General features: G+C 37.2%; 2 protein-coding genes and 2 long non-coding RNA genes across 4 annotated transcripts; all 4 read left to right on the top strand.

Annotated features, from left to right (window-relative positions):
* Window positions 1-34,806: 34,806 nt before the first annotated feature.
* On the top strand, window positions 34,807-44,119 carry LOC115925657. The gene is made up of 3 exons (XR_004064835.1): window positions 34,807-34,873; window positions 39,799-39,930; window positions 43,832-44,119. It is a non-coding gene; the product is annotated as an uncharacterized LOC115925657 (long non-coding RNA).
* Window positions 44,120-44,537: 418 nt separating this feature from the next.
* On the top strand, window positions 44,538-48,566 carry LOC115925843 (protein sidekick-1-like). Its single transcript, XM_030989847.1, has 7 exons — window positions 44,538-44,604; window positions 44,801-45,106; window positions 45,616-45,686; window positions 46,310-46,541; window positions 46,972-47,210; window positions 47,858-47,927; window positions 48,559-48,566. The coding sequence occupies exons 1-7, from the start codon at window positions 44,538-44,540 to the stop codon at window positions 48,564-48,566; spliced, it is 993 nt and encodes a 330-aa protein (XP_030845707.1).
* Window positions 48,567-49,036: 470 nt separating this feature from the next.
* LOC115925646 lies at window positions 49,037-50,710 on the top strand. Its single transcript, XR_004064834.1, has 4 exons — window positions 49,037-49,112; window positions 49,430-49,512; window positions 49,860-50,110; window positions 50,629-50,710. It is a non-coding gene; the product is annotated as an uncharacterized LOC115925646 (long non-coding RNA).
* Window positions 50,711-51,624: 914 nt separating this feature from the next.
* On the top strand, window positions 51,625-65,350 carry LOC100892551 (receptor-type tyrosine-protein phosphatase alpha-like). The gene is made up of 14 exons (XM_030990108.1): window positions 51,625-51,699; window positions 54,917-54,953; window positions 55,326-55,423; window positions 56,355-56,480; window positions 57,081-57,229; window positions 57,620-57,755; window positions 58,241-58,390; window positions 59,181-59,280; window positions 59,840-59,904; window positions 60,948-61,076; window positions 63,116-63,241; window positions 63,573-63,724; window positions 64,349-64,484; window positions 64,887-65,350. The coding sequence occupies exons 3-14, from the start codon at window positions 55,343-55,345 to the stop codon at window positions 65,163-65,165; spliced, it is 1,629 nt and encodes a 542-aa protein (XP_030845968.1). The 5' UTR covers window positions 51,625-51,699; window positions 54,917-54,953; window positions 55,326-55,342; the 3' UTR covers window positions 65,166-65,350.
* Window positions 65,351-72,089: the final 6,739 nt, after the last annotated feature.

Below are 72,089 nucleotides of genomic sequence, written 5' to 3'. Positions count from 1 at the left end.
AACGACCAAAATAAAATTGTAACAAATCCATCGCAATAATGTTAATAGACTTAATTGACTTCATCCCTCGAACCATCTCAGTCTAAAAAAAGTGGTAAAACAAGCAGGAAGGGAGAGGAACATAAAAAGAAGGCGATAATATCCCCTTCCCTAAACTCACAGTAAGAGCCGTGCGTTTCCCCAACTTTCCCTTGACACGCAGTGCCCTATCAAAAACTGGACACACACTTTGCTGGTACACGTGAGGGAAGCCTACTCTTTGCTCTCATCTGAGAAATACATGCATATTTCTGCTGATTCAATCTATATGTATATACATTTAATATTTATTCCCCGGTTGCTTTTTTTACAAATAATACTAGGAACCAATATTGATGGATGACTGATTTGGGCAACCCATTGGCTTCGCAAACCTACCCATTTCCAATTTTGATTAGCTCCATGACCATAGGCACCGGAAGTGGGGGACGTGGGGGGGGGGGGCAGTTGCCCCCCGATCTACTTCTTCCCTCTTTTCTTTTCTTCTTCCTCGTCTTTTTTTTCCCTTTCTCTCCTCTTTCCCTTTCCCTTCTTTCCTTCTTTCACTCTCCTTTTTTTTTTTGCGGGGGGGGGGGGGCAAGGCCCGCTTGGCCCCCCCTGTAACACGTCAATGGCCTCACTAAGGGCCCCTGGATGCTCATCTAACCGTAATTAAATACCTAAAACCCCTTAGCTTCCGGGGGCTCAGCCCCTTAACCCCTTGCCGAGGCTCATAACCTGGACCCCACGCCAATTTACGCTCTACCTGATCGTTAATACTCCACTTTGAAAAACGTTCCACGGGACCTGCATGTAACATGTAAGACTGGTGGTGATGCACATTTTTCGTCTGCCCCCCCCCCCTTCCGAACGTTTTTTCCCCATGACGTCACTGCCCCTGGAAGGTGAGCCCCCCCCCCCCGGAATGTTTCCCCCCCCCCCCCCCCCCAATTCCAAACTGCTTCCGGCGCGCCTGACCATGACAACCATTATATCACTAGTATTGATTAATCTTACACTGGAATTTACTGTGCATTTTAAAGTTTAAACAAAGTATATTACTCTTAGATAAATTTGTATTTCAGTGTTATAGCTAGTGATATATATTTTTCATCATGAAGTGAATCATACATGTTATAATCGCTGCGTATGCTACTTTGTTCTGTTTTTGTACTCGTGGCCTTGGTTGCGTATCCCATAGAATTATGTTTTTCATCAGATATTTGAAGCATAAAATATTAAATAAGTGTCTCTGAAAATACATGGGATACTTGAACATATTTAATTTTGTTGTTGTGTGATGTAGAAAGTTTTACTGCCCAATCTAATTAGGATAAATGTATATATGGTCAGATACTATTTATCATTATAAATAGAAACCTGAATGTTTTAATGTTTAATGATAACATATTATAGTAATTGAAAAGTTGCAAGAAAAACTTATCTAACCATTCTTAAGTATTGATTGACTTGGTTGAATCTCAGCCAAAAAATAAGGTTAAATTGTAAATTGGAGAAAAGGCGAAGGCGAAGGCGAAGAAAAAGAAGAAGAAGTGTTGGGTTTATTCGGATCAATCGCAACTCTATAGGACGGGACACAGGAATGTTACCAGGACGATAAACTATTCACCTCCCTTTCTCATTATATATTAACAGTAAGAGAGACAGACAGAGAAAATGACATGATGAGAGACGGAGAACATGACAAAGAAAGAGAGACAAAATAGGGAGAGACAGAGAGAGAGAGACAGTGAAAGAGAGAAACGGAGAAACAGAGAGAGAGACAGGGAAAGAGAGAAACAGAGAAACAGAGAGAGAGAGAGAGAGAGAGCGACAGGGAAAGAGAGAAACAGAGAAACAGAGAAATAGAGACAGGGAAAGAGAGAAACGGAGAAACAGAGTGAGAGAGACAGGGAAAGAGAGAAACAGAGAAACAGAGAGAGAGACAGGGAAAGAGAGAAACAGAGAGAGAGAGAGACAGTGAAAGAGAGAAACAGAGAAACAGAGAGAGAGAGAGACAGGGAAAGAGAGAAACGGAGAAACAGAGTGAGAGAGACAGTGAAAGAGAGAAACGGGAACAGAGTGAGAGAGACAGGGAAAGAGAGAAACGGAGAAACAGAGTGAGAGAGACAGTGAAAGAGAGAAACGGGAACAGAGTGAGAGAGACAGGGAAAGAGAGAAACAGAGAAACAGAGAGAGAGAGAGAGACAGTGAAAGAGAGAAACGGAGAAACAGAGAGAGAGAGACAGCGAAAGAGAGAAACAGAGGAACAGAGTGAGAGACAGGGAAAGAGAGAAATAGAGAAACAGAGAGAGAGAGACAGGGAAAGAGAGAAACAGAGAAACAGAGAGAGAGAGAGAGAGAGAGAGACAGGGAAAGAGAGAAACAGAGAGAGAGAGAGACAGGGAAAGAGAGAAAAAAAGAAACAGAGTGAGAGAGACAGTGAAAGAGAGAAACGGAGAAACAGAGTGAGAGAGACAGTGAAAGAGAGAAACGGAGAAACAGAGTGAGAGAGACAGGGAAAGAGAGAAACAGAGAAACAGAGAGAGAGACAGGGAAAGAGAGAAAGAGAGAAACAGAGTGAGAGAGAGAGATAGACAGAGAGAGACAGAGAAATAGAGGGGGATATAAGAAGTAAAAGAATATATCGATACAAAGTTTACATTGAGCTCTGTATGAAATCGCTAAGTTCATAGATATGAAGTATATTTAAAACCAATCAAGCGATCCCCAAATAATCGGGTCAACTTGATTCTTGTGAAAGAAATCGAAACAATCACTACTCGTGTATGCATGCATGTATCTCTATCAAATCATTGACTACAACACAGTTTCATTGGGGGTGCACTCGTCCGTCAGCCTTGTTTTGACTTTAAACTGGAACACAGAGCAACAAAAAAGAATATTTGGTGATAATAGTCGAATTAGACTGATTGCCATATAATGCTGAATTCAACAGCAACATCAATAACAACAGATTATATTCTTCAATGTCCGACACAAAAACGTACTAAAATCGGATAAGTTTAAAGGGAAAGTCATCCCCGATAGTAAGTTGGCTAAATAAAAGCAGAAACACGAGATGAATGAATAAGTAGAAGGTAATTGACCAATATCAGATTAAAATGTTAATTTCTGAAGTTGTCTTCAGTCAACATTAATAGGCTAATTTTCTTATTTTCAATCGGTTTTTTTTCAAACTTTCACTCAACTGTTTATCTCCTGTTTGTTCTATTTCTGTTATATAACTATTACAAATATCAGCATGGACTTCTCATCTAATGAGCCCAGGCGTACAAGGTACATAGCTGGCAGACGCGGATCCAGGGGTGGCCGAGCGCCCCCCCCCCTTTTTCAAAGAAGAATTTTCCCTTTTTTTCTCAAAGGGGGGGGGGGGTTGAGCAAAATTTCGGCCCGCGCGATTTTCTAATCACCCCCCCCCCCCCTAAGAAATAGCTGGTAGCTGGATACATTTCTGTAATTTCCACTAAAAAAAAAAAAAAGTTCGTTCCCCCGGACAGATTAAACAAACTCCTCCCAAAGGCGTGATTTAGTCTAGCGAACCTGTGTATGTACGCCTATGACAGGGAGCAGTGGTCACATGATTTAAAGAGTTAAAGGGACACGGATAGAAGTATCATGAATCCAGTGTCATTATGCAGGAAATTTCAAGTTGTCGAACGTTCTTTTCTGGGTTCGTATTAGGTTGAGCGTCCATTTTAGCAACCATAGAGGATTGCGGCTTAGGGCTTACGCCGACAACTAACGTTGGCCCGAAATCAAGTTAATGTGTATATTAATCACCGTCGAAGTTTAATAGCCCAATGAAATATTGCTATCTGCTACACATAAATACATCCTGTAACTGTCAGGGTTTTATGTGTCATATCATGGTAATCACATTACATTTCCTTGCTTTATTCACATCCAGAATGTATAGGAAAGAGATAGAGTAATCAAATTGCATTGTATTTTTTTTCAAAATAATTTTCATTTTCAAAAGAGCATCACGGGCCTTCATACATTGGCTATTTGAATTTGAGTTCAGTCCCAGTTAATAGTACAGTGCTGTGTTTGATTAAAATGGGATTTTCCCTAAGAAACCCAGGGCAATGGAATTGTGTATTGATCGGTTGGCAAACAAGCGCCTGGCCGATCACTAACAATGGTAAAGGTATATTTTAACCACAAAAAAAAAAAAAAAACGTCATGCCAAGCTCAAAACCTCAACTGAATAGTTTTATTATTCCCTTTTCACGAGGCGATGGATGTAAGGGGACCGTGGGAAAGAATAACTATTTTTATTTGATTTTTATTTGTACAGTTGACACCCTGAGTGATATTAGTAAAAACAAACTGTCTAGAAGTTTTGTTTGGATAGGAAGAAACTTCCTGTTATGATGGATAGAAAATATGAAGAGTAGATCACAACGTCATATTAAACCTTGAAAATGTTTATACACACACAAGCGTAAAATGATAATTTTCTTGCAATACAGTTGAGAACCTATTTGTATACTTTATGTATCATTTACTATAATAATGTTCTACATGGGAAATCTCGAAGAGACCCCTTCCTTTTAATAATTGTAATCAGACATCCCTTTTCAAAGGGGGGGGGGGGGGGGTAAGAGGACACTTGGGGGTGGGGTAAGGTCAACTTTTTTAGGTCAGCCCTTGGTATAACTTTTTTTTTTAAATTAAAAAAAAAAATACCAAAGAGGGGGGGGGGGGGGTTAATCCCCCAATCCCCCCCCCCCTGCATACGCGCCTGCAGCCCAGTAAAGTGTTCTTATGTCTACCAGTACAATAAATGCACATGCCCAATGATAAGATGTACACAGTGCAAATAAACACAATTCTAATAGTTCTTGTTACAGTCAATATGTTATTACATGGTCCATATGATTAAATGCAGGAAATAAAAGGCGTATCCGTCCATACAATCAGTATAGCCACTTATTATATGCGAAACAACCAACACAATTTTTTGTGGAAAGAAAGCGGTACACAGTCCAGGAATACCAGATTTGATACAGTTCTTCATAGATCAATAATGATATATTACCGAGTCGAAAAAACTAAGCTTATGTATATATTCCTCAACAAGTACCATCAGGGCCCCGTCTTATAAAGAGTTAATATTAATCGCATCTTATTTGCGATTGATATTAATCGCAACTATGTACATAGGATATATGATACTGCAAACTTGCGATTGATTGGAGGACTGGCGATTGATTTGGATCAATCACAACTCTTTATAAGGCGGGGTCCAGATCGCAGTAAACACTACTCGCAATAAGTTCAACACAAGTATCAATGGAATTGAGGATAACAAGTACTATCTTCATATTTTTGTTACTATCAATAGACCATAGATGAGAATTTTGCTTTTCCATCTATTTTCACATTCTGTTTAATATGAAATGACACAAAGGTTAGAAGCTTCGTCCCGTATTCTACTAAAATTAGAACCCGACACCTATTTGTTTAAGCTTTTATCCCAAATGTGGTTTAACAAAGGAAGTTAGTCTGAGGTCTACGTTACTTTTTGTTACACGTAGTCCTAGAAACAGGTTCGGGTTTATATAAATTAGAATAATACCAACCAAAGAGTTAAGAGCGCTCCTCATGAAGTATGAATATCGTCACCTTCTTAAAATAGTGGTCTAAGTCATATTTTCAAGATTTGAGAAAAACAGAGAAAACTGAACTAAACATGATACAATTAATAATATGTTTTTGCTCATTTTACACAGAAAGGTTTGGGGATATATGAATATTGAAATATAAATAATGCTGTCTATCAAATCTGTTTCATAAGACGATTATATTACTTGCTAACATGCCGTTGTGACTTATCAAAGCAAGTTTACACCTGACTTAGGTCGAATTAATCCTGGAGTATTGACTTAGACAAAACAGTTCATTTCATTTATTCCCACTACAAACAATATAATTGAAGGAAATGAACACATTTTCATAACAAGTTCTCCTATGTTTCTCAGTCGTCTTCGTTGATATCGAAGTCACATTTCTTGACAAATAACAATGTAGGCCCAAAAGTAAAAAAGCAAAAAGAATTTCCGTTTCGGTTTAATAAAATTTGGAGTGGACTATTAGGCTATTATTATTATTATTATTATTATTATTATTATTATTATTATTATTATTATTATTATTATTATTATTATTATTATTATTATTATTATTACTATTATACTAACTGGGTAGCACCATGAATTTGTTCAATTCAGCACATGATGTCATAGAAAGGTGGACAGCCTCCGTCTTTCGGATGGTGATGTTAAAGGTCGGTCCCCAGACGTAAATAATCATATCTGATTGATACACGTCTGTAAAAACCCAATTACACAGACACTCATTAAGAGATGACTTGTGCAAAAATATAATTTTCTTCAAAATGTGACTTAGGCCATTATTTTAGGAAGATGGCATCGTTTAAAAGAAAGCAGAATTACTATCACGTGTAGATGATTGGATCGTACTAGGGTACAGAAAGCATTTCCATGGATATTGAATTACACTGTGCAATAGATTTCTGATGAAATCGAAATGGATAATTACGCAGTATGATGGAATCTGCAGGTTGATACTCATTTCATTGACATGGACAGTTACATTCAAAGTATCAATCGTCGTTATTACAGGTTGATGTATTTGTTATTTCAGCTGTGCCGTCGATGTTGGGATTCTACTTCATGAGCACCCTTTTAGAAAACGATGAGCATGGAAAGCGGAAGTAACTTCGTACAAATAAGTCTTATACAGTATACTCGGCTTTCCTTCGTCATGGTGTGCAAATATGACCTTGATTGAGGAATTTTCTGATGATCAAATAGCATTTTTTGGTGTGCCTTTGTCCACGTTTCACCCAACTGATTCACAAAGAGAAACCTACTCACCGTTCCACCACAAACGTACAGGTGTATCATCGAAACTATGATTTATTTCACTTCGCGCGGTACATCTCATCATACCCCAGTAGCTCTCATACATTTACGTACCACCTCCCTCCGATTAGTGGTGTTAGTGGATATAACTTCAAGCGCATTTTTTTTTGCAATGAACATAGAAGGAAAACGATAAACTGCATCATACTCTTTAAGTTTCCGTGTTTCTGTGATATTGACAATGTCTAGGGATTCAGTACTTGGATGGTTTAGGATTTTCCTGCCTCTGACTCTAATATGGATTATTTCATCTACAACAGGTTTGTATTGAACTTACTGGCTGCTTCTATTATTCTATTCTTAAAGCATGAAATTCATTTTGTTCACGTTTATTGAGGCTATCACTATATCTCATTCGGAAGACTAAACTTACATTGACAATAAAGAAAACATAAGACCATATAATCATACTTGCCCAACACAGTGGGTATAACGGTGATATAATGGTCCAATTTATACAGCTGAGGTAGCAACATCATAAATACCGCTCCTAGTGCGGGCTCGACAATTATTAATACATCGGCATTGCATCCAGGTACCCATTGATTACACACGGGGGCATGGAGAGGTAGAAATGTAGATAAGACACCTTGTCCAAGGATGCAATCACCGAGCGAGAATCGAACCCGGGACCTCTCATATGAGAGTCAAGAGCCTTTACCAATATTTCACAGAGCCCCCACTTTATATTAGTGATTGTATGCTCGGGTAAATAAGTTATTATGAACAAAGGGAGATTTATTTAGCTGGAATAATAAACAAATTAGAGTGCTAGCTTGGGTGCGATAGGAGCATTGGTCTACATCTAGAAAAGCGCAAGAGGTGAAGGGGTTGGGAGGTGGGACGAAGCGATTGGGAAAGTACGTTAAAAAAGGATAGACAGTCAATTACCAAATGATTTAGTAAAGACCTGCTCCTGTTAGACGTCTCTGGTAAATTTTGTTGGAGGGAAAGGGACAGTGGTCCACCAGATGAATGAAATTAATGGAAGGGGCTTGAATTAGGGAGGGTGAAAGGGATTATTGGCAATTATCTTCTGTTTACTTCCGTCTTCCCTTCCCCTTTCCCCCCTTCTAAAACTCCCTTTCAGTTTTTTTTTTTATGTTCCCTTTGTTTCGATGGCAAATTCGAAGACGTCTTCTTTTTTTTGGGGGGGGGGGGGTATGGTGAATCTCCAGTGTGAATATTACCGTTGAATCTTATTACCTTACAGTTGAATGTCAGGAGTTTTCTACATCAAGTTTGAATGTGTTTGGTGGCTATCAGTATGTCTTCTACCATAGTTTTGGTAGGACATTCTCTGACAAACGACTTTTGGTTCTATTAATTCCTCGTACATAATATGTAGACAACGACCAATTATACTTTGTGCTATTCTCTCAGTACTGTCCAATGTATTCTTGTCTGCTTGATTTACATTCCCAAAGTAGCATATTATGTTGTACGTTACAATGCTTCAATCGGGGCTCTGTAGACAAACACAAATCATAATGGTCTTATCTACAGGAGAGAGAGAGAGAGGGGGACGGATGTTAAGCTGTTAAAGTGAAAACTCCGCTAAAGTGTAACCCGCCGCCTAAGTTTCTGAAAAAGTAGTTCACTTCAGCGAACGGGCATCGCGGCCGTATTGTACGTGTGATATCGGCGCGCACGGAGGCGTGATGAGGAACTGACTAGTGTCCAGCAATCTATGTATTACAGTTACTCATCACAGTTATAGTCTTAGTATATTTCATGGAAAGGGGATAAATCCAACTATCAGAAAACCTCAACTAGTGTGGGTCTAATCAAGGACAAACAGAGGTAGGCCTATATGCACCGTGAAAAGAGTAGTTTACATCAATTTACATGCGACCCTATGGCGCTCTACTCCCAAACTTTGATGAAATTCCCTTTCTTAGCATTCACTACCAAGGTTTTTACTTTGTGCCTGTGGTAACATGTAACCCAATGTCCTTTTCCAGTATACTGACATACAATGAACTTGTCGAGCAGAGATCTGTATTATATTCCTCTTAAAGTGCTATGTATAGAGAAAGTCATACACTTGAGATCCGAAAAATATTGGAAATATGTTATGGGAAGATGTTTATGTTAAGTCACTTGGTATTTATTTTTGTAAAAATAAAGATATAGGCTAAGAAATGAACTGGTCTGAAGAGAAAACAGCTTAAAAATAAAACAGCTGTTAAATCTATGGAAACAGAGAAATCTCACGCTTAAAGGAAAAATAATGATATTAAAATAATTGATAACGTCGAAAATCAGTTATACATCACACGTTTTGCTTGTCCTAAAGATAATTAAGGAGCTCGATAAGTTATTTTTTAAATTTCCTATGGAAAGAGAGACCTGCAAAGGTTAAAAGGTTAAATGTATTAAATAGTATCCAAGAAGGTGATTTACATATGTTAGAAATATGTTCGATGTACAAACAAAGGTTGCATCGTTATTAAAATATAAATTGGTTTTGTAAATATCTAAGCGATGAGTTAAATGTTGGTTGCAAATGTATGTTTGACTATTGATTTGAGCAAATTGGTGGTATAAAGGTTATAATGAATTATTAATATAATACAAAAAAACGCAAGTTGTCTGGAAAACAAGATGCCTCATTTCTATTAAAATTTAATTATGAACCTTTATGACCTACTCATCAAGATCAGGTACTTTTAATAGCTGCGCAGTCTTCCAGATGTTCAGTTGGATGTTGGTGGCACACTCATTAGCCCTTCAAAAACAATAAGAAACCTTGGCGTTGTATTTGATTCTTGCATGTCGATGTCTCACCATATTTTTCACATGTGTAGTATGGCTACGTTTTATTTAAGGAATATTGCTAGAATCAGAAGGTTTATTGACCAGTCTGCCTGTCATAATGCTGTGCGTTCTTTAGTTCTATCCAAGGGTGTCAATTTGTATCCGTGGTTGGGGGGGGGGGATGATAGGTGCCAAAATATTTTCGGCAATGGATCAAATCAACCAAGAGGTAGAAGCGTGTGGCAGGTTGCACTCCTCCGTTCCAAGTTATTAACTTTTTCAAGTCACCCTCAATAAAGATAACATTTCAGAGAATATAAGAGTGTTAATAAAATTAATACCATGCTAAATGTTAGTCCTGACTCTTGCCTGCAGTGTAGGCCTACCATGCAGACTGATATCATCTATTTTTAAACAAAATTTAGACATTACCAACAAAAAAAATCCAACGGTGAGGGATATAAACTTTTGAAAGAATTATGTTACCAGTGGGCAAATGCATTAATAAGCAACCAGGAAAGGTTCATGTAGACAGAAAATTCTTTACTTCCTGGTGATAGAAAAATACTTTTTATGAATATTGATGTCTTCAAACAACATTCATCGTGAAAAACCCATTCCAATATTCTGTGTAAGAAGATCTCAAAAAACATAGTTCTCATTAGTAAAAGAAAAACATATTGCTTTTGGTTCTTCATTTGACTCTCTTCCTTTTTAATTAAACCAACTGAATCCTCTCTGCGGGAAACTCAATTCAATGGAACAGAATATCACTAATGCAAACTTTGGTTCTCAAAATGACAGCAAATTTCCACTCCTGATCTCATACAAACTGTCTGTTTCATGGGCGGCCGAGCGACTTCCAAAGTGGGGGGGGGGGGGCACCAAGAAAAAAGGGCACCTACAATTTCAAAGCTAAAATATGCATTTTGTTTAGACATTGGTAAATACCCTTACATTGTGATTACAATATTTGCTTCACTTTATACACCATACAAGATATTGCTTAAGCATCATGCTTTGCAGTTGGGGGCGATGGTCTGAAAATATATTTGCGAGCGAGCGAAGCTTGTACTGCGGCTACTATTGTTTATGAGTCTTATTCTGTAAAGGCAGACTATCATTAAAATGTCAAAAATTAGTGATGCTCCTATGTGTGTGTCGGGCGTAAGATAAGATGACTCGATGGGATCGGAGTAGGCTTCGGGTCGGGAAGCGGCAGGCTTAGTTCTGGCCGCATTCTGTGTGGCTAGATCCATCTTGGGCATGTTGGGCGAGCCTGACAAATGCTCACCTTTTTTGCCACTCTTTGCTCGCAGGTTGTAATTCTTTTGAGTGGCTTCTTGTTGAGGTCGTTGAGAAGACAACTTTCGTGCGCGCATTTTATTGGTTTGCTTTTTTTAGCGAGGGTTTTTGGTCAAAAGCAAGAGAGAGCTAGAGCGTGCACATTACTCCGTCGCCGCCATTTATGATTTATGAGTGGCAATTTTTTAAGATTTGTGAGGTTGCAGTGCGAAAAATGCAAAGAGTATTGTCAGAGGTGAAAATAGGGCAAAAAAAGGCAGTCATGAGAACAGGGAATGGGCATTTGTCGACGGAAAATAGACTCCCATCAGATTTTGATAGGGGCATTTATAAAAGGTGAAAAGGGGCATTTATCATTAAAGGGGATTGGTCCTTTATTAGAAACGAAAATAGGCACGTATCATTGTTTAAGGAAAATTATCAGAGGTGAAAAGAGGCACTTATCGCACCTGAAAAGGGACAATGACCCAATATGAAAAGGGGCACTTATAAGAAAGTAAAATGTTCACTAGTTGAAAGAAAATGATTTTAAAGGGGCATTTATAGGAGGTGAAGGGGGCACTTATCTGAAGTGAAAAGGAGTAACTTGTCGTACCTGAAAAGGGTCATTTACCAGAGACAGGGCACTTAGGAGAATGTACAATGGACACGTATTGCAAAGAAAAATGGGAACTTGTCGAAGGAAAAGCGGCACACTACCAAATAAAAGGTAATATCAGAGTTGAAAAGTTGAAGGGGCACTTTTACCAATTAATAGGGGCACTTGTCAAAGAGAGTGAAAGAGACAAAGAGAGACAGAGAAGGGGAGAGGAAGAGAGTGAGAGGGAGAGAGAGAGAGATAGAGAGAGAAAGAGAAAGAGAGAGAGAGAGAGAGAGAGGGGGGAGGGGGAGGGGATCGGAGCGGAGGGGTGGAAAAGTAAATGTAAAGACTAAGCCTTTTTTGCACAGACAAAAAATATGAACATCATACCCTTGTTAACCATCTATTGTTTTATTGATTCTACTCAATTGGGTGACACATGTGATCGCGTCGCGTCTAAAAAGTAGCAGCCCTATGTTTCTATGGGTATTATTATTATTAGTGTTGTTTTTATTATTTCGTTTATAAAACGTAGCTATTTAAAATTGACAATTACTTAAAAAATGACATCACTTGTTTGTTATCAGAGAGAGGATTTGAGGGTCATTCAAAAACATATATATATATATATATATATATATATATATATATATATATATATACAGGTGCGGCGATTTTTTTTTCCATGACCGGGGGGGGGGGGGGGACGGGGGACGATATGCGAGGAAAAGATTGTATTCCGTTGGTATCACCAGTGGCGTAATGAGCAAAAACGTTTTTCCTTTTGGAGGAGGGGGGGGGGGGGGGGGCACACACAAAAAAAAATCCGCGTCACCACCACTCTTACGCGTTACATGCAGCCCCGCAGAACGTTTTTTTTCAAAGTTGGGGGGGGGGGGGGGCTAAAGTCTTTGCGAACAGGTAGAGTGCAGCGTAAATTGGCGTGGGCTCTAGGGGCAAAGCCCCGGCAGGGATCAAGGGTGGAGCCCCCTGAAGCTCAGGGGTTTTAAGCGTTTAATTACGTTCAGATGAGCATATTTTTGACACCGTATTAGTGGAACTGGCAGGTCACTTTTGGGGTTCGGGGGCTGAGCCTCATGAAGCTCAGGGGCTTTAGGCATTAAATTACGGTCAGATGAGCTGCATTCAGGTCTCATCCTGGGGCCCTTGGTGGGGTCCACCCAGAAGCTGGGGGTTTTGGGCAGTTAATTACAGTCAGATGAACATATTTTGATACCTTATTTGTGACACAATAAGGACAGTAATTGGCGTGGAGTCCTGGGGCGGAGCCCCACAAATTTTAAGGATTTAGGCATCAAATTACGGTCAGATGAGCATCCAGGGGCCCGTCATATGGCCCCTGGAGGGGTCCAAGGGCAAAGCCTACGCAAGCTCAGATGTTTTAGGCCTTAAATTAAGATCGGATGAGCATATTTGTATTCCTTATTTGTGACACTGGCAGGCCACTATTCTTTCTTTCTTTCTTTCTATTTATCTTTGACATACTTTTTCAAAAAGTGGAGGGGGGGGGGGGGCTCTAGCCTCCGAGCCCTGTCGTTCCGTGGGCCCTGACATGTTGGCTTTTTAATAAGCATTTGTTTTGCCTGACTGTAAATTTGGGAATTTGTCATTGTCTAACAAACGCACAAAAAACGTATAATTTACACAAAAGTGAGGAAACATCACGAAAAATCACGGGTATCGAATTAGAAATAAAACAAACTTGAGTTTTATTTGGGGGAGGCAAATGCAACCCCCCCCCCCCAACAGTATGCTAGTGGGTATCACGGTGATACAAACGGAATACAGATTTTCTACAATATTTACTAGTACATTCTAAAGGATATTATGCAAGGGAGCGTAGCGACCGAGCTAGAAGATTTTTGCATTTGTATTAGTCTAAACACTGCACTCTTGGGCCCTCCAGAGCCTAAAAGTGTGTTGCAGTCTTTAGTCAGTATTCGCTATGCATTTTCTTTATGCACTTTTTCAAATTTCAGGGGGGGGGGGGACGTGTCTCCCCCACCCCCGCCCCCCCCCCCCCCCCCCCCCCCCCCGTCCTCCGGGATCGCCGCCCCTGTATATATAAATACAAAACATATCAAATGGGAAAAATGTATCAAAATATATTTATGTTTTATAAATGAAAACATTAAAAGCATTAACAACAAAATACACACAAAGCAACATAAAATACAGGATATTTCTAGCATGTCAGGTGAGTGTACTGAAAATAAAGTAATTCATATATAAAATAGATTGAAGTTTTATGAGAAAAAATAAAGAAACGAAGGCCTTCAGTTTTGTTACTAAGAGAATAATTGTCATAGACAAATAAAAGGTATACACATACGTAAACTCAATAAACTGTAACATAGGAAAAACTACGATGAAATGCAATTCAAATTCTATTCAGATGATATAATAAGTATTATCAAGTATTAAAAAAGTATTAAAATTGGAGTTTTGATTGTGTGCTAATCACATGTGTGACATGAGTACATATATGTTTAACATTCTGAATTTGACCACAGCATGGCAACAGGTCAGACAGAGTCTTTGAGACTCCAGAGATTTATGCTTGCTAGAAAGTGACCTGCCCCTGATCGTAGCATATATAGGCGGTTCAACTGATTTACCCAAGGAAGCTTCCTGGGAAGATCGCTGCCAGGAGGGTATGAGGACAACACTTGAAGATATGGTTTGAGCCTTGCTCCATTCTCTTCGTCTTTTATTTCCTCATGGTGTACATACATGTATATAACGACTTTTCGAGCTCATTAACTGCAATTGGAATCTGATTATTCTAGCCCTGATTTTCACACGCTGCCATGTGTTTGTAGTGTGGTATCATTACAATCGCTTCATTGCTTCCCTACTGCAGGAGGTTATTACATTGCATCTAAGTCTGAATGAGATCTTTTCTCTTCTTTTTTCAATACGAATTAGTTATTACTCAAGCTTGCCATTGAAAGCAAGCGCTTTGTATTGCTTTGTCAACAAAATACAATCTGCTTTCAATTCTCTCTATGTTATCGTCACAATCATGCCATTTGGACGTTTGTAAAATAACACAATTGTTCATGTTCAAATTGTGTTCCTACAGCGCATTTATTAAGACAGAGAATCATGATTACCTTTAACATGGTAGCAACTACTTTCGAAAAAAATAAACCTGCATTGTCTATGGCGATGTACCCTTGTGCATCATTTGTATTGGCTTTGTTAAAGCTCATTTAGTTACATGATTAACTAGTACATTGAGAGAGAAAGAGTGGGAGAGAGAGAGGGAGGGGATGGGGAGGAAGAGATTGAGAGAGAGAGAGAGAGAGGGGGGGGAGAGAGAGAGAGGGGGGAGGAAGAGATTGAGATGCAAAGATACAAAAAAAGGTGTAGAGAGATAGCAAGAGAGAAAAGAAAGAGAGAGAGAGAGAGAGAAGGATAGTGAGAGAGAGAGAGAGAGAGAGAGAGAGAGAAAGAGAGAGTGGGGGAACGAAAGATAAGTTGAGAGAGAGAGAGAGAGAAAGAGTGAAAGAGAGAGAGAGAGAAACTAAGGTATTCTACTATTCTTACAATTCCTGGCAACCTAGAAATCCAGAGTTGAGCTATTGTAGAGAAGAAAAAAACTTCCCAAAATATAAATCATTGTAATAACAATATTTACTTTTTTTTCTTGTTTGATATTCATTATGTTACATTAAGGGTATAACCAGTTTTAGAAACGCACCCCCCCCCCCCGCCCTGTCAAAATATGAAATGGAAGCTCTTATTACCAATCATGTGAAAGAATATGTTTTGACTAATACGTGATTATACAAATTTTGCCGGGAAACCGCCTACTAATTGTTATATTTGGTAAATTTGTATATCTATCCGGACTGGATAGATATCGCGTAGTCCCATATACATCTGTATGTGTACAGTGCTTGTAACTTTACCAAGACTGGGCCAAATTTCTTATCATTTTGATGATTCCAGATCCTTGCAGTACACACCAATACTTATATGCTAGATGATCAACCTTTTCTGATCGATTCCACAACGTTTCTTTCACAATGCAATCGCATGACCAGGGGGGCGTTTCATGAAACAATTAGTCAGTGGTTTCCACCGACTAATATCATGTTCACCCACAATTCTTTAGTCACAGTCTATTTTCCAGGCCTGTGATTGGTCAAATTTAGTCAGTGCTGACTAAATTGTTGGTGAACATGATATTAGTCGGTGAAAACCACCGACTAATTGTTTCATGAAACGCCCCCCAGAACTAGTCTACACCTTTAAGAGTCATTTAGTCATAAGTTTTCTCCTAATTGTAGACTCCCTCCTCCCCCTCCAAGAAAAAAAGTGGTCAGGCATGTTTAAATTGATTCCTGGTTTCTGATCTAGTTTTTTTTTTTTTTACATGATGCAAGGGGGGGGGGGGTGTCTGTAGTTGGGATGTTGAAGATTTTTCTAAAATGGCTGTCCTTGGTGAAAATGATACTTTAAAAAACATAAAAAGGGAAGTGCAACCCGATATGTAAATATGATGATATTTAAGAAAATACAGTGTGTTAAAGTGTAAGAAAATCTGATGAGATAACATTTGTATAAGGTTAAGGAAGTTAGGATTTTTAAACATGATCTAAACCAGTTTGATTTGGTATGAGGTGCATGTTTTTACATGTCTGAATCCAATCTTAAAGGGGAAATCCAGTTGCCAATTGGTGTTTAATTGATTGCATCTTTAAAAAATTCTTAATTCCTATTTTTAATCTGCTATTGCTCAAACGTTCACTAATTTTTTTCTCCCCCCCCGCGTATTAAATCCAACCTACATTAATAGCATGTTGCTCTAAAAGAAAAACAGAAATACCAAAGGAGCAGATGTGTACAAGTTTGAACAAAATTAAACAAAATGGAAATTTTTTAATTTATGGAAATTGAATTCATTACCCATAAAATTTGGAATTTCGGAATTACGATATCTGTGTGATGTAGTGCTTTAAAACTGTACATTTGTTTCAACGAGCATGATGATTGAAATAGACTATTCCATAAAAGTTCAAATTACACTGTAGAATATTCCATTCTACTGTAGTAACAAAATAGTGAAAAAGCAGCATTATTTTTTGTTAATGTTGAAAACGACCAGGGACTTCTCCTCATCCCAGTTCACCCTGTTCTTCCTTTGCGTTTGCTCACAGGATAGGGAGAAAGGGTTAAAGAAAAGAAGATAATTCATTGAAGAAGAGAGAAAGAGAAGAAATGAATGCAACGGAGGAGACTGTAAGAGGGGGAGGTGGGAAGGGGTGAAGTGGTGAACCAACAGAAAGAGGGATGCGAGAAAACGGGACAAACGGGATGTTAGCAGGAAATCAACTCTTTATATGCCATGCAAATAATGTCCCTGTGCCACCCGGAATTCAGTATTATTCAACAATTCCCAGAGCAAGATACAAAGTATCAAAAGGGCTGTCATGGAGCTAATCAACACCATAGACATTGTGTTGCTCAAAGCAATATTTTCGTCAATTGGTGCCTATTGTTTTGTGCAAAACTGCACGTGTGGAAAACTATTGACCATGCACAGAGATGAAGAAAGCAACCAAAGAGTTAAAGATTAGAGAGGCATGTATTCACAGAAATAAAGGAGGGGGGAATGAGAAATATACTGTAAAAATTGTTTAAAAAGGAGGCCTGAAACTCATTGAAACTGATTTGCTGATTCATTTTGCTGTCATGTCAGAAGCGGTCACAATCATATTTTATTACAGTTACAAATATTCATAGATTTGGGTAAAGTCTTAAAAGTTCTGTTCTTTGTACTTTTCCCTGTTCGGAAAGGCTCTACGGTGTGTGTACATTGTAAAGGCTACTCACTGTACATGCAAACAATAATTTTGTGTATTTGAATTTTGACTGAACTTTATTTGTGGAAGAAAAGAATATGAAGTTTGAATTAAAGGAAAACACCAACTTTATGCATAGGTATATGTACATCTCATACAAGGGATATCCTAATTTACTTACCTATCAAAACTTTTGCCATATCTTTTTAAGTCTTTTAATAATTTAATTTTGCAGATTAAGGTTGCTATATTTTAGTTAGTAGTTGTCTAGTTGAAAGTGTAAAATTATCTGTGTGGTTATATGTATCTGTATGTAAGTGTGTTTTAGGATAAAGCCTTTTTTCATTGGACTATTATTTCTATAATTTACTTTATGTCTTCTTCACCAAAGTGTTTATGAACTACATGTATGGGGGTAATTAGTTCTGATATGGATATTTTGTTAAGTTGCATTAAGTTCCTGATCAACAAAGGGTTAGGAAGTGAATGAATACATTTATTTTCCCAGTGTAATAATGTACCTATACATGTACACATACACACGTACATGTTCATTCCTAATGCTGAACTTGGTGTAATAACAAGTGTGATATCTCAATGGCAGTGATGTTATTTTTCAGCTCCATGTACCAATGATGTGGTTCTACAACTCTGCATTAAAATTATGATTTTCAATAATTACGTTTATTTGCACTCTAGATGCATACTAATACAGCAGTACGTTTCTGTTTTAATTATACCTGAGTCCTTCAAATGCAGTGCCTGAATGCGTGCAGGGATATGTACTCTAAAGTTGAATGTATCCAGCAACAGTGAATTTCTGTGTATTTTTTATGTTGCAGGTGAGGTTGTTCATATCACAGTGCTGGCCATAAGCTACACCAATGTAGGTACATCTAACAAAGTGCAGTATCAATGTTATCCCAGTGACCCAGATACAGACGCTACACTATCATTTGGTCGATCAGCACCCATAACTACAGACAGATCACCACCAGACGATGTGGATCATCCAGGAGCTAACAATGCATTCCTCAGACGGGTCAGAATCCCTACAGGAGATGGATGGGATAGAGATGGTGTCGGTCCTTTCTACTGTGAGGCTTCTAAATCTGCTCGAGATGTTACAAGGGTTACTACATTCTTCCAACGAAATGATGGTAAGATTATCATTATAATATAAGTATAGGATTTCCTTATTTGTAAAGATGCATTCATTAATGCTTCATAGAATGTATAGTGTTATCTTTTATAGATTTAAGATTTGTACATGTATAAATCATGTAGTGATGTACGTTATACAATACATGAATAATCCAAATTAATCTCAGTTCAAATCCTGAATTGCCATATACATGTAGTATCACGCTTTGTAAATAGAACGAAATAATTACAATTAATCACAATTCCAATTTTTACAACAGATCTATATACATTTATTGTAATGAAGAATAGAGAATCGAACATCTTTTTTGTTATGCGAGAAAAAATTGAAATATTATTTTTGATTATCAGTTGTTATTTCTAAAATCTTTGCAATGCGACTTTGCTGTAATAATTTTTGTTTATCAATAAACCATTATTCTTCTTTAAAAATATAGACTGAGCTTATATTGCATTTTGGAGATTCCTCAAACATTAGAGGAACCTCCTTAATACAAAGATATAGCAAGGTTTGATAACAAATCGTGAACATGCACCGTCATATTATTTGTCATAGAACATCACGGAGTGATCCTAATTGAAAACGATACATTAGGCCCATTTAAACATGTTTCCCAAACACCAATTTGAAGAATCATCAATTTTTGTACTACCATTTACACAACTCTAAAAACCCATTAAAAACCCGTTGAAATTTGATCATACCGATTTTGTTGGTGGGTAGTGCGCATGAGCCGCTAGTCTGTGCTCTGCATGCGTTAGCACTAAAGTGAGGAGAGTCGTGTGAGCACAAATGGGTATCTTACCGAAGGTTGCATTTTCACTGCAAAGATCTACAAAAAATACAGAGCTGGATTTGTTTTTCTTTTTTTTTTCTTCGTGTTTTGAGCGAAACACTAGAATGTGAGAAAATCAATGATATTTGGTTGCAGTGTAAATGCAGCTGCTGAGGAAAAATGAAAATAAGAGTTTATACTGCAAGACGGTTTACTGAGGTTCCAGAGCGGGAGTGATTCAATAACATGGCTCAAATAATATGATGCTTTTGAGTATTTCTTACTTGAGAATGGCTAGTACAACGGTTTGATACTTAAATCTAATTAGAATGAATCTGACGATGCCAGAGTAGGATTCGTTTAAGAAATGTAAGACTTTTGTGTTAATAGCACAACATTTAAAAAAGATATCATAAGCAAAGCAGGGAGTTGATCGAGAAGGAGTGAAAACTCTTGTAATTTATTCAAACGCATGCGTGAGTTCTAAAGCGTAACAATGGATGTGTAAAATTCCACTTGGCTTTGAAGTTCCATGCTCCTCCGTCGCTTTTGCACTGCGGGGAACTTCGGAGGCCAGGCACCAGTTTCACATTTATTACAAGATATTCAATTACCGGCAAAATTTCAGCGTAAATTATCAACTTTATATCGGGAATGTATTGGGAAAAGTGCATCAAATAATATTTCAAATGTAGTTCTCTGCCCTTCCTATAATTTGTGTGCCAGAGTTGGTTAAATAAAAATTAGATCTTGACAAAAACTCAATACTTTATGTTAATTCGCCTATTTTCGCATGTTTTAATGTCCCGTCATCTAATTCATGATTTTCAATCTTCGATAACTTTAAGTCTGCTAATGCGTGTTTTCGCGTTTAAAAAATATTTTAGCAGTTGGAAAAAAGGCTGAAATTATCAAGTTTGTGTTCGCTTGTTTCACTCATTAAACATTTAACAATTGATAATAAATCATTGTGAAAGGGACTGCGAACATTTGCTGGGATACCATTTTCTGATGTAGGAATTCTAAATCCTGATATTTCATGCGCTCTTTTGTCTCACCACCTGGTCAACAGTTGCATATTAGAGCATAACTTTTCGGCGGCTTGGAGCATGGGGTCAAAGGAAAGCGGCTTGATTCCATGCCTTCTCTATCACCTCCCTGAGAAAAGCATGCACGGCTTGGCCTGAAACATGCCCATTTGTGTTGATGTTGTTTACTTACGGTACATTTAAATGGTCAAATGAAAGTCAAAACAGATTTTGACATACACCAGACTAGTTGCCATGTTCTAATCTTTGAAACGATCTAAGCTCGTTATTGAAAATATCAACAGGAAAAGATTTTTTTTCAATATAGGCTATATAATGCAAGTGAATATTTTAAAACATATATTTCAAAATACATGTAACATATAAGTATTATATAAATGTATGATTTCAGTGCACATGCCCTGTAGGTGTTACATGCATTGTATTAAAGTTAACATTTTTTATTTGGTTAATTTATTATTATCATCCATTTTGACAGCTAAATTCATATCAAGTGATGAATTGTTTACAACGACAGTTAATGTGAATGAGACCGGAGTGGTGATCGGCATGAATAGGCTTTATAATGCTGATGCGGATGACAACATAATTAATTGGATGAAAGATGGAAGTGAGGTTCTTACATCATTTGATGGGCAGACTCAGATCAGCTTCCCAAACCCAATCCAGACATCAGATCAAGGAATCTATGAGATCTACTATGATAACGAGAGGGCTCAAAATAGAGGACGACTATACAGGCTCATTGTCCGAGGTATGTACATGTACAAGTATATTCCTGCTTAATTCAGACTGGGCTTTTTAGAGGAATCATTTGTTCCCCAAAATGATATTGTTTGTTATGATGCATGTAAAAAGTATTGCTTCATACTTTGCCTAGAATTTTTTTATTTTAGATTGATTGAATTATGCAAGTTACATGTGGATGATGATCTTTAGATATTTATATTTCGTTATTAATAAATAAATAAATGTAACAAATTAGAGCAGATAGTAATTGTCTAAGTCTGATCTTCTGTGATGGCACGTTATTGTAAAATGGGCAGCTATTCCCCCTTTCCAAATTTTATTTCAAAAGATTCATGAAACTTCAAATGACAAAATTCAGGTGTAAGCTAGCCTTGATCTGTGATGTGAGTTATGCACAAGGGTAGTTAAAAATTACCCGTATGTAGTACATATATTCAGAATGTGACAGAGCCAATGACATACACTTTAGTTCTACGTTTGAGAACATTATTGTACTCCTATTGTTTTTTACCCTGCTTATTCTCATCTTTGTTATGATGTAATCTTTAGTGACATGAACATGGGCGTCAATCCTTACGTAATACCTATTGTTCAGGGGGGGGGGGATGAATGAATAGATAATCTACCCCTGAACAATAGGTATCAATTGCAGATTTACGCCCATGGACATGAATTTTACTTAATTATTTGTCTCTATTCCTAACTCATATTAGAATGCCCTGCTGGTAAGTGGGGTCCCCCTGAGTGTTATGGTATCTGTGATAAATGCTACAATGGTGGAGTCTGTGATGACAAGTCTGGTCTATGTATCTGTCCTAACAACTTCAAGGGGACGAATTGTTTAGAAAGTAAGTAGGCCTGTAGAACTTCTTTTGGAATGACGTTTATATTTATATATTAAAGGTACTATGTCCCATTTACAGGTCATAATTGATTATAATTAATTAGTTATTAAGAACTTCCCTCAAAACGAAACGATTTGAAAATTATTTGTCGATCAACATTGGAGATTGCAATCACCTAAGTAATAGTCTGACTTACAGACCCTTGTACCGAATGGTCGTACGTTTTGTGCTGCATAAAGATTCAATCAGTTTAATTTTGGCGATCACAAGTATTGGGTTATTGATGTAGACAAATGCTCATGTACCTTTTAGATCTCATGTTATGTATGTGATTACCAAAGAAAGGAAAAAGTCAGTCATTCCCTCAATAGTGTCTGACAGGGAAATCTAGAAAGTAACCAGGTTTCCTTTCATATTTTGAATACTAGGAGACTGCTAATGTCTGCTAACGTTTAAATGTCACAGATAGGACATACATGACATATTCATAATTCCTGCAACGTTCTACAGAATTTGATGTTGGCTGCAGAAGGGACTAATCGTATATCTTAATAGATGCATTGAGGAAGATATTCCATGGGAAAATAAACAGAGTGATGTACATCTATTTGACATGTTAATTTAAATTATGTCTTTCTTCCACCTAAAGAGGAGATAGAGAGATCAGAATACTATTATAAATCATGTCTTTTTATATTTTTACATACATTCTTGTTACTCTTCATTTGACCAGGAATCGTTTGCAAGAATAATGCTGATTTATCATTTATCATTCCGTTTATAACAAGTAGATTTGGTATGGGAGGGCTTTATTCAATGTGGTAAAACTATTATTTTTAAAGAGTATTATACACCATCGGTAATTTGCAAAGGAGAAGCAACCAAATTTGAAATTTATCTCATGAAACGTTTATTTCTTATGCAAGTCTACAAGGTTTTGATTCAACAATGCAACTAATTTTGTTTCAGTTTGTAGAGATGATGGTGGAAATCGCTTTGGATTGAACTGTGAGTTTCAATGTTCTCGCACTGATGGAATCACAAAATGTCATGGGGGTCTTTTTTGCCTACCTGATCCTTACGGATGTTCATGTGACGTCGGTGCCCATGGTCTGACATGTAACACACGTAAGTCTTCAATAATCTTTTAACCGTGCTCAAATTATGATAGTGAAAATACAGGCCTAAAATTTATAATACATTTACACCTACAATTCTCAGAAAATAATATTGTTTTGGAATATCAAAAGCAAATACCATAATGTGGCTGGATTCATGGGTGAGGTCAGAGGCAACTCAGTGGAGAAGAGAAGGAAAAGATGATGAAGAAGATGATGAAGAAGAAGAAGAAGAAGAAGAAGCAGAAGAAGAAGAAGAAGAAGAAGAAGCAGAAGTAGAAGAAGAAGCAGAAGAAGAAGAAGAAGAAGAAGAAGAAGAAGAAGAAGAGGAAAAAAAGAAGAAGACGACGACGACAAAGGAAAAGGAGAAGGAGAAGGAGAATAAGAAGCTATTGTAACATGCAATATATCTTTCCTTTTAATGAATGTACTGTATCTATCCACCTTGATTTTGTATTTTGAATTATATTACAGTATGTACTAGTAATACATATGGTCCAGGATGTTCACAGACATGTCACTGTGCAGGAGGTTCATCATGTAACATCTATAGTGGAATATGTACAGGTGGATGTCAGATAGGCTGGTTTGGGGATAACTGTCAAAGTAAGTCATGGTCAGCAATGATAACAAACAATATGATATAAATGCTTTCCCCAAATACGATAATTCAGGATTTTACAATAATGTACGCAGCAGCTTTGTATTTTTGTGTTGTAATTTTGTTTATTGTTTAACGTACCCCATTGCCTACATGACTCGGGGGCTCATGAGTCTTTCATGTTCGGAATATGATAATGCATTAGTCAATTGGTTAACTTGAAGTTATTGTATTTTATATTTTTGTAGATAATAATAATAATAATGATAATAAGATATTTGTAAACCACAAATTGCATATTGCCTCAAAGCGGTTTAGAAGGGAAAAGTTCATAAGTAAAGAAAACAGAATTTGCAGATAAACCTACTCTTACGCTGTGTTTTGGGGACAGTTCCTCTCTTATATTCAATTTTCATTAGTAGTAGTAGTAGTAGCAGTGGCGTACGCACGATTTTTTCAAGGTTTTTTTTATTTTTTAAATCGGGCCAAAAATTTCGCAACGACTCAACCAGCTGCTGAATAAGCGGGGGGGGGGGGGGGGGTAAGGTCACCTTATTTTGGTCAGTCATTGGCATAATTTTTTTTAATTTTTTGATTTATCTTTAAATTAAAAAACAAAAAACAAAACAAATAAAAATCTAAAGGTAGGGGGGGGGGGGTCCCCAAAAAACATACACAAAACATACACAAAAAATATAACTCAAGGGGGGGGGGGGTTAACGCCACCCCCCCCCCCATCCCCTGCGTACGCGCCTGAGTAGTAGTAGTAATAATAATAACAGTAGAGTACAAATAACGCACGGCCAGCGTTCGTTAGTGGTGAATGCAGTGCACGTGAGGTTTTTTTAGATTGGTGCCGGCTCTGTGCACGAGCCGCTTGCGGCGAGTTCACAGAGCGGTGAGACACCTTTTTTTTTTTTTTTTTTACTCGAAATTTGAACATTTGACATTTTTGTCCGTTGGGGGGGGGGGGGAAGGGTAAGGTCACCTTTTTTAGGTCAGTCATTGGCAAATTTTATTTTTTTTATTTTTTTTTTTAAATTAAAAAACAAAAAACAAAAAACATAAAAATCTAAAGAGGGGGGGATTTCCCAAAAAACATACACAAAACATACACAAAAAATATAACTCAAGGGGGGGGGGGGTTTAACGCCAACCCCCCCCCCCCATCCCCTGCGTACGCGCCTGAGTAATAGTAGTAATAATAGGGGGTTTTCGTTTGTCACGTCGACATAGTCGACGTCAAATATAAGACGTCATTTCGGCGATCTGCGCATGCGTCGGGTCGTCTGGCGTCGTCAGGCCACATTTGCGAACCCGTTCATCGATGATTTGAGGTTCGTCAGAAAACTAGTGACCCGTCGTCAGAATGACGTCAACTTGCTACATCGCAGCGTAAATCAGAAAGTAAAAACAGAAAGAGAAAGGGATAGAATGATTAAAAAAACAAAGAATAACATTTTTAAAAAAGGTGATAGAAGGAAGAAACAAAGAATAACATAAGGAAAGACTAAAAGAGAAAGTGATAGAATGATAAAAACAAAGAATAACATAAGAGAAGACAATAGAAGGAAAAAACAAAGACTAACATAAGGAAAGACAGAAAGAGAAAGTAATAGAATGATAAAAACAAAGAATAACATAAGAGAATTAAGTTGAAAGAAGGAAGAAACAAAGAATAACATAAGAAAAGACAGAAAAAGAAGGTGAAAGAAGGGAAAAAACAAAGAATAACATAAGGAAATACAAAAAGAGAAAGTGAAGAAGGAAAAAACAAAGAATAGCATAAGGAAAGACAGAAAGAGAAAGTGAAGGAAGGAAAAAACAAAGAATAACATAAGGATAGACAGAAAGAGAAAGTGAAGGAAGGAAAAAACAAAGAATAACATAAGAGAAGATGAAAAAAGGAAGAAACGAAGAATAACATGAGGAAAGACAGAAAGAGAAGGTGAAAGAAGGAAAAAACAAAGAATAACATAAGGAAAGACAGAAAGAGAAGGTGAAAGAAGGAAAACACAAAGAATAACATAAGGAAAGACTGAAGAGAAAGTGAAAGAAGGAAAAAACAAAGAATAACATAAGGAAATACAAAAAGAGAAAGTGATAGAATGATAAAAACAAAGAATAACATAAGAGAAGATGATAGAAGGAAGAAACAAAGAATAATATGAGGAAAGATAGAAAGAAAAATGATAGAATGATAACAACAACAATAACATTAGGAAAGACAGAAAGAGAAAATGATTAAGAATAGACAATGGAAAGATAGAAGAGAAGATGAAAGAAGGAAAAACAAAGAATAACATAAGGAAAATAGAGAGAGTATAATAGAATAATTAACGAAGAACAAAATAAGAAGTGAAAGAAGGAGAAATTGAACTAGAAATTTAATTCGTCATGGGGACGAATTAGGTGGTCTGTCTTCAAGTCTTATGATAGATTATAATATTTACTATATTGAGAAAGGGAGAAGTTATATAGACATGTAAACAATGATGATCATCATGATGATCATGATGATGATGATCTTAATAGTAATGGGGATGACGATGATGATGATGATGATGATCATGATGATGTTGATGATTATCATCAACAGACCACGATGACATCAGACTGAAAAAAATGAGAGAACATTTAGATAGTATATAGTCTCAGCTACAACATACTCAAAAATCAACAAAAATCAAGCCGAAATAACGGCGATATTGCTCGCAAAAGACAAGAATGTAGAATCCAGATTTGAGAAAAAGTCATCTCCCATAAGGATTACACGCCAAAAGTAATGGATCAAGTGATAATAGGGTAATATTAAAGTAAATATGGTTGTTTATTACATTATTTGCGATTGTACGTGTTTTAATATTCAAAGGAGATGGTACAGTGAAAGGTCAAAAAGAAAAAAAAGTGAAGAAAAAAAATTGTTGGAAACGCCCGGACTCGAACCAGGGACCTCGAGGTCGGAAGTCAAGTGCGTTACCAATATACCAAAACATTTCCAATAGAGATTACACGTAAACTGAAAATTGAATTCTCAAATCCCACTTTGTAAGTGAAATATGAGCATGATCCCGGCATCTGATCGAAAAATAAAGGGCACACTTGTGATAGCTTATTGTCTCAGCTTCAACATACTCAAAGCTCAGCGTAAACAAAGATAAAACGACGGAGATATTGCTCGCGAAATACGAGAATGTAGAATCCAGTTTTGAGAAAAAGTCATGTCCCATAGAGAATACACGCAAAATGTGAAAAATTGACATGCCTCCTTTAAGCGCAAAAATACGCCATGATGCCTTTGTCAAAATAAAATATCGTGGAAACTACATTAGTAGAGAATATTCTCAGGTAGAACATATCAAAATTTAAAAGAAAATTTATCAATATTTACAGAGATACAATCAATTTTCCAAAAATATGATGACGTCATAATATGCAAATTGAAATTTTGAGTTCGGAGGCCATTATGATGACGTCATGAGTTAATTGAGGGTCAAATGAGACATGAAATCATATCTCCAATTCATACTCTATCAAAATATGAAAACGAAATTGGGGTCACCTTGCATCCTAAAGTGCTACAATGGATTTTGTATAGGCATGTTTTTGCCCATGTATGCTATGTATACGAGAGCTCGCACGCACGGACATTATCTTAAACGGACGCTCATTCCGTTATTACTGGTCAGAAAAAGGTGAACAAGGTATCAAAATGCATGGTAAAATGTGTCAAATATGATGACAGAAAAAATTCAGCGATTCTATGTTGTAAAATATCAGTACGCGCGAAAACGCGCGCCCATGCACGTGTGCGCGTTTTTTTGCAAAATGCTTAAAATGGCCTGAAACGTATTCAAAATTAATTTGAGACGATTTGGAGCATTTTTATTTTTTGCGCGTGCGCTGACGCGCGGATGTACGCATGCGCGCGCGTTTTTTGACCTGAAATTGACCGGACGGATATTGACCTTAGTCATGATAAATATGAATAAGAAATGCCATTCCGTTATGAAGATATGATCATGAGTTGAAAGTACCAAAAAAAACACAAAATGGCGCCTGGATGACGTCATGAAGATTTGATGACCTTGAAAATGTTACTGTCACGTCTCATGACAATGACCTATGACTGTGCTAAAATTGAACGAAATTGATTGAACTGATCTGGAGTTATCCTGTTAACAAAAAAGTGCGGAGAAATAAAAATAAACTAGACATATAATACTTGTTTGGAACAAGTATAGGTGGGCTGGTCAACTAACATTTGAGACAAAATAGAGCAAAAATAAGCGACATACTGCTTACAAATTCTTAAAAGACAATATCATGTAGATTCATAACGTGAAATAAATTCACCTTCTATAGGCATAACACGCAAATTATGAAGTTTTTGACATGAGGCCTTTAATCAAAATTTTCACTATGATGACGTCATCAAAATGAAAAATGGTTATTACTGCGCTTGTAGAAAATTGTCTTAGCTACAACATATCGAAATTTTGAAGAAAATTGATCAATATTTACAGAGATACAATCAATTTTACATAAATATGCTGACGTCATAATATGCAAATTCGTATTTTGAGTTCCAAGGCCATTGTGATGATGTCACGATACACTTAATGGCCAAATGAGACATGGAATCATATTTCCGACTCATACTCTATCTTAATATGAAAAAAAATTGAGGATCCCGGTGCATTCCAAAGAGCTATAACGGATTTTGTATAGGCATGTTTTTGCCCATATATGCTATGTATTAAAAGACCTCGCGCGCACTGACATTTATCTTGAATTTACGCTCATCTTGTTAATAATGGTCATAAAGAGATAAACATGGAATCAAATTCCTTGAAAAAATATGAGAAATATCATGAAAGAAAAAAAAATGGCGATTCTATGTTTTGTAATGGTGTTACGCGCGAAAACGCGCGCGCATGCTCGTACGCGCGATTTTTTGTAAAATGCTTAAAATGACCTGAAACGTATGCAAAATAAATTTGAGACGATTTTGAGCAATTAAAATTTTTGCGCGCGTATTGACGCGCGGACGTACGCGCACGCGCGCGTTTTTTGATCTGAAATTGACCGGACTGATATTGACCTTGATCATGATAAATATGAATGAGAAATACCCTTTGGTTATGAAGATATGATCATGAGTTTTTTTTCAGAAAATTTCACAAAATGGCGCCTAGATGACGTCATCAGTCAAGGTCAAGGTTGAAAACCTTACTGTGTTTTGTCCATATGCCTATACATATGTGTGCCAAGTTTCAAAGCATTTGATTGAATAATTTCAAAGATATCTTGCTAACAAAAAGTGGGTCGAAATAAGAAAAACTAGACATAATACTTGTTTGGAACAAGTATAGGTGGGCTGGTCAACTTAAATTTGAGATAAAATACAGCAAAAATAAGCGAGATACTGCTTAAAAATTCTTGAAAAACAATATCATGTAGTTTCATGACGTGAACGAAATTCACCTTCTTTAGGGATAACGCAAATTATGAAGGCCTTTTGACATGAGGCCTTTAATCGAGATTTTCACTATGATGACGTCATCAAAATGAAAAATGATTATTACTGAGCTTGTAGAAAATTGTCTTAGCTACAACATATCGAAATTTTGAAGAAAATTGATCAATATTTACAGAGATGCAATCAATTTTCCATAAATATGCTGGCGTCATTATATGCAAATTCGTATTTTGAGTTCCAAGGCCATTATGATGATGTCACGATACACTTAATGGCCAAATGAGACATGGAATCATTTCTCCGACTCATACTCTATCTAAATATGAAAACAAATTGAAGGTCACGGCTCATTCCAAAGAGCTATAATGGATTTTGTATAAGCATGTTTTTGCCCATATATGCTATGTATTAAAAGAGCTCGCGCGCACAGACGTTTATCTTGAATTGACGCTCATCTTGTTATTAATGGTCATAAAGAGATAAACATGGTATCAAATTCCTCGAAAAAATATGAGAAATATCATGAAAGAAAAAAAAATGGCGATTCTATGTTTTGTAATGTTGTTACGCGCGAAAACGCGCGCGCATGCTCGTACGCGCGATTTTTTATAAAATGCTTAAAATGACCTGAAACGTATGCAAAAAAAATTTAAGACGATTTTGAGCATTTTAATTTTTTGCGCGCGCACTGACGCGCGGACGTACGCGCACGCGCGCGTTTTTTGACATGAAATTGACCGGACTGATATTGACCTTGATCATGATAAATATGAATGAGAAATAACTTACCGTTATGAAAATATGATCATGAGTAAATTTTCAGAAAATTTCACAAAATGGCGCCTAGATGACGTCATCAGTCAAGGTCAAGGTTTAAAACCTTACCATGTTGTCTCCATATGCCTATACATATGTGTGCCAAATTTCAAGTTATTTGATTTAGCCATTTTCAAGTTATTTTGCTAACAAAAAAGTGGGTCGAAATAAGAAAAATAAATAATAAATAAATAAATAATAAAGGCGATTTTAACAAAAATATAAGGTGGTCTGTATTAGATACAGCCCACCTGATAAATAATAAAGGCGATTTTAACAAAAATATAAGGTGGTCTGTATTAGATACAGCCCACCTGATAATAACTAGATTTGTAATACTTGTTTGGAACAAGTATAGGTGGGCTGATCCAACAAAAAATTGAGACAAAATAAAGGGTACATTTGAAATAGCTTTTTGTCTCAGCTACAACATATTCGGAGTTCAGCGTAAATGAAGCTAAAACGACGTAGATATTGCTCGCGAAAGACGGGAATGTAGAATCAAGTTTTGAGAAAAAATCATGTCCCATAGAGAATACACGCAAAATGTGAAAAAAATTAGCTTGCCTCCTTTAATCGCAAAAATACGCCATGATGCCTTTGTCAAAATGAAAAATTGTGACAACTGGATTTGTAGAGAATTGTCTCAGCTAGAACATATCAAAATTTTAAAGAAAATTAATCAATTTTTAGAAAGATACAATCAATTTTCCAAAAAAATGCTGACGTCATAATAGGCAAATTGAAATTTTGAGTTCGGAGGCCATTATGATGACGTCATGAGTTAATTGAGGGTCAAATGAGACATGAAATCATATCTCTGATTCATACTCGCTCAAAATATGAAAAAAAAATTGGGGTCACCTTGCATCCTAAAGAGCTATAATGGATTTTGCATAGGCATGTTTTTGCCCATATATGCTATGTATTACAAGAGCTCGCGCGCATTGAAATTTATGTTAAACGGTCGATTATTCAATTATTTATAGTCATAAAGAGACAAACATGGTATCAATTTGTTTGTAAGAATATGTGGAATATTATGAAAGAAAAAAAATGGCGATTCTATGGTGTCATATAGTTTTACGCGCGAAAACGCGCGCGCATGCGCGTGTGCGCGATTTTTAAAAAAATGCTTAGAATGGCCTAAAACGTATGCAAAATGATTTTGAGACGATTTTGAGCATTTCAAAATTTTGCGCGCGCATTGACGCGCGGACGTACGCGCACGCGCGCGTTATTTGACCTGAAATTGACCGGACGGATATTGACCCTGATCATGATAAATATGAATCAGAAATACCTTTTGGTTATGAAGATATGATCAGGAGTTGATTTTCGTAAAATTTTACAAAATGGCGCCTAGATGACGTCATCAGTGAAGGTCAATGTTGAAAACGTTATTGTGCTTTGTACATATGCCTATACATATGTGTGCCAAATTTCAAATCATTTGATTGAGCCATTTCCAAGTTATCTTGCCAACAAAAAAGTGGTTAGAAATAAGAAAAATATATAATAAATAATAAATAATAAACTAGATTTGTAATACTTGTTTGGAACAAGTATAGGTGGGCTGGTCCAACTAAAACTTAAGACAAAATGAATGGCACATTTGAGATAGCTAATTGTCTCAGCTACAACATACTCGAAGTTCAGCGTAAACGAAGCTAAAACGACGGAGATATTGCTCGCAAAAGACGGAAATGTAGAATCCAGTTCTGAGAAAAACTCATGTCCCATAGAGAATACACGCAAAATGTGAAAAATTGACATTCCTCCTTTAATCGCAAAATTACGCCATGATGCTTTTGTCAAAATTAACAATTGTGAATACTGCATTTGTAGAACATTGTCTCAGCTAAAACATATACAATTTTGGAAGAAAATTGATCAATATTAAGAGAGATACTATCAATTTTCCAAAAATACGATGACAACATAATATGCAAATTGAAATTTTGAGTTCGGAGGCCATTATGATGACGTCATGAGTTAATTGAGGGTAAAATAAGACATGAAATCATATCTCCAATTTATATTCTATCACAATTTGAAAAAAGAATTAGGGTGACCTTGCATCCTAAAGAGCTACAATGGATTTTGTGTAGGCATGTTTTTGTCCATATATTCTATGTAATACAAGAGCTCGCACGCACAGAAATTATGTTAAAAGGTCAATCATTCCGTTATTAATAGTCATAAAGAGACAAACATGGTATTAAATTGTTTGTAAAAATATGTGGAATATTATGAAAATAAAAAAATTGCGATTCTATGTTGTGTAATAGTTTTACGCGCGAAAACGCGCGCACATGCGCGTGTGCGCGATTTTTTATAAAATGCTTAGAATAGCCTAAAACGTATGCAAAATGATTTTGAGACGATTTTGAGCATTTTAATATTTTGCGCGCGTATTGACGCGCGGAGGTACGCGCACGCGCGCGTTTTTTGACCTGCAATTGACCGGACGGATATTGACCTTGATCATGATAAATATGAATATGAAATAACCTTTGGTTATGAAGATATGGTCATGAGTTGATTTTCGTAAAATTTTACAAAATGGCGCCTAGATGACGTCATCAGTGAAGGTCAATATTGAAAACGTTATTTTGCTTTGTACATATGCCTATACATATGTATGCCAAATTTCAAGGCATTTGATTGAGCCATTTCCAAGTTATCTTGCCAACAAAAAAGTGGTTAGAAATAAGAAAAATATATAATAAATAAATAAATAAAGGCAATTCTAACGAAATTATAAGGTGGTCTGTACGTTATACAGCCCACCTGATAAATAAAGGCAATTCTAACGAAATTATAAGGTGGTCTGTACGTTATACAGCCCACCTGAATAATAAAGAAAGAAAATTCTGACGAAAACAATAGGTGATCTGTTTTCAACAGACCACCTAATAAGCGCGTGCGGGGGCCATTACGTCATCGTGTAGAGAACGGGGGTCGACTTAAAACGAAAAGGGTTATAAGGTAGTGAACAGGACGGGTGTCTGACGCCAATTCGCATCGTTAGAGGACGTGAACGCCGTCCTCGTCCACACAAACGAAAAGCCCCTAATAGTATACAAATAACGCACGGCCAGCGTTCGTTAGCGGTGAATGCAGTGCACGTGAGGTTTCTTTAGATTGGTGCCGGCTCTGTGCACGAGCCGCTTGCGGCGAGTTCACAGAGCGGTGAGAGCGCACCATCTGAAGAATCCAGACGTACGCTGCATTAACATTACGCACAACGGGGTCAAGTGCGCTATTTGTTTGATAAAATAGCGATACTCGAAAATCAAAACAAACGCAAGTCTAGATCTGATGTTAGAGTCTAGGGGCGTGTTCACACCGCAGTGAGATAGCGCGGTTATATTCCACATACTAAGAATCTTGCTCTACGGATGGCCAAAAGTAAATCACGTGATGAAAGATAGATCGCCCATTATTGATGGGAGAAGCAAAAAGTTCGTTACACTGTGTAGATAGTACTACTATCAGTGCAACGCACTTTTACTGAAGATAGAGGTACTATCTACAAAGGGCAACGCACTTTCACTGAAGATTATCCAAAAGCGCACTAAAACAGGCGTAATTAAGCGCGCATTACCAATGAGCGCAATTAAAACAAACACATGCGCGCACCTTACCCTCAAGGGGTTGGGTTAAACTACTGTTTAACTTTTTTGGTGTGAATTTGGGCATGGTGTCTTTTATGTAGATGCATACACGTCCCTTTCTTTTTGTAGTTAAATTGCTTTAGATGTGGAATATAAAGCAAATAATCACCTCTTGGTTTCAGGCGATGGCAAACTATCACTTCCTCGTCGATCAGAATGTATACGCTATCTTTCCTCAGCTTCGCTTCGGAAAGATAGCTACATCCAGATCGCCTCGGAAGTGATAGTTTGTCCCATCACCTTCACCAACGGTAGTTATTTGCTTACTATCGTAGCACCCCCTTTTTTGAGAGGTCCTGTTGCCATGACGCGTGACGTCATGAGGTCAGAGCGGTCAAAGATTTTGCGCGCTATTACGAACTAGGAGTGTTGACCGCTCTGACCTCATGACGTCACGCGTCATGGAAACAGGACCTCTCAAAACAGGGGGTGCTACGATAGACCGCGCTATCTCACTGCGATGTGAACACGCCCTAGGAGAGTTATGTTGGTTCTAGAAAATGAGGTGGTAAGACTATATTTAAACGTCTTTGGTTAAGACCTTGATACTTGCTCTACGCGTACGCTGCGCTGGATATCAATCTTTTAGTGTGCAATATCACTTTTGACAGCGCTTTTCTGACATGATCGTGCATGCACCAAAATAGGTGCTTGTCATGTGACACGTTTTGACCAATCACGATCCTAAAAATACTAGAACTATTTTATAAAAGACTTGTTTAGTACCAAGCTTATCTGCCACAAGGTTAATATCATATAAAATAGAGGAGATGATTTCTGTCATCAAATGCATCTAGTAAAGGCATTGCTAATTTCAAGAATATGTGTAAAATCGAAATCAATAATGCATACTATTGAAATGTCTAGTTACAAGGACACAATCTAATTTTAATGAGCTAATAATATTTGCTAGTAGTACCTGTTTAATTGTGATTTGTAAAATATTTTCTTATCATCCTCAGTTCCTGATCAATGTGAAGACGGTTACTATGGATCTCAATGCACTGATAAATGTCATTGCTTGAACGATAAACCATGTGATAAAGATACTGGAGGCTGCCCTGAGCAGAAGTGTGCTCTAGGATACAAAGTACGCAATGGCGGGGTCATATGTCAAGGTAAAATGCAATTTTTTCAATAAAGGGTGTTTAATTTTCCATATCAATTTTTATTTATATCTCCATTCTATCTCTAGACTACATAATGATGCAACATGAACATCAAGTATGGTGCAGTGTGCATGATACACCAGGATTGTTTTATGTAGACATGTATGAGCACTCAGAAAATTCATGTACATATATATATATTGGTCATATCAACCAGATATATGTACATACTGTAGTGCTGTGATAGTAAACACAGTATTATAATGTATACACTGGAGGAGGATTCTAGTATACAAATATTAACTGCTTTGTTGGGCATGTTGAAACTGTTGCCCAAGGTAAACTTGAAACTGCATGTACTCCGCCTCAAGAGTTAATCAAATTATGACCTCAAAAGTCAGCATTCATTATTTGAAAATTGTAACGTGAGACCCTCCTCACCAAACTAATTCACTAGGGGCGAGGGTAAACTGAACACTGCACTGCGCATGTACACACAATCAATCATACACACATCTGACTGTTCGACTGCTCTCTACTTCTTTCCTGTCATTATCCTACACTAACCAAGTTCTTAGCTTCGACCCTTGACCCAACAGCAACCTGACACTAACCCTAACCTTAAAACCCAATTGCAACTCTAACCCTAACCCGTACCTTTGATGAAATAGAGCCCAGAACAACTGTCCCAGGAGCAAACGTCTGATTACCATTTCCTCAGTGGTATTTTGTAGCAGTCAGAGAGAGAGAGAGCTGTATCCAGTGGCGGATCCAGCCGGCGGGAAGAGGGGGGGGGGGGGGGGCCCAATCCGTGAGAAAATATTAGTTGCGACTCAACCACCGGTGAATAAGCGGGGGGGGGGGGGGGGGGTAGGAGGCACTTTTTTGTCCAATTTTTCAGGAAATATTTTACCCCGACTCAGCCAGCCGGTAAATAAGCGGGGCGGGGGGAGGTGGGTAAGACCACTTTTTTGTTTTTTTGGCCTTCTTCGTGAGAATTTTTTATTTATTTTTAATATAATTAAAATTGACCCGTCACCCCCCCCCCCTCCCCCACGGCCGGGCCGGAAAAATCGCTACGTGGATCCGCCCCTGGCTGTATCCTAGTTGTGACTAAATTTATTGTCTTAGAATGAAGAGTTGCAGCCAGCGTGGTGAGCTGTCTACCTGAAAGTAGTAATTGAGAGAACAGCATATCTAGAGGTGGTCCCTGGACTGCTGGCTGCCATAGATTTCTAGTAGTCCTGGGGACTGTTTCTCGATACCGTCATTTAGTCTAACTTCTTGGCTATCCCATTGAAACATGTGTTAATTCTATAACACACGTTTCGACGGGATAGTCAAAAAGTTAGTCTTAAAGGTATTACAAAGTTTTGGGAAATTTTGAAAAAAGGGTGGATAGTGAATTTTTACAATTTTCATATATTTTGATGCCCCTGTGGATGTATTAAAAGCACTAAAAAATTTAGCCCTTAAAACACTTTCGAGAAAAATTGAATATTAAGATTTACCGGTGCTCCCGGTAAATTTTGATGAATTTCAAATAGCTCCTACATATGGAAACGTTGTATCATCCGCTCAATCTGACTTGCGTGCATAGAACAAATAAGCATTTTTCCATGAAAAAGTGAAGTTTTCTAAAATGTGCGTTTCTTTCCAGCATTGGGGCGCCCGGAAGTCACTCGGGTAACATTTCATAAAGTATAATATAAAAAGACCATATGCAAATTTTCTGTACTTTTGTCGGAAAAAATACATTTATCCAGCACAATGTCGTCTCTTTTTGCGTTGGAGAAGAGCAAATAGCGAGTTTCAATCACACTTTGGCCGATCTCGCAAGCTCTCACTCGTTTCACTGTGGTCAAGAGACTTTGGGGCAAGCGGTTAATGAAAATACTAATCGTTAGCTTTCTTCTGGTATCAAACTTATTTTGATTGATTGTATAATTTTGTCGGAATAAAGGAAACAAAAATGCTCGACCAACAACTCATCAGCGTCTGAATTGACCTTTTGACCTTGAATTCCCTGATGCAAGCGCACTAATGACGTGATCTTTGCTAAATCGGTGTCTTTTATCGTGAAATACGACACTTTCACAATGTTTATACATCTTTTTTTAATTATTAGTAAGATATAACGTATTTTTTCTGATATCACTGAAGCTTTGGGTTTCATTTAATGAGTAATTTTAAAATAAGAGCCATTTTATTGTTTTAATTTACTGGATCGTACCATTAAAGTTGCAGGGTGGAAAGATGCATTTTCCAACCGCGCAAAATTTAATTTACGTTCCGACATTATGTTAAATGGGTTCGTGTTGTTAAGAATCCACTGCTTTCTGCTCCAACAAACGTCCACATGCGGAGTCGTTTATCAACTAAATTATTCAAATTTATGGATGCTTCCTAGCTTCCCAGGTGTTTGTGTTGCTGTTGAAGCATTTCATTCACCTGCTATCTTTCTTTGTTCTCCAATTGCCAGAACGCAAATTTCATTTTGATTTTATAGTTTCATCGGAGTCGTTTATCATATATATGTCTTCAAATTTATGAATGCTTCCTCCCCAGGTGTTTGTGGTGTTTATGCATTTCATTTACCTGTCATTATTCTTTGTACTCCAATTGTTAGAATACAAAATGCATTTTCGTTATATAGTTTCATGCAATAAGTAAGTCAATAAAAGAGTATGTTCTGCACAATAAAAACAATGTGTGTCCCTATTGTACAATGTAATGTGTCCCCTCATTTTGTAATAGTTAATTTACCCATTCACATAATGGAACTACCTGCCCGATGAAGCCATTGGCCTGTGACACCTGAGCACTCAACACCGTGTGGGAGTCAGTTCGTGCTCATATTCTTTTATGAGACAAATACAAGCAAACGTTTCCATATGGGCCGTACAATGGTAGATGCGACCATGGAAATCTCAGAATATGTATTTGTGGTATATAATTTCCAAACGGGAATAGCTTATCGGTCGATTTGTGTCAAGAAACATTGTTTCATAGCTTAATTAATATCTTGACCTTGAGAGGGAGCTATACAACATAAAGTGTTTATTATTTAAAATTTCATAACTTTAGAGTCGATTTCGACCGCAACAAAGATCAGTGAATGTTGTAGGATCGCATATGCTTCCAATATGTTCATTTGAACCAAATTCACGACCCCATACCAAAACTTTGTATTACCTTTAATATGACGGTTTCGAGAAACAGGCCCCAAGGGGAGTGTTTCACAGAGACTAAGATCGACTAGTCGGACTTAACTATGGCAGGCCGTTCATGCCACTGTTTGCTCTCACCATTTACTGGCGTTTGTCTCTCAAGGGACATACAAATCATGGTCACAAATCTACAGAATTTACATTTTATGATAATTCATTATTGAAGGAAAAGATATTGTCTTAAGATCATAATGGTGAAAGTAACCAGTGGCATGAATGTCCTACAATAGTTAGGTCCTACTTAAAATTGCGATCTTGGTCTTTGTGAGACACCCCTTGGACCTTTACTTGTAAAATTAAACTTAATCAGAAGAGCATGAGCATAATTAAAACGATTTGATTTGTGTGTTTACAACCCTGTTTCCAGTAGACCCCGACCAAACCCAGGTCGAAATTCCAGTTGAAACCAGCTAGGCAACTGGTACCAGTTAAAACCAGTAAGTCAACTGGTACCAGTTGAAACCAGTAGATTCAACTGGTTTTTAATATGGAAATTGAAACAACGCTAACTGAGACCAGTTGATTTACCAGTTCAATTACCAGTTGATTTACCAGTTGATTTACCAGTTGAATTTCCAGTTCAATTACCAGTTGATTTACCAGTTGAATTACCAGTTGATTTACCAGTTCAATTACCAGTTGATTTACCAGTTGATTTTTCAGATGATTATCCAGTAATCAACTGATAATCAATAATCATTATTAGCATCTGGCCACCAACTTGACCACATATGCAATCTTGCGATTACCCCATCACAATGATCATTTGAAGTAGATTACAGATGTGTATTGTGTGATTTGACATATATTGTTCGTGCATACATATATACAAATTTATACACTTTATTTCTGGTTAGTATTTACATATATATCAATATATCTCATTTTACGTCTTAAATAAGATGAAAAACATGATCAGACATGTGTAATATATTTGTCAATAATTAACTAAGAAAATGTAAATCACAAAATGTATGTGCATTGTCACATTTGCTTGAAAGATCATGATAATTATATTTTCTGTGAAAACATGCAAATCATGAATATTCATAAGATACATTGAACTGGTTTTTCAACTGGTAAATCAACTGGTATTCGTACTGGTTTTCAACTGGTAAATCAACTGGTAATTATCTACTGGTTTTCAACTGGTAAATCAACTGGTAATCTTACTGGTTTTCAACTGGTAAATCAACTGGTAATCATCTACTGGTTTTCAACTGGTAAATCAACTGGTACTCATCTACTGGTTTTCAACTGGTAATCATCTACTGGTTTTCAACTGGAATCAACTGGTAATCTTCTACTGGTTTTCAACTGGTAAATCAACTGGTGATCATCTACTGGTTTTCAACTGGTAAATCAACTGGTAATCATACTGGTTTTCAAATGGTAAATCAACTGGTAATCATCTACTGGTTTCAACTGGTAAATCAACTGGCAATATCAACTGGTCTCAGATGTCAACTGGTATTTCTACTGGTTTCCAAATTGTATCAACTGGTATCAACTGGTACCAGTTGAGACCAGTTGAGACCAGTTGAGACCAGTTCAAACCAGTAGATACCAGTTGGAAATCCTTACTGGTCTCAACTGGTATCAACTGGAATTTCGACCTGGGAAGTTATCTTTGCCTTTAGTATTCTATAATCCTCATTGACCAGATGTTTCCAATAAACAAGATTTTGGTTTTACTTTTTTCAGAGTGTGAAGGGGGTACCTTTGGCTTGGATTGTCTTCAGCAATGTCATTGTGCTCCAGAGGCTTGCGAGACGGAGAGGGGTCTTTGCCAGGGACAATGCCTTGATAGCTGGATTGAACCAAACTGCCTTCAAGGTAATTATACCTAGCATTTTGTATTCAGGTTTGTCTCCTTACATGTTCAGCTGAAAAAAGGTTCAGATTAAGACCAACCTCAGAGTGCATATGGAGCTATGTGAGCGTGTATTTCATTTTGTTTCAATGTTATTCACAATCATGCTCCAGAAGCTAGGTTGTGGAGCAAGTATTTTTTACTTCAGTTGAAGCTAATTGATATGTAGAGCCCCATGAGCATGAGGACCTAGCGGATACCAGAGCTATATGATGGCCATTATTATCATGAATATTATTCTTGTTTGTTGCAGACACTTGAGCATAGTTTTAAAATATTTGTATTAATTGTTTGCTCTGTATAAAGTCCAATTTATATATTTTAATGAAGTTTCTCCTACACTCTACACGCAGTAAGCGGCAGTTAAATGTATTTTTAAAAAATCCCCTCAAAATGATTATCAATTATTGGGTAATCTTTGTACAGTCAAATCTGTCTATAGCAACCGCCCAATGGGAACACAAAAGGTGGTCGCTGTAGATGGGTGGTCTTTCTTGACAGGTTGGCGTTGGGGCCTTTCTATAAGCCCGAAATCTAACTTCCCAAGTTTCGTTTTAGGTACGTGTTTAAAAATGCAATAAACATAGAGTGGTACGGTTTGTAGTCAAAATGAAAATACAAAATGATTTAACGATTTGTTGTTGTTGAAAGTGTCCAGGGGTGTGTTTCACAAAGATTCTAAGTTGAACTTAACTCTAAGTTGGACTTAAATATTATGGAGAGCCATTTGTAGACTTAAAATGAAATATATTCGAAAGCAAAAATTCAAGTATTTTAGACTTTTCATAAATTCCACATTAAGAACATGAAATTTCCCATGATAATAGAAAATATGAATGATTTGAATCAACATTTTATGCCTTTTATAATACCTTTAACAATATATTTTCAATGATGCTAACGGCTTTCCATAATTTTTAAGTCCAACTTAGAGATAAATTCAACTTAAAATCTTTGTGAAACACCCCCTGGATTTTTAGGCATGTTAAAATGTTTTTTTAAAGAAAAAGGAACAAGCCTGAATAATTGATTGACAGACAGAGTGCTTCCTGCACACCAGGCCTCTCGCAGGCCGGCATCGATCGTGAAATTCATGAGCTGGACGCTGTATCGTTATGTTTTCAATAGGCAATAGGCCCTATAATGAAATGTGCAACAAAAATAACATCCTGTTCGGTAATTAGATGTTTTGATAAAAGTTGTATACAAAAAGCTTGGGTTTGAACAGATTTGTGTGTGTAAACTACTGTTAGATCTAGCTGGATAGGCTGCCGCTGTGGGAACCGAAAACAGCAGAGCTAGTAGCAAAATTGATCAAGCGATGCTGTTGCTGTTCAATGCATGGCTGGCCCTTGTGGTCATTGTGAGGGCATTTTCGGTCTTTTTCGGTGGCCAGCGGAAGCATAACGAGTGGTTGCTGGTCGCATTAGGCAGGAAGTCGTTGTGCACAGGTTCTCAACTACATGAGATCTCACAGGGGGATTTAAAGGGTCGTTATCTACAGGTGGTCATTATAGACGGGTGGTCGCTAAGACAGGTTCGACTTTAGTACAACAATCATTTTCTCAAGTGGATAGACATCATGATTGATAAAAGTCAGCATGTATGATTTGCATACAAGGAGTATTGCATTGATATTGTAAATTGAAAGAAATAATCAGATTAAGATATTCCCTTGTTAAGGTACACCTATATATGTAGACATACAAGTTTCTTTTTCATAGTTTGTTAATGATCTTGCTTAGTTCTGGATCTATATATTGATTCAAATGATTTTATTTCTCATGCAAAACATAATACAAGAATAACTTTATCACAACAAATATGCAATGAAACGATAAATATAATGGAAATAACATGTGAAAAGAGGAACTAACTTGAAGCAGAGCTTGTTCAAGTGTTAGTGTCTCAGATGCTGTTTTACAATAAAACATGAACAAAGTATGCCTAGAAATCAATAAATAGACAAATATGTAGCTAAGAAATTCTGAATTGGGGGGGGGGGGAATTTAAAAAAATGGGGAAAATGGAGGAAAATAGTAGAAGACAAAAAGAAAGAAAGATACAAAAAAAGGGAAAATGAAAGATTGCAAAAGTTCTAGAAAAGGGCAATTAGATCAATAGAATGAGGGAGAAAGAGATTGAGAAAGAAATTGAGTCGAGAGTCAAACTAAACCGAGATTCGATCATATATATGTGTTTAAAAGTTTAATCTTTAACTTTTTTTTAAATGTGTATAGACTGGTACGTTGTTTAAGAGATAAATCTATGTTATTCCAAAATACTGGACCGGTGTAAATAATTGTTTTTTGTGCGAAAGCTGTTCTCATTCGAGAAGTGTGGAAGTGGTTCGACTGTCTTGTGGGGTATGAATGTATCTCGTTATTTTTTGGGAAAATGGAGGAAATCGGGAGAGATAACTCGTTATTAATCAGTTGATACATAAAGATACCGAGGTACCAAGAATACGAATCATTAATTTTAAGAATTTTGTCTTGTAAAAATAAGTGTTTAATGTGGGAACGAAAGTAGACATTATGGATTATTCTTAATGCACGCTTCTGTAAAATTAATATTCGGTCAATTAAGGTCTTAGTAGGATTTCCCCATGCTAAAATCCCATAATTCAGGTAAGGCAAAATAAGGGTTGTGTACAGTGATGATAAAACCGGTAAAGGAAATGTATTTTTAACATGATTTATGACACCAATGTTTCTTGATAATAATTTACATAAATAGGTAATATGCACTTTCCATGTCAATTTGCAATCAACATAAATTCCAAGGAATTTTGTTCTTTGAACACATTCTATTTCGATACCATTTATTTGAATAGGACCAGGAATTAAGATGATCAATAGTGTTGTTAAATATCACATAATTTGTCTTTTTAATATTCAATGATAGTTTGTTGGCTTGTATCCAACTTTGAACCGAAACTAATTCCGAGTTAATTGTATTTAGGAGAGTTTGGGGTCATGACATGAGAGAAAAATATTAGAGTTATCAGCACATAATATGAAAGATAAAATATTAGATGATCGTATGAAATCATTTATATAAAGTATGAAAAGAAGAGGGCCAAGAAGAGAGCCTTGAGGCACCCCACAGGTAATATTTTTAATTGATGACTGGTTATTTACAGAAGTGTATTGAGTTCTGTCTGAAAGGTACCTACTAAACCACTCAAGGGGCTTCCCTCTGACACCGTAGTGAGACAGTTTACTAAGAAGAATGTTATGGTCAATAGTATCGAACGCCTTTGAGAAGTCTAGAAATAAACCGATCGTGTGACAAGAGTTATCAATTGCACAAACTATTTTATTAATGAGTGTTAACATAGCATGACTTGTGGGGTGTTTTTTCTAAATCCAAATTGAACATCACTAAGTAAATTGTGTTGTGTAAGGAAATTTATAGTTCGTGAATACACAAGTTTTTCTAACATTTTGGAAAAAGAGGTAAGTAAAGAAATTGGCCTATAATTTCCCTGTTCACGTGAGTCACCTTTTTTTAATACAGGTATTACTTTGGCTCTTTTCATTAAAAAGGGTACGCCACCACAATGAAGTGACCGAGTTGCCATATTATATTGCTGCAGACATGTATATTTTTATTCAATGTTCTGTACTTTCGCTGTGATTTTGACAGGGATATCACGGTTATAAGCACTTGGTCATTCTTTCTAATACAAACAAATCCATTCTTTTATTGTTGAATATCACGATCGGTCAATGTTCTTTAAAGTACATGTAGGATTTGTTTCCCATAATGTATTCTCGGTGAAATACATAAGGCAAGCAGATTTTGTGTGCAAAATTGTGTGTATTATTTAATGCTTTTCCTTTTTTTCCATCTTGACAGGAATATCCAAATTAGTTCCAGTGAGAGTGAACCCATACCAACCATCTATCTTCACATGTTATGTTGAGGGTATTCCACTTCTCGATGCATCCTCAGTTAATTTTTATCGACGCACTGGAAACACCAATGACAGGACAGGAATCACCAGGGGATCTAGCACTGTCTCAGGGTCAGAACGAGCTGTTGTCTTTGATGTTGATAGTGTGTATCCACAGGAAGATGGGGGATATGTTTGCATTCTTACTGTTGAAGAGGTAGACTATCCCAGTACGCTCATTACCGACGCAACCTATGGTGAGCAAACTTTTCTGAATTTTCATGTCAAATAAAGAGGCAGGCACATACCCTCCATCTCCATAAAATACCGACGACAAGACCGACAACAACAGCCACAAAAAACCCATTTCATCAGCAACAGCAGTCACAATAGCTGTAATAGCAACAACAGACGTGTGTTGCAAAATATATGTGAATTAGCCTTCAGTAATACAAACAAATGACTGAGCCTAGGGGGCATATTGAATAAACCAATATCCACTAAAAAGAGGACATGGAATGTCTGTTCTTATATTGATACAGTTGTCTTGTGCAGGCAAGTCGCATTATATACATTACTTAATCATAGGCCCTTCCATGTGAGCAATTTATATTTTAATATTTAATAATGGTAATATTCGGGGTTTATGTAACACTTGATACATCTACAATGTCTCTTAGTGCCTTACAATGTATTATGAACCCTGACATTGTACTCAGGCTCGCTCACACACAACGTATGCACATTCTCCGCATCATATGGTAGCAGCTCTGTAAGATGTCAGTATAGAATTCATGTGTACTTTGGTAAATTTCATAAACATATTGACTTGATGGGAGAACTAGGTTAGGAGAGCTAGGTGTGTCATTGATTTTGACCGGTATTTCAATAACTTATATTAAGTATCATTGTCTCTTTTTGTTATTGTTCAGTTCTGCCAGTCATTAAGAAAGCTCCAGTGATAGTGAGTACTACCTCAACTACAGTTGGTCTTCGATGGGATGCATGGTCTGAAGAAGATGACATAGGTGATCCTCCTCTGGTAGGATATGATGTCTTTGTAATGGAGGATGGTGACTGGGTAATGGATCAGAGAGCAAACCAACTCACAACATCGGCCATCGTTAGTAACCTGACACCCGACACAGATTACAGGTTTGGTGTAGCAGCAGTGAGGGAAGGAACAGGTGGAACAGGACCCATGTCTCATACGAACAACACAATAACTCTCTGTAGAAGTAAGTTATTTTTGGGAGAAAAATAATTGAGTGTGTTTGAGTTATACATTTTTTCAAACATTTTTGTACAGGTAGGTCTACATTGTTTTTGCATTAGTAATTGATTTGTACATTTATATGTACACTTCAGATATTTATGCACTTTCAATTGATTGAACGAACTTTTCATTAAAATCTTTAACTTATCTAGTTCTTTGAGTAAAATCTGTAATATAGAAATGTTTGTATTTCTCATTCCATAATTCTTTTTTTATAATTATTCTATGTGTTTAAAATCTGACGCGGAAAACTTCTTCTACAAAACATGAATTTTCCCTAAATTGTTTAATTATAGTACCCTTCATTGTGTTTTGTCCAAAGGTAGTTTTATGTTTGATTCCTTGACATTTAATTTAAAACCAAATGAAGAGTACTTGTTGTAGCAATGTATGATTTAACCATGACTTGCATGAATTCATCTGCTATAGGTCCAAGCCATTTAGTATCTTCTATATAATTTTAAACTGCAGAACCCAGTGCTTCTCCAACTGGACTACAAGTTTCAGCCATCAACCATAAAGAGCTAGAGGTGACATGGGAGGTATGAACTGTTTAGAATAGCTGTTTTTATCTTGATATTAACATAAGTAAGCCTTTGACTGAAGCAGTTGGATAAAAAGACTCATCCAGAACACAAATGCATACATTTTTGATAGTCATAATTTTATTACAAGGAGGTAGAACTGCATCCTTGTGATATGGAGCTGGTAATGATATGTTTTACCTTGATAAGACTTAATTTTACCTGAAACTTTATCAAGATATGTGAAATAAAAACGCTTATTTCACTCACTTCGCTATTGATACGTCGTTAACATTCTGGAGGCTTCTGTATGTACCTCTCAACATTTGACTTAACAAAATAATTCCGATTTAAAAACAGGTGTACAAATTTCTCTGTTGCCAGTTAAATGTGTGTGCTTGGGGACTAATCAAAATGGAGTTTGATTTTATTTAACAGAAGAAAGTTAATATAGAAATTGTATGTAGTCAAGAGATTCTTGTTCTGCAGAATGCTCCATCATATTGATTGCAGCATCCTCAAATGTGAAAAATTGTAGACAAAATATTCTAACATCTTGTAGTTTTGTTTTTTAGTGTGAAAGTAACTTCTTGTATGTGGTTGTGATGCATGTAACATATATTTGTACCGTTATGTTTCAGCACCTCCCGTCGAAATCAGCAGAATGCAGGAGTGGAGTGACCAATTATATGATCTACTACGCTCCAACTGGATCAACTTCTTCAAACTCTATCTTGGTTCGTAATGACACAAGCTCTTACACGTTAGGAGGGTTGGATACTTATCTGAACTATACCATTCAATTAACTGCATCAAATAAAGACGAGGAAAGTGACAGGAGCAGTGAGACTATCGGCAAAACACTTGAAGAAGGTAAACCTTCATCAGCTAATTAACTTGGATTCTTGAAAGCAAATAGTCTTATTTGTATAGATATAGTAAAATATGTGCAAGGAGGAGGAGGGGGGAGGATGAGGAGGAGGAGGAGGGGAGGGGAAGGGGGAGGAGGAGGTGGAGGGGAGGGGAAGGGGGAGGGAGGAGGAGGAGGGGGAGAGGAGGAGGAGGAGGAGGAGCAGATGGAGGAGGAGGTGGGAGGAAGAGGAGGAGAAGGAGGAGGGGGGAGGAGGAGAAGGAGAAGGAGAAGGAGGAGGAGGAGGGGGAGGAGGAGGAGGAGGAGAAGAAGAAGGAGGATAAAGAGAAGGAGAAGGAGGAGAAGAAGAAGAAAGAACTTGAAATCCATGCACATTTACACCCTGTCATACAAGAGTATACAAGTATAGACCTTCCTGCTTTCCCTTCACAGTTGCACCTAGTCCTATCAATGTGGCTATACCGCGGAGTACTACAAGCTCCTTCACTGTATCCTGGTCTACCCCTCTACCATCTAACATCAATGGTAACATCCAGAAGTATATCATCCGCTACCAGCAAACTGATCCCGTTGTTAATGGTGACTATACGTCAGAGGAAGTATTGAACGGTGCGTTTGAAGGAGAGCATACTGTGGTAGATCTACCCCGTGAAATCAACTATACAGTCCAGGTAATACATCTATATGACTTGATAGGTATTTATATACCACATATCGTCCTTGTTTTAACGAAGTGACGGTAGTGAGGAAAATCGTAACGCAAAGTGAATGCAAATTTTTTTCACTACCGTCACTTCGTGAAAACAGCGACGATATATAAAGATTCTAGGCCTGTGCTTGGTCAAGACCGCAGGCATAAAAATTGCTATGGACTGCTTGGTAGTATAGCAACAGAATATGAATGGGGATACCTCTATATGAACTTTAGCATACAATGCAAGGATGCAATACAAGCGCATGAACTTAACAATGGATGCACGCAGAAGACATTTATAAGCACTTTTGTCTGAGAATTGACAACTGGAGATGAGATTTTTAGAACTTACAATAAAGGACCTCTGTTGATAGAACATAAAAGAGCATATTCTCCGTTTGGCAATACTCTGTTTATGAATTGTGTCCTTTTACATGCAACTTGAAAGGGCAAAAAGGGTACGGTGTTTAGAAAAAGTACTTACAGTAATAAACAAAACATGAACACAGTAAATTTCTTTTGGATAAGTAACCTGAGATTTGCGCTTACTGGGACGATGACATTTCAAGAAAAAGATCAAATGTATAAATAATTTTTGTTATGATATCAACATTTATTATATAGGTACAGACTGTTAATGTAGCTGGTTCTAGTAATTGGTCAGAACCTGTGAATGCGAAGACGATACAATCAGGTAAGAGCATTATAATATGCTGATCAATGTTGTTTTCATACATGTGTATGTAGCAGTGATATTAGGCTTGCTTCGAACATTAGAATGAACCCATTCCAATATTTTGAACACCATTGCCGGTCCTAGGACACCTACCCCGTAGACATCCAACCCCCGGATAACCACCCACAGTCAACTACCCCCTAGAACAACTACCCTCTAAGGCAACCACCCTATATGACGACTAACCCCTAGGACAACTACCCCCGGACAACTACCACCCGGACAACTAAAACCTACGAAAACCATCCTCTAGGACAACTACCCCCGGACAACTATCCTAGGGGGTTGTTGTCTGGGGGTAGTTGTCGTAGGATACGACCATTGCAAAATTAACTCAGGGCAATTTAAATACCTGTTGGCACATCCCAAATAAAAGGTGATAGGATTATGCAATGCTTCATTGCAATGTTCAGACGTTTCATGCCATCGGATTTGCTCGATACGAGGATGAGCTTTCAAAAGTCTCTGCGATTATGTTCATAGAAGGTTAATAACAAGGTATCATAATACTACAACAACTTTTCTAGTGACAACTACCCTCGGCCATACCCTTACAGATGTGAAAATGCTCTCTATTTGTACTGTCCAGCTAATTGACACACATCGGGGTCCTCTGGTAAGGTTTATTGGTTTTAATCTTTTCATACATTCATTTAAAGTGTCAAAAACTGAAACACAACCTTGACCGTTTTATGCGATTTCCTCTCACTAAAGCACGCGTACTCTTGAAAACAATGCTATGCGTGTAATCAAACTGTCGAGAGGGAAGTCCAGCCTGATATTAAGTTGGTTTTAATGGAAGCAGAAAAATGAGAGGGACGGGTCAGTGAAAGTTTGATCGAATTCCGATTAAAAATAGGAAAGTTATTAATTATTGAAGTTGCAATTAATCAATCTCTTCGCTATTGATGGCGAAATAGATTCTTTTCCATACAGGGGTTGTATAAAAAACATATTTGAATAAGTGAATTTTCTTGGGGAAAAAACGATTTCTGATTTCATTCTTCTCTTCCGCTTGATCCCAAATGAAGGTCCTGTGCCAACACCAAGTTATATAGCATCGGCAGTTGGTGGAGCCGTTGGCGCCATTCTGATCATTTTGATTATCATCATTGTAGTCATTATCGTGTTCAAACGACGAAGGTTCGTGAGCTATTTTCTATTTTTCAGTCATCATTAAACATTTCCATCCACAATGTTATCACTTACTTCTACCGTAATTACTTACAGTAATCTACTGTAAGTACTACCATATTCTTGATGAAGTGGAAACATGCTGATGTACGGACTTTAAGAACAAGCAGAATAGGAACATTTGAAAATCTGATAATTTTCTATTCCTCTCTTCAAGGAATACTCTACCGATGAAGTTATCCTAATAGTTTGATAGTTACCAGCTCTCGTAAATTTCTCTTCTGATCACGTATTGTTCGCCTTTCGTCATTTTGTTCTCTTTAAAGGAATAATAGTCATCCGTCTAAACAAAAAAACATCGAGGACCAATTTCAGGCACCAGTTGATTTCCAAGACACGCCATTAGAAGGTAGGCCTATTATTTGATTAGTGTTAATATGATCAGGTAGAAATACTAAAATCCTCAAAATAGCATGGAACGACGATGTTAATGGCAACAAAGAGACTACATATTCTATTTTTCTAACCCCATAGAATTCTTACAATTCAATTTAATATGCCCTACCCTGATTCATGATGTCACGAACAAGGCAAGTTTTTTTGGAGAAGTAAAAATGAATCAAGTGTAAGGACATAAGGATGTATTTGGTTATTTGCTGTACATGGGCTGATTCTGCGTTGTACCACTTTAGGACATTTCCTCCTCAAAAAAAGGGGTAAAATTGACTTTTTCTATTTCTGTATGTATCCTGTCAGAAAATAAGAGTGGGCACGCCTCCGTTTTGAACCCAGACCAATCACCTCCAAGGAGCACAAGACCCAAACCAGCTGTAGCCGTCAAGCCCTTTGTACAGGAAACTAAATCCTTAGACCTCGATTCAACCGATGGATCTCCTGACAGATCTAGCAACAAACCTCTTGGCACACGTCAACCATTATCCCTGGCTCAGTTTCCTACGTTCGTCAACAAGAACAGACACACCACGCTCTTCTCCGAGGAATTTCATGTAGGTTAAATGAAGATTATTTCTATCAACAAGAAATATGTCTTCTTTTTAAGCTTTTGCGTTTGAGAAATTCTTTTGGCACTCCAATGTGCGCTACTCGTAGACGACATTGTGTTGTTGAGAACACTGGGTAGCAATCTCTCTGCAGTGTGCTCGTTCAGCCGCTGATTCATGAACGTGGAGCCGTTCGAGACTCATTATCCTTAGATGATATTTTTAGGTTCATGGTATGACTAGTAACGAAACATAACAATTCATTTCAGAAATATATCGCCGAGGGCATTACAATACTTATTTTCACCTTCAGCCACTCCATATTAATTTTCTCTCTTCTTAAACGCGACTTTTCATTTCATACTGCATCTAATCAAACTGATGTGATATTAGCCGCCTTTTGTTCTATAGTCTCGGATACTAGACTTCATCTTTGTTTTGTTGCGTTTTCTTATTATATTATTATATGCGAAATTTGAAACAATAAACTGAAACTGAAATTATATTTCCTTTCTCTCCTAAAGGACTTACCTGGCCCAAACATCTATCCTCAGACCGTAGCTCAAGAGGAGATCAACTTCAAGAAGAACAGATACAAGAATATTTTACCATGTGAGTTTACAAAATAACGGGGCCTCTATTATGTTGACTTGTTAGGGATAGCTATAAAAGTTTGCATCAATGAAGCTCCAGTGTACCAATGTATTTTCTGTTGTATGCGTTCAGTTCCATGTCATAATTCTTTATTTATGAGTTTTTAATAGAGTTTCTGTAAAAATATGATGCAAGTTTAATCACACTCTCAATACAAAAAAGTAAAAGAGTTTTGTCCGTAGTCAAATCTCGGCATTTGAAACCTTAATAGTGCTTTTGGTTTTTAATGTTCATTTCAATTTGCTATAGACTGCTTAATAATAAAAACGACTAAAATGACTAAACAACGAACTTTACCTTAAAGGTACTATGTCCCTTTTGCAACCAACATCAAATTGTGTAGAACTTTGCAGGAATTATGAATATGTCATGTTTGTCCTATCTGTGAAATTTAACCGTTAGCAGTGTCCTAGTATTCAAATTATGCAGGGAAACCCGTTTACTTTTAGACTTCCCTGTCAGACACTATTGAGTGACTGACTGAAATCTTTTTATCTTTAGCAATAACATACATAAAATGAGCTGCAACAGGTACATGATCATTTGTCTACATCAATAACCAACTACTTGAAATTGCCAAAGTTAAACTGATTGAATCTTTGTGCAGCACAAAACGTACGGACATTCGGTACAACAGTCTGAAAATCAGACTATTGTTTAGGATATCGCCATCACTTATGTCGATTCGACAACTCATGGTCGTTATTTTCCCAGACACAAACCAATCCTTTTTGAGGGAAGTTCTAAATAAGTATTGTCTTTCAAATGCCGTTGGAATTTAACCTTTTCATTTTTTGACCTTCAAATGGGACATATTAAGCAACTGGCTGACTTGATTTTGTTCATATCCTATCTTTCATCCAGATGATTCGGTGAGGGTGAAGTTAGAAGTCATCAACGATAATCCTCATTCCGACTACTTTAACGCTTCTTACATTCCCGTAAGTAAGGTGGCATGTATCAATTTATCTATACATTAATTTATACATATATTTTCATTACCATTTACTTTCATTTTAATGTTATAAAGTGGGTTGTCGTTGAATGAAGCGTCCAAAAGGAATGATATGAATCAAATAACGTGATATTTTCATGGGTAACAACAAACCGTCTAGTTCTTAATACGGATAAGACAAATGTGATGCTTATTGCATCACGATCAGTTCTTAACGGAGTAAATGATTTTTCTGTCACACTTAACGGCAGCTGTTTGAAAAGAGTAAAAGTGGCAAAATGCCTGGGTGTCATGATTGATGAGGAGTTACGTTGGACGGAGCATGTGGAAAAAGTTATTAAAACTGCTCAAAGAAATATCAGTGTAATTAAGCGAGCCAAAAGTTATGTTCCAACGAGATCTCTAAAACTTCTGTATAATGCCATCGTACTTCCTCATTTCGATTATTGTTCCTCGGTGTGGTCTGAGCGATTTCAAAGACAAACGATTAAATTACAAAAGGTTCAAAAACGAGCTGCACGTGTAGTGCTGGGAGTAGGATTTGACGTATCTTCAAACGATATGTTTAGTCGCTTAAGATGGATGCCTATTCAGACACGTTTCCAGTTTGGACGTGCAGTGATGATGTATAAATCATTGCATAACATGGCACCAACATCCCGGGGGGGGGGGGGGGGTACTCACGTATAATGGGTATACGGGGATGTGCCGCTCGGAAGGGTGACTTTTTCAGGAAAGATCCTTAGACATGGGTCCCCTTTTCATTAAAAAAATCCTTAGACATGGGTCCCTTTTTTCATTTATTCCTTTCCCCTCTTTTCTCCCTCATTTTCTCCTGGATTTTGGGATTTGCTCCTACATTGAAAATGCCTAAATCTCTCCCATCTCTAAATAAATGGACCCTTCGAATTCGGTGATTGCATTTCCAGTGTACGAGGTGTACGCACTGACCTCTAAGTCAGTGGGTGTACGTACGTAGCTCGTAAACTCAACTAGATCCCGGGGTACCACATCCCCATGGGCTCTATACCGGGTACTCATATGGCATAATGCGCGCTAGGTATGGTATCCGCCCGTATGGGGTCGTACCCCCGGAAACTTGTAGCGCTTCGTACGCTGAAAGATCGGCAGCTATACACTGCGTACCCTCTGCCCAGCAGCCGGGCAGCAGCGGGGCTCAAGCAGGGAGCTATATAGCCAATGCTTGAGAGCTCGTGTACGGGTACGTTAACAGGAAAAGTCCTTCAATTAAAACAGATGCTAGAGGTGCTAGCACAGTATTATTATGTTGCATGGTGTTTTCATCTTTATGTGTGTAAACTACTTGTAAACTACATGTAGTATGGTACAGTTTACTAATAAAGAACTTTATCGAGAAACTGCAAAATTATTGGCCATTGTATTATTACACACATAGGTGCATTACTATCCTGGCTGTGTATTAAAAGCTGTGCTATTAGTATTGATTCTCAACATTTCAAACACCACTGTGTAAAACTCAACCAATTTCACTAAAAATCAATACTTTAGTGACAATCAATAAGATCTAAATAGCAGTAATATACATTTTTTAACTTTCCGATGTTAGAAAGAATAATTTAAAAAATCAAATTGTGAGTCCACTGTCGAACTTGCCGATCAGCCGCATCGGGATGATTGTGTGCATCTCTGTGTTATGAGTGTATTGACTATTCATGTATTTAAATGCTGCCTATTAACGCGTAGTGCAGTGCTAAAGGTCAATATGCATTAGCGTTGACTCTCCATATGCTTTGCTGGAGTGTATTATTACAGCTTAAAAAATGTAATATTTGAAGTTTGAAATCCTTAGACATGGGTCCATTTTTGACAAAAAATCCTTAGACATGGGTACCTATTTCAGCAAAAGGACCCTTGGATGTGGGTATGGGTTCGGAGGTTTCAGCCACACACCCCCGTCCGACTATAATCTGAGTACCCCCCCCCCCCCGGGACCAACATACTTAAAACAAGATTTACATCATGTTAGTTCACTACATTATCACAACACAAGACATGCTGTAAGGGATGCATTGTGTGTACCCAAATTTAGTACGGACACTTATAAAAATAGTCCTCTAATTTCTGGAATTAGAGTATGGAACCAACTTAAAAGTCCTGTCAAAATGTCACCTACTTTGAACAGTTTTAAACACGCTCTAAAAGCCCTGTTATCTGTAGATGACGTGTAAGTGAACTTTTGGTGGTTTCGTGCAAAGGTAACCATTTTTTTTTCCTATTTGCAAAATTATGAAATTCGGTTGACATGGTTATCGTTATATCATGTATTCATACATGTAATGTATCCATTTTCAGCTATCTTGTAGACAACCTAAGTGTATTAGTTAAAGAGCAATTGAATGTAAATATGTATATAACAAATTTGGTATCCCGTAAATGAACGTTTTTAAAAATTTGTATTTAATTTGAAAATTCCATTCACCTATTTCTTGTAAATGATCAAGAATGATTCGTGAATGATCAGTTATTTCAAGGGGATACCAATTAATTTGTATTTTACCTGTTTATATGCTTGTGTATTTATCTATGTTGTTATTGATATGCTGTTATTTGTTTGTATTATTACCAAACAGGGCCTCATGGAAGACCACCAAATTGGTGATATGTGCCACCCTGTATAAATATCAGAAATAAATAAATAAATAAAGTAAAAACCCGGTACAACATTGTTATATTAACAGGATGTAGCATGAGTTGATGGACTACATGAAGTAGAATACACGTTTTCTGCGCTGGATCTTTACACAATCCAAACACGCACACACACACACACACACACACACGCACACACAACGCCGCACACACACACAGACACGCACTCACGCACACCGCCGCACCCACACACACATACACACACGACCACCACACACACCCATACACACGCACACACGCACACACGCACGCATACACGCACCACGCACACCGCCGCACCCACACACACATACTCACGTACAGCACACATGTAATGGGAATCCCAACATCGGTTGAAGCTGCAATATAATTCCTTGATCTTCTTTTATGTTGGATTAAAGAACTACAAAATTGCCTACGGGAAAGCAATGCTGTATTAAAATAGAGACTGTCATTTTCCTCAAGCCTTGACATATGTATAGTTTCATTTTGATCTACTTTTCATTATGTAATTTTTTTTTTTTCACATACAGAGTTTTGACAATGACAAGGCTTACATTGCATCACAAGGTATGTCCATGCTAATTTCCGTTACGTTTAAATAGTAGTAAGTTATAAATACAATTTGTAATACGTATGGATTTCGGTTACTATATTTCAAGTAAATATTTTATTCTTGTATAAAAAGATTTCAGTTCAGTTCAGTTCAGTTCATTTATTTTCCACAATAATAAAAGTACAAAGATGTACATTACATATAACAGATATATACATGTATATACAATAACAACAACAAATACCAAAACAAACTTTTATTATTGTGGAAAATAAATGAACTGAACTGAACTGAAATACAAAAACAGACAAGTCGTCAGTCGTCATTCCCATAAAGCAATTGAAACATTGATTTACCGATGAGCCATAATTCATTATATTTTCAAGGACCCAACAAGGCCTCTATGGATGATTTCTGGAGGATGGTTTGGCAGGAGAATGTGACGACTATTGCCATGGTAACGAAGCTCAAGGAAGGAGATAAGGTCAGTCAATAGTATTTTCACTTAAGTCAGTTTGATTACTATTTCAGCTTTAATATTTGTCTTAATGTGAATCCTCAACACTTGGATTGCTAGCATTAATTTTCATGAGAGTTGCCAATGCTTTTATCTAATATCGTTTCAAAATCTGTTTTATTTTAGTATGAGGGTCATCACTGGACATTCCTGACCACAATCGCCGTAAAAAACAACGTGAATCTCAAATTATCCTGATACTCCAATTCATTAATGACTGAATTTGTATCTTAACGTTTACACAGATTTATTGATCGTGACCCCGGATAAACACCAACAGCTTTCGGGAGACCCTTATTCTATGCTCTATGCTATAAAATTGAACATGAACTTAATATAACCCATGTAGTTAAACGCCGATATTTACAGAGTGGCGGTTTCAATGTTTAAAAAGGTGTTGCTCAATGCAGATAGTACAAGTAGTTTTCTAGGAAAGACGGATAATTAAATAATTATACTATGGCTTAGTCGTAGTGAAGTAGTTTAAGCACTTGACATGAAATACAAAGGTCGTTGGTTCGATCCCCGACACCGGTACTGATGTAGTTGGCAACTCGTTATTCTACATTTGCAATGCATATCCAGGAGAGAAATGGGGACCTGGTGAGATGATGAACGCCTTTTTTGTGAGTAATTGCCAGATGCCCTCACGATGACCATAATTATGGTAGAAATAGTCGCCAAAAAGTGGAGATGGTGCCCATTGTGCTTGAATGAATCTGATAAACAGGGTATTGATATTTGTGAAGCGCTCAGAGACGGTATTTATATCAAGCGCTAAATAAATCCAGGTTATCAAAATTATTAATATTACACAACAATCATATAATATTTCTGCTCCAGATTAAAGCGTACGGTTCTTTAATCTGATTATTTTCTGTTTGGTTGCTTGAAATAGATCAAATGCGGTAAGTACTGGCCTAATAAACCAGGCGATTCGGTGAAGTTTGGATATATCAGAGTGGAACTGGTGTCACTGGAAGCATGCACAGGTGGAATCAAAAGGACAATGACGATGCTAAAGGTAGGTAAATAAGTCATCTGCATATGCATTGCTACGTCACATTTCAAGAATTAATTCCTGATGTCTTCCATTACCATGAACCAGTCGAATTATTATAATCAATATGAGTGAACCATGCGTCCCCTTGGGCAATATCTATTAACTCTTATCCTGCCACAGGGCTAATCCCCCCAGTGCCAGATTTATAACGAGATAATTGGATTAACGCGATGGTACTAACAATAGCGCGTGCAAAACACTAGGCACAGTCCAATGGGCATGAACAATAACTGCTATGACGAATGCGTGCTAGCATGCAAGAAGCAGAGTAACAGTAGCGTGCATGCAGCCTTATGGCAGGCTATGAGTTAAAACGGTACTTTAAGTTTAATCAATCATAGAAGTTTTTAAAAGTTACATTATAAATTATGATTTCATGAAGTTATTTTAATTTGATTCATGCTTTTTTCTGAGCTAAGTTCTGTGCATGGAAACACTAACAAAAATTGACACCATTGACAATAAAACGGATTAATATTTTGATAATCTGTACACAAGCTGACGTATCATTTAGATTAATTCATTTTCACTGTGCATGACATGTGTTGTTCTCCTAACTAGGGTGACGACTGCAGGACCGTTACTCAGTTCCACTTCACAGAGTGGCCAGACAAGGGTGTTCCTAAACACACCTCAGCACTGCTCAAGTTCATCAAGGAAGTCAAAGCTGATCATGGACAGTACACTCATCCTCTGATCATTCATTGCAGGTAGGCTTATTGGTCAATTTCCCCTAGAAAAAAAAAACACCATTGTAAAGGCCTTCAAGAAAGCAACTCTACTTGTGATACTTTATTGTATTGATTTAAGAAATCACGTTCAGAATACGCAACGTGTTATGGAAACGCTCGCTATAAGAAATACTAAAATAATCAGAATATAAGAGATTGCAACAGTATATCTTAGCCGAAAAAGAGCTTCCTAAAATAAGTTCGTATAATAATCGGGCTTTACTACAGCGAAACCTTGGTTCCCACACTCATGAATTTCAATTGAACTTGCGTGAATATTTTGCTGACTTTTATTTTATCGTTCAATAGCTAGTGTGCATGCAAATCAACAACATGACTGATAAGCCGATCATTATATTTTCTATCCAGTGCTGGTGTTGGACGAACAGGCGTGGTGATCAGTATCGATAGCGTCGTAGCTCATGCCAAGACAACTAGAATGGTAGATGTCTTCAACTTCGTGACGAACATCAGACAGAAACGACCATACATGGTCCAAACACAGGTCGGTTACCTCTCAAAACATACTCCAACTACTCCAAACTGTTCAGTTTAGACACTGATAGGACCGACGGATTTCAACGTAATGTGTTTTTGCAGAGATTGGCATTTGATTATTCTACGCGACATAATGGCATATACATGTTAACAAAATTTTCTTTGGTCATGCCTGCTTTCTTGATTTTTTTATACATACTTTGTATGTATAATTTGAATTTTGAATGATTAAAAAGCCCCCTATCAAAATGAACGCGTTGAACATATTTGGTTGTTTCTTCGCTTTGTCGTTGATGTAAAACAGGATATTCTCAAAGGGAATGTGTTCAATATTAAGTACCTTATAAAATTAACATAGGGCACTGCTTGTTCTAATTTTGAATTATGATCTACATGTTCCGTCGTATGAGTCGTAAAAATAAGAGATATCTTAGTGGATGAGATGGAATTGATAAATGAGATTTAAAGCTGTCGTTCATTACATGCATACAGGAGCAGTATGCCTTCATCTACGGGGCTGTCCTTGAGGATCTTCTCTGGAGGAATACCCTGATCCCTGTCATTCATTTCACTGATCATCTACAAGACTTACACTCTTCAGGTGACGGACATGGACGGTCAAAGATGACCAAGGAGTTCCAGGTAACACATCCCAATCATTATCAAAAGTTCGATCAATAATGAATGTCTACTGACAGTAACGACTTTAGTTCTCTCCCAGGTATTCTGCAAGGGCAAGTCCACACACCAGAACCCTCTTTAGTTTTGTCGCCATCTCTCTCTCTCTCAATATAGCCTTCTTCTTCCTTTAGCTGTAAAAATGAACAACTTCTGGACTTGATCATAAGCCATGTAATGGTTCCAAGTAAGTTCATTGTTCACTTTCCTCTAGACGGAGGGTTCGGAAAACCTGAAAGAGAGAGAGGGGTGGGGAGGGGGGAATTATATCTTAGTTTCAACGAAACTATTTTTCAGGAATGGCCTGTCCCAGTGGAAACAAATTTTGGAAAAAGAGAACATTTTCCTATTTACAAACCAGCTCTTGGGCTCGTAAAATGGAAATGTTATGGACGTCGTGATCCGTTAATCACTGAACTGTAAATAAAATGAACGGTGTTTTTTCGAATCCCACTCGCAGCACTATCTGAACTTAGGTTGAGTTTATGAGTACCTACTTAGAAGTAACTGTAATTCCTTGAATGCTTTCAGAACCTTGAGGCAGCTAGGCTAAAGCCAAGATACTAATACGATGTTGTTAATACCTTGAAAATCCCTTTGGGTGGATAAAATGCGCAGAATGAATGTAGCTATATATTAAAGTTGAATCTATATTTCTGCATGTGCGAAAAATACATGTATACCAGAACTAAAGCTGATGATGATCAAAGTAATTCGTGACGTAATTAAACATCATATTCTCTGATTAAATCAGACTTTGAAGAGCCTCTGTCCAGATCCTCCGGCTTCTCAAACAAGATCAGGACGCACTCGAGATAATCACCCCAAGAATAGATACGGAAACAACCTACCATGTAAGTAATGTTAGGAAACCAACAAATACACACAAACACATACACACCATTTAAACCCCATCATTTTCGTCAGTGGACATAATATGTAAATCGTAGATTCTTGCCAAATGAGAATTAGAACGCCGTGGTGAAATGTAGGACGTTGTCGTGAGCAAATGAAATAACAACATACGGGGATCTCAAGATTGTCAGGAGACGGTGCAGTTAAGGTTGGAATGGTGTAGGGGTTGGGGGATACCCAAACTTTGAGTCCGTTAAATTCAATTCGAAGTCGGAGAGGTGATATCACATAAGATTTGCTCCTAATAATAATAATAATAATAATAATAATAATAATATGTCTTGTTTACCCAGGGTAGCCTCATCAGTATTCATACTGTTCTCCCTGAGGGCCCTGCAATCATATTATTACCCCGGTCATCGGATTCAGACTTACCTAAAATCCAATATTGCAATCAAACAATATGAAAGACTACTCGTACTTGTTTTAGTGTAAATGTTGAGTTGTAGTGTAGCGTAACGCTGTTTGAAATGTTCTTTTGTTTCCATACCATTCTAGTGCAGAGGAATCGTGTGATACTAGACTCCCCAGATCATGATTACATCAATGCTAGTCAAATGAAGGTCAGATGTTCATTCAGTATTGATAGATTCAATTTACACATGTAATTTAGTGTAAGAAAAACTGAAGGATTAAATGACATTGAAACCGTTTACATCTTCATTTGACTCGTGTTCAACATAAGAAACTGTAGACGCATTGGCCGTTGGCAATAACCATGGAAACATAATGTGCTAATATATGTATTATTAAAGATAAACTTGAGTTCTGGTAAAAAAAGAAAATGAATTCTCACAGAATCTAACGAAATTTAAACTGAATGTTCAAGATTACAAATAAATGTCATGTGCTAAACAATTTTGGAAGAAAATGTATACTGGCTGAGTAATGAGCATAGAAACATAAGGAAATCAGGGTAGTACTAGCCCCGACACCATGTGTGTTGTCCCATATACATATTTCTGTGTAAGTGATTGTTACTTTACCAAGACTCTGCCAAATGTATGATGATTTTGATGACTCCAGAACCTTGCACTACACACCATTACTTACATGCTATATGATCAACTTTTCTGATCCATTCCACACCTTTTCTTTCACAATGCAATTGCATTACCAGAACTCAAGTTTATCTTTAATATGATTGATAATTAGCACACAAAGTATGTGTTTGTGTGTCCTATCGTACTTTAGTGACTTGTTTTATTACGAAAGCTTCCAAAACGAATTTGACAACGGAAAAATGCGCGGTAATACATTGATGGGTGTCATATATTCCAGTTTCTATATTTCAATAAAAGTGACACTGTGGATCGATTCATATGTACCCGCACTGTCGCCATTATAATATAGAATGTACTATGGAAGATATTATATAAGAACTGTTACGTCTTTTATTAACTATCTTGGAATAAAACTTGATTGATAGTCATGTACGGGGTGTAGGGTGGGGGTACAGTTCAGTAAGTGAGCCCCTCTCCGCCTAGGGTGCCCGTGCTTCGAATATACTGACAGCTCTTATAAAGCCTTTCATGACAATGGAAGTAGGTGGCAAGGGTCTCATGTTGTTACCGGACATTGTATTTATTCTTCCCTCATCTTTCAGGGGATCCACTGTACATTCATGACAACCCAGATGCCGCTGCCAACCACTGTGTCTGATTTCTGGTCTATGGTCCTCAACAACAAACCATCCACTATCGTCATGCTTAACGACAAGAGCCAAAACGACAAGGTAGTAGTGCGAGTATATGTCAATTTTAAAATAAATTGTCTTAGTTTAAGTTTGGGAGATTTAAAGACCTTGCTATTTTGTATTGCTTCTTTTGTTTTTTGATACGAAATAATCCATATACTTAACATGATAAATGTTGAATTCCCATCAGCGGCGCAGAAGGGAGGGGGTACCGGTCCTTTGTTTGAACAACCCAATTCGAGCTCCTCCCTGGATTAATAGTGTTAGTAGTAGTAGTAATAGAAGTAGTAGAAGTAGTAGTAGTACAATACAGGAACCAAGTTGCCAAGAATGTGCACAGAGCACGTTGTGAGTACATCAACAACATTATCGAGCAATCCTTAAGGACAATCCAAAGTCTTTCTGGTCCTACATCAAGACATGTCGATCGGAAAATATTGGTATTCCTACTTTGCGTACTCCATCTAAGCTATGCGCCTCAGCATTAGACAAGGCAGAGACACTGAACGACTACTTCCAGTCCGTCTTTACTCCTCACAAGCTCCACTCTCTTGTACAGAAAGGATATTCTCCTTTTCCAACTACTGGTCACCTGCACGTTCACAGGACCGGTGTCGAGAAACGCCTCCAGCAACTGGACCCTTTAAAGGCCAGCGGACCTGATGAACTTCCACCCAAGCTCCTGAAGCTGGTAGCTCGCGAGATTGCTTCTCCACTGTCCTTCCTGTTTCAACAAAGCTACAACAGTGGCATCGTTCCAGCCCAATTGAAGCAAGAACTAGTTACCCGTATACACAAGTCGGGAAAAAAGTGTGGCCCCTCCAACTTCAGACCAATCTAACTCACCTGCGTCTGCTGCAAAGTCATGGAACACATCATCCTGAGCCATGTGTCAAAGCATGTTGCAGTAAATAATATCCTCACCGATGCAAAGCATTGCTTCCGATGGGGTTTGTCAACAACCACTCAATCGACAACAGCCGTCCACGACTGGTCCTCCATCCTTCAGCAGCGCAACCAAGCTGATATAATCTTCTTGGAGTTCAAGGAGGCATGCGATCGAGTACCACACCTTCTCCTGTCGACCAAACTTCAGTACTACGGAATAAGTGGTCACAAAAATGCTAGAGCAAGTACAAAGAATTGCGGCTCGCTTTGTGTACCGTGACTACAGATACACCACATCACCATCGGCTCTTGTGGCAGCTCTAGGGTGGGACACGCTTCACACACGTCGAATCCTCGACTAATGCACCCTTCTCTACAAGATCCATCACCGTCTTGTCTCCATACCTGCACCAACTATTGTCATCCCTGCTACATACTTCGGAGGACACGACCACAACCTGAAGTATGTAATTCCTGTTGCAAGTACTGACTCCTTCAAGTTTTCATACTACCCGAGAGCAATGAGGATCTAGAATCATCTGCCAGGTTCAGCAGTCAATGCAACAGGAATAACCAACTTCAAGGAGGCTGCTCTACGTACATCAGAATGATGCAGCCCCCTGTTCGTTCCCACATCATATAAGCTTACTTGCTTGGTTTTTACTTGCACTGGACTTAGCATATTTTACTCTAAATTAACGAGTGCTTTGTCCACACACCATTCCTGCAATTCATGACACTCCTTGTAGTTACTCGCCTCACCTACCATCCCAGTATAGCTTCCTGAGTGAGCTACCAAATGGATTACCCAACCAATTACCAAGGTAGTAGTAGTAGTAGTAGTAGTAGTAGTAGTAGTAGTAGTGGTGGAAGTATAGAAGTAGTAGTAGTAGTAGTAGTAGTAGTAGTACTAGTAGTAGTACTAGTAGTAGTGTAGGAGTAGACTTTAATGGATAACTTGGTTAGCATAAGGCTAATCTTCACAGTGTTCAGAAGGCTCATTTACAAACTAACATGGCTAAAGTGACTAGTAATTGCAATTCAAGAAACCTGTGGCATTATTTAAAAAAACTGTAAGAGCGAGAGATATAAATGTAATAGGTCAGAAAAGGAGCGAACAGAAAAGGAAGGACTAACATGTATGTATGTGTATGAACATTTAACGATAGCCTTGCCTCTCCTCATTCTAGAGCTGTGCACAGTACTGGCCTGATGCTAACTCGGTTCAGTTTGGATCCTATTCAGTTTCAACCTTATCAACGTCATCTGATGGGGACATGACCATTCGGCAACTGAAAGTTACCAGAAACTCCAAAGTATGTCTTATTTCATATATTTCCTTTACGACACAGTGATTGTTGAAGAAGAGACTGTGAATTTAGATGTGATGCCCTCATTTGAAATGATTGTTTTTACAGATCAAGAAATCTAATATTTTTAGCGAACCGCATTATGAATTTCAACCAGAACAGTTTTTCCAACCGGGCGAACTGCGACTTGATGATTATCTAGCTTTTGTCAAATATTATGGCAGTTGAAAAGCAATAATTTTTGGTAGAACGCAAAGATAAGATGCAAAACTGTGACCGATTCAAATATGCCTTATACATCCATTTCCACGGATCGTTTTGTTTCGTTTTCTTTTAGACGAGTCACACCGTCACTCAGTACCAGTTCCATGGATGGCCTAAACATGGATCAGATCCACACTTAGGGGCTAGGTCGTTGATGAAGCTCATCCGTGCTGTCAAAAGTTCCACTAACAAAATGAATGAATTCTCCATGCTTGTCCATTGTTTGTAAGTCTAGGATCTTTTCAATGCTTACTTATCCTAAACAATCGCAATTGGTGCAAAGTCCACTGAAGCAGGATCGGTCCATAAATACAACAGCAAAAATTAGCTGTATTTTTTGGAAACCAAGGCAATGATTTAAACATCTTTAAACTCATATAAACTGTTAAAGGTAAAGAACAGTATTGGAAACGCCCCAATTTCAAAAAATGAAATGGAAGCTCTTATTACCACTCATGTGAAAGAATATGTTTTGAATCATACATGATGATACAAAGATTTCCGGGAAATATTTGGTAAATTAGTTTATCTAAAAACGCACGTGTCGCGCAGGGCTTGCTAGCAGCAGTTAATGTATGCAAAGTGGATTCCATCTTTAGAGATACTATTATATAAATCAGGTTTATTAAATAGTAAGTAACCAGGGGTTCTAAAAAAAAAACATGCAGAAATTGAAATGCTTTAAAATCAAGGGATATTCAGTTGCGAGAAATGTATTACTATAAACGAAATTTATTTGATTCAAGTCTTAATAATAATTTCGCCCAATAGTCTTGGGTTATTTGTCTTTGCTTATTGTACCTTGATTATTGTACTTTTAACATATTTACATTTTGTTTAACATTAAAGGAGTGGTGCTGGGCGAACAGGTGTGTTTTGCACTGCTATGGAGTGCATCGCTCAGATAGCTGAGGGAGATTCCGTCGATATTTTCCAGACAGTCAAGATACTGCGAGCTGACAGGATGCAGTTCGTCCAAACTGAGGTATGCAAAATTATTTGTAATTTTATCACACAGGTCAAATTACTCCTGTAATAATAAATAAGAAACATGAACTATGATGAAATATCAATTGTAATTACAACATTTAAATAGTATTCCCTTGTTGTACTATGGTATGCAGTGGTAGAAGTTAAATCGAAATAGATATTTGAAATACTTTGCTCGGAGTCAAATCTATGACTGTTTTTTCTTCTATTTTACGTGTGAGGAATAAAACCTCTAAAGAACATATTTTAGTTTGAAAATATATTCGTGTATTTTCCTCATTTTACAGTATCATCTTTATTCTATTTTTTTAAATCGTAATCTTCATTTCTCCATCTCTGTTTGCCAACGAATATCAAGTAGTTAACAAATAGAACCTCCCCATACAATTTTATGTAGGAGGAATATGCTTTCGTCTACGATGTCATCCGTGAATACCTGCACACTGAAAACTATGAGCAGCTTCCGTACCCGATAGAGGACCACACGTATGGCAATGTAGAGATCGACTATACACATGACCCGGAAGAGAACCCATATGAGGTCACTGATCCGCAGGAAGCAGGCGCCACCGCACTCGTGTATGGCAATGTAGAGACTGAGAGGAGCCAGGATAGACCGAAGTCAGAGCCTCAACAACCGTACTCTGTCTACGAGAACGTTACATTTGATTCTTAAATTCATATAGTTTTTTGTTGTTTGAATGGTGGTCTGTATACGAGAACTTTGCATTTGATTCTTAAATTCATATAGCATTGCGTTGGTTGAATGATGGTCCTGAAATCTATGGATGAAACTGTATTTGTAGATATTTTTGGTTGTGAAGTATTTTTGTTTTAACCTTAGAAAATAAAGTGGAACTACGGAAAACTTATTATGGAGGTGTCGTGGTATACGTGGTTCATTCACTTGATTATCAATCCAAGGGTTTAGGGTTCGAATCTCAGCCCGGCACTAACATCATATGGCAAGCCATTAATACACATCTGTACAGGTGCATTGTTTTTGGTTATCGAGTGAATGTTCTTTAAGCTTATGAAGTACATAGTTATGATGTATTAAAATGTCTTAAAGGTAATACAAAGTTTTGGTATGGGGTCATGAATTTGGTTCAAATGAACATATTGGGAGCATATGCGATCTTAAATAATTCAGTGATCGTTGTCGCCGTTGAAATCGAGTCTAAAGTTATAAAATTGTAAATAATACACTCTTTATGTTGTATAGCTCCCTCTCAAGGTCAAGATATTTATTTAGTTATAAAACAATGTTTCTTGACTAAAAGCGACTGATTAGCTATTCCCTTTTTGAAATATATCACAACTACATATTCTGAGATTTTCACGGTCGCAGCTACCATTGTACGGCCGTAGGCGCTATTTGAAATTCATCAAAATTTACCGGGAGTACCGGTAAATTTTTATATTCAATTTTTCTCGAAAGCAGAAGTGTTTTAGGGGCTAAATTTTCTAGTGCTTATAATACATCCACAGGGGCATCCAAATATATCAAAATTGTAAGGAATCACTATCCACCAAATTTTCAAAATGTCCCAAAACTTTGTATTACCTTCAAAGTAGATATTCATTGATTTAAAAACTAACTTTATTTTCATTACTGCAAAGTTGAAACTTTGATTCGACAAGGTTATCAAAATTCAATTCTTGGAAACATTCGAAGTAATTATTATTATAAATTACACAGCGCTTAAATACAGCTCCGGCATAGCACCTGAAGAGCTCTCCGAACGCTGCTGAGATGTGTGAGATCACAGGATGGACATGATTTGCGCAAGCAGACGAAGTCCCATGGCATCTCACACATTTTCAGTGCCTGTTTTTTCATCTTCTCTTGATATCTTTCTCTTACTTCACTACCGTCATGCTAAATATATTATACAAATAACGCACGTCCCAGAGTGCAATAGCGGTGAATGCAGTACGCGCGAGGTTTCTTTAGATTGGTGCCGCTCTGTGCAACGAGCCGCTTGCGGCGAGTTGACAGTGCGAACCATCTGAAGAAACCGAGCGTTTACTGCATTTACGTTTTGCACAACAGGGTCAAGTGCGTTATTTGTTTTATAAAATAGCGACACAAATAGCAAAAACGAAACTTTAGATCTAATAAGTTAGAGTCTACGAGAGTTCGATCTAGATCTAGATCTAGAGTTATGTTGGTTCTACTTCTAATTAGACTAAGACCTTGCAGGCTTACCAAAAAGTCAATGGGATTCATTGCCTTGATTAAAAATAAAATCCATACAGTGGGTCTAGAGACGAGTCTACATCAGACAGCTGAAATTCCTGGCTTCATTATAAAATCCAAAAGTCAAAACAGGCCTAAATCCAAGGCAAAAGTAAAATAAAAATTTGCTTTTTAATAATACCCCGCTGGCCGCTCTAGCTAGCTAGCTAGAGCTAGCTACGCGTACGTTGCGCTGGGGATATGGTGGAGCGTACAATATTAGCTACGCGTAGCCTACAATAATTGCAATGCAACTCGAGGGAGCGCGTACTACACGTACGCGCGCGCACTGGATCTCCATGGTCACGCGTACGCACCGTGCAATATAACTTTTTACTGCGCTTTTTCTGCACTCATTTCTGCAAAATCGTGCTTGCATCAAAAAATTTTCAATGTCATGTGACGCGTATTGACCAATCACGATGCTTAAAATACTAGAGCCATTTTATAAAACTCATTGCCTCACTCTAAACCCCACGCGTGGTTTTAGTTTGATGACAAATGCAGCGATACAAAAATAAAGGAATCTGTCGCTTGTAAGTTGTAAACAAAATAAGACGCCATTGTATATTCAGCTGCACACACCGCGTTATGTTCGTCGTTTCAAGAGGGAACAAATGCCGCCCTTAATATCATTCCGGGGGGGGGGGGGGATGGGGTTTCAATTTGAAAGTCTGGTTTCCTTGATTGTTAATTAACCCCCATCCTGTGTATTTACAAACAAAAGAGTTTATTTATCAGAATCGGTTCCCTTTTGAATGATTTGAAATGCCATCCCATTTATATACACTAAACTCATTATAATTTGAGAAATAATAGCTGTCGTCTGCTTGGGCAGTATTGATCCATTATGTGACGTCATTAAAACATTGTTATTTTTCTGGCGAATCTCTCGTATATCCCAGATTCTATGGAGGTGGTTGTATTTGTATTTTTTTCTTAATAAATCACCCGATATATAGTTGACCTAAGACTTGTACGATGGCCATCTGTTAGCTTACCAGTTTCTAGTGATACATTGTTTGACATATTTGTGATTTTCTTTGAATTTCCAATTCAAGGTCTGTTATTCACGTCTGAAGTATGAACCCTTTTGGTTGATAAAATGATTGCTCTTAACCTATTAACCATTGGTGAATAGCGAGTTGTATCAAATATTTTGTATCCAAAAACTGTCAACTGTCAAATGATCTAACCTTGGATCATTGTTTCGTCTTTGTTTATCATGTCTGTCTGGTATGTATGGCTTTGTTTGTTTATAAGAAAATTATTGAATATCAGTACTTTCCAAATAGAGGTTGTATTACCACCATTGTGTTGTCAGTTGACTCATGTAAACCTGCAATATTTAGGTTCTTTCGTTGAATTAATGAACGTGAATTTGAAGTCTATAATGGTGTTTGTTGCAGAAAATGATGATATATATATGTACAAATTAACATTTTTTCTATTTTTATTGCACTTTTCTATTTTTGAATTTATATTGAAATATATTTTTCAAAGGGTGCAGGTTTGTGTAACGAATTCATACGACTGACTGATTTATTGTAAATAAAGAGCAAATTCAATTACTATTTACATTAACACACCACAATAAAGGCTGACAGTTCTTTCTAAATGCTGCAAGTCAATGGTAGATGTATTTGAAAATGTTTAACGAATATGCTCAAAGTCACTATAGCCTTTTAAAACTGCATGCAAGTGAACTAAAAAAGTGTGCTTATTCTTTGCAAAGTATAAATGTATAAAGTATAAATGATGTTAGATACATTTCTAGTAATGGTTGATTTCCATTTAAAGCAAGTAGTCTCGAATTCACACTTATCATGCTTGTAATTGTTAGAAATAAATGTATAACTTGTGCTTGTCACACTTTTTATATCCCCCTCTGTATCATCAAGTGCTTAATAACCACATAATATTAGAAATACAGACAAAAAAAAATCGTTTCGTTTTCATTTTCATTTTATGTTCTTTATTCGCTTAAAATTCAACAGCACATAATGAAAAAAATCAAGGTTAAAAAATTGAGGTTACCATGATATAAACTAAATTCTAAAAATTGATACAAATAAACAGAGTAATATGCTCAGGGAGACAAGCAAACATACTAGTGATAGTTTTTTAATTAAATAAATTAAAAAAATTCAATCTTCATATACAGTAGGTTTGCGGGTGCACCATGTGAGAGAGAGAGAGAGGGTTGAGGAGTCCTGAAAAGGACTCTGACTCGGTAATCTTTCTTGGGGATGTGTAGTCCTGAAAAGGACTGTTTGTTATCTTTCTTAGCATATAGTTCTAAGGAGAAATATAGCGCTTGGAGAGGATGAGTTGCTCGACGTTTCGAACAGGTTGACTATCCGTCGTCGGGAGTAAGCCGACACTTACAAGCAGCATCTAAATTCAATCTTGTTTTATAAACAAAATAAATCATAACATATATATATATATATATATATATATATATTTATTATTGGCACTATCTGTTATCATGTATCGGGGATGTGAAGGAGCTACTCAAAATAGAAATTACACAATTGCCATATTTATAGAATAAATGTATATCCGTTCATATCCGTTCACATATTTCACAACCATAATCATGAGATTGTGAATAAGAATAAATAATGATAACGACCAAAATAAAATAGTAACAAATCCATCGCAATAATGTTAATAGACTTAATTGACTTTATCCCTCGAACCATCTCAGTCTAAAAAAAAGTGGTAAAACAAGCAGGAAGGGAGAGGAACATAAAAAGAAGGCGATAATATCCCCTTCCCTAAACTCACAGTAAGAGCCGTGCGTTTCCCCAACTTTCCCTTGACACGCAGTGCCCTATCAAAAACTGGACACACACTTTGCTGGTACACGTGAGGGAAACCTACTCTTTGCTCTCATCTAAGAAATACATGCATATTTCTGCTGATTCAATCTATATGTATATACATTTAATATTTATTCCTCGGTTGCTTTTTTTACAAATAATACTAGGAACCAATATTGATAACCCATGTTTAAATTGTATTGGGGGGGGGGGGGGTATAAAGCTGTATGATAAGTCTTATATGTTAACCCCTCACAGGTTTTTGAAGTTTTTTTGTGTTACAAAATTACATTCTTTAGCAAAACTACAGCATAAAAACAAGCAATTTCCTTTTTTTCACGCTTCACTTTTACTTTGCCGATATCTAGTGTGCAGTCCGAAGGGTTGTAAATATTTACTAGGTAAATTTTAGTAATTACTGAGCAGGAAGGGACTTCTTAAAAGAGCAAGCTGAATATTCATTTTTGGAACACTGATCTATTTCTATAACTTTTAATCTTTTTAACATACAGTGTAAACTGTACATACGTGATACCAACAGAATACATATTTTCTACAATATTTACTTGTATATTTTTAGGATATTATGCGAAGGAGCGTAGCGACCGGGCGAGAAGATTTTATCATTTCTATTAGTCTAAACGCTGTACTCTTGGGCCCACCAGAGCCTTAAAGCGTGTTGCAGTCTTTAGTCAGTATTTGCTATACATTTTGTTGGTGTGCACTTTTTCAAATTATCCATGGGGGACGATCCCCCTCAGAAAATTGAGGGAAGACGTGTACCCCGTCCTTCCCTCGGGATCGCCGCCCCTGACTCGCACATTTCGCTTTCAATTGCAGAACGCTCTAGCTGTGTCCAAGAGAATAAATTCTCGGAATGTGGGGCATCTCGCAAAAGACATGGGGAAAAAAATGTGTCGTGTGAGAAGCCAGGGAAGGACACAGACACAAAGGCCCGAATTCACAAAGGAGGTTTGTAGACAAACCTATGTTTATGTGCGTCTGAATTATATGGCGCGTTTCAGACAAATGTTTGTCTAAACCTTGGTCTGAAACGCATCGAAACGCGTCATATGAAGCACATAAACCTAGATTTGCCGACAAACCTCCTTTGTAAATTCGGGCCAAAACTTCCATGGGTGCGATGTGACCTGTGTGGACGTTGGCTCCACCTATTTTTTGTTTTGCTCAAAAAACTATCCACAAAAAAGGACTATGTATGCCCCTTTTGTGAAGCGACCTGTCAATATTAATGTTCACATATCAGTCCCTTTTTTTTATTGTCCTCCTCCCGTCCCCCCCCCCCCCCAAGAAAAAATATTATCACATTGTTACATGAGTGCACAATATATATTGATGTGCCAACCTTACGAAAGGGGTGTTTTCATAATGATTATTCACCTCCTTTAAATTTATATTTGTATGGAAGACTTAAGAAGACAACTGTTTACAGTCCAACTATAAAGGTGTAGAGCATGCCGTGTAGACTAAAATGTGCAATGTTGTTCAATTTCTGAATTCTTTGTTTAAAAAACTTGCTTGCTGTCAATAGTGTATACATTTTTTATTCATTTCAAATGTCTAGTCCGGTTAAAAATAGCACGTAATGATTTCATTATTTTGACACGTACTTCACATTGATTTATCTTATCGATAAGCGAAACGATTTGCTTTAGTATCATATAACAAATATAACAGTAATAACAAGTATGGTTTTCCTGAAAATTGCATTATACAATGTATATTCATCGTTATGGAAAATGTTGTATAATATGCAACAATGGGCATTAACATTTTCCAGACCAATGATTTAATTACGTTTAATATTGAAGCTGTTGCCCTTTGTATATATACATGAACTTGAAATAATAAGTAGCCTTGAAAGTGTCGCAATAAATCATGTGTGAGTGAGCTTGAAGTTTAAAGGTGTAGGTTTTTGATACTGTATAGCCTTTATTCTGTTTTTAATGAGATACAGTATATCTCCAATCAAATCAATTCAAACTGAGTGATGTTATCGTACAACTAAACAATATCAATCTTCTGTTCTTCTAAATAAGCCTGGGAAACTTGAAAAGTGCATTACAATGTGAATTCATTGTCAATGAAAATGTAATACAATACACAACAATGGGCAAATAATTGTTTCCAGACCAATGATTTAAGTATTAAAGAAGAACTTACATTTTATATTGAAACTGTTGCCGTTGTATATACATCAGGCGCGGATCCAGGATTTCTTAGGGGGGGGGGGGGTGGGCAAAATTTGAAATTATGCGAGCCAAATATTGCTTCGTAATGGTGACCAGCAGTGACGTAATTGGGAGTGGGTAGGTGCAGGGAAGGGCGGGTTTCCCCCTCCCTCCTCCGCGAAACGCGGAAGCTTTGACATTTCAATAAATTATTAGAGAAAGAAGACGATTTGTTGTACCGTTCCCCAAAAATAATCCTCGTCTGAATTTAGTTTTCCCCCTCCCCCGCTAAGCAGAAGCTTACGTTTCATTAAATCATTAGAGGAAGAAGACGATTT

This window comes from Strongylocentrotus purpuratus, unplaced genomic scaffold (assembly GCF_000002235.5).
Source record: "Strongylocentrotus purpuratus isolate Spur 01 unplaced genomic scaffold, Spur_5.0 spur5_contig_843, whole genome shotgun sequence".
NCBI lineage: Eukaryota > Metazoa > Echinodermata > Echinoidea > Camarodonta > Strongylocentrotidae > Strongylocentrotus > Strongylocentrotus purpuratus.
Note: the sequence above shows the minus strand (reverse complement) of the source record. Positions and strands in the feature narration are given on the sequence as shown.

Coding starts and splice junctions, on each gene's coding strand:
- LOC115925843 (XM_030989847.1), top strand. CDS start 44,538: ATGTCTCTTAGTGCCTTACAATGTATTATGAACCCTGACATTGTACTC. Junction 44,605..44,800: donor CAGGCTCGCTCACACACAAC/GTATGCACATTC, acceptor GTTATTGTTCAG/TTCTGCCAGTCATTAAGAAA. Junction 45,687..46,309: donor AGCTAGAGGTGACATGGGAG/GTATGAACTGTT, acceptor GTTATGTTTCAG/CACCTCCCGTCGAAATCAGC.
- LOC100892551 (XM_030990108.1), top strand. CDS start 55,343: ATGGATGATTTCTGGAGGATGGTTTGGCAGGAGAATGTGACGACTATT. Junction 58,391..59,180: donor AGATGACCAAGGAGTTCCAG/GTAACACATCCC, acceptor TGATTAAATCAG/ACTTTGAAGAGCCTCTGTCC. Junction 63,242..63,572: donor AAGTTACCAGAAACTCCAAA/GTATGTCTTATT, acceptor GTTTTCTTTTAG/ACGAGTCACACCGTCACTCA.